General features: G+C 33.6%; 1 protein-coding gene across 1 annotated transcript; it reads left to right on the top strand.

Moving 5' to 3' along the window:
* The first annotated feature begins 5,925 nt into the window (after nucleotides 1–5,925).
* LOC126743504 (TATA box-binding protein-like 1) lies at nucleotides 5,926–59,054 on the top strand. Its single transcript, XM_050450638.1, has 5 exons — nucleotides 5,926–6,093; nucleotides 6,353–6,963; nucleotides 41,633–41,727; nucleotides 41,782–41,934; nucleotides 48,271–59,054. Exons 2-5 carry the CDS (start codon nucleotides 6,383–6,385, stop codon nucleotides 48,318–48,320), a joined length of 879 nt encoding a protein of 292 aa, XP_050306595.1. The 5' UTR covers nucleotides 5,926–6,093; nucleotides 6,353–6,382; the 3' UTR covers nucleotides 48,321–59,054.
* Nucleotides 59,055–61,208: the final 2,154 nt, after the last annotated feature.

The raw sequence follows: 61,208 nt of genomic DNA, 5'->3' as shown, positions 1-61,208 counted from the left end.
AAAAACTATAAGAACAGGAACTTGAGGCACGATGCCCTTATGGAAATTGGTAAAGAATTTAACATTGAGAAGCAAGCAATATAACAAAAAATTAAAAATCTTCAAAGTCAATTTGCAAGAGAAGTAAAAAAAATAAAGGACAGCAAGAAATCGGGCTCTGGTACGGAGGATGTTTATAAAAGTAAATGGTTTGCTTTTGAAAGTATGAAATTTTTAATAGACAAAAATAAGCCCAGGGAGATGTTGGATTCACAGGTACGTAGACTTTGAGAGCTTATCTATGTATTTTTATTTTTAAAGCCTGTTTTGAAATTTTGAAGATACATTAGTGAGTGGTACGAATCTTCAGTTGATACAAATCGTAACCTTACAGCAAGACGCTCCTTTATGGGAATGGCAGGTCTATAATTGGTGTCTTTTATACAAATTTTTGGCCCGATTTTTAGTAATAAATATTCAAATTCACCTTCTGACATTCGAAAAAAAAATCTAAAACCACCATTGCACCTGTATTCAAGGCTCAATATGTTTATGTCATCTTTTTCTAAATCGTCTATCAAATTACTAGCATTGTATCTAATTCTACTTTGAAGACTTGGTCGAACCCAAAATCTTTTTTTGCGCGCAATTTTTCTTTTTTTAGTCGCAATAATAATAAATACGCGGCACAAGCAAGAATTACGTCTTCTTCGTCGAACATGTTGATTTGACTCATCGACAAACATTTGTGTCGACTCTGGTATAGACAGATGCAGTTTTTATCGCTTGTTGATCAACAATGTCGATAGACAGTGTCGACTCGGTGTGGACGCAGCTTCATAACACGGTCGGTTCGTGTTGGTGGTTCAAGCAAGTTGCGACACATGTTTCTAGGCCGGGATTTTATGATGACTCAAACAAACAGGGCATCTTGGTTACTTTTCCTGGGAGACAGACACCGTCCCGGTAGTTTCAATGGACCATCACCGCCTCCCGGTAGTTTAGGAATACCCCGCTAAGGAGTCAACCCACGACCTAACTATAGAAGCAAGTCGAATAACTGAATAAATTACAAAATTCACAATTTAAAAAAAAATAAATAAAATACAATAAAGAGAAAAGAAAAACAATAAGTTAACTTTAGGCCCTAAAATTTACTTAATACATGCGCTCTCAATACTCAATAGCCTCTTAAACTGATTAAGCCTTGTACAAGTTTTTACATCATTTGGTAATTTGTTGAATTCACTAAGTCCTCTATATAAAACATGATTATGTGTTTGACTGGTACTACATCTATTAATCAAAATAAAGTCTTCACAATTTTTGGTTTACGTTTAGTTTACGTCAAAGATCTCCCTATTTGCAATACTGGCTCTGTATTCTTTACAGAGTATTCTTCACTTTAAGGACCATATACAATATTTAAGTATCCAGCAACACCGCGGATGACAAAACTAATTGCTGATGCTGATGAAACGAATATTTTTCGCATATCTCAAGAGTCATGTGCAGAGTCATGCAAGACTGGGCTGTTTCAAACAGATTATGTTTGAACTAAACCAAAACCCAGCAGATTATTTTTTCTTTTCGAGATGGTTCCTGCCCGCACCTCTCGAATGTAACAGTAAATTTCCATGGTGTACTCTTGATGGTGGCTTAACGTGGCTGAGTCACGTTGATGAGTTGTCATCTAAATGATCAAGATGCATATTCCTTATCCGTAATTTATCGGGCTCTGTCTCAATGAACACACCTAGGATTGCTTATTTCCGCTATATTTTCATTCTATAATGACATATTGTCTTATCAGCTGGGGGTACTCGGTGCACATGTCTCAGATATTTGCATTGCAAAGAAAATATGGGAGGGTGATTGCTCGTTTGGGCTACGGAGAGTGTTGTAGATCCCACTTCAGGAAATTAAAAATTCTTACTCTACTCTGTGCATTTATTCTAGTGTGCCTATTATATGTTAGGGAAAATGTGACTGACAATGCAATATATGCTGATACCCACCGGCACTTTACCAGAAATAATGACATTAGAGTTACCAGAAATGATTAATTCCACTTTTCCATTGACTCTCCAGATCAAGAACCGGGGTTTCGCACTACGGAGTAATTTTTTTAAGCCTCTGTAAGGGTTCTGCAACTTTGTATATTCATTCCATAAAATTAAAGATTTCTTAATTAACACTTAACAACTCTTTTCACTCATTTAAGGAATTTCTTCACTCCACTGTGGCTTTTTAGGAGAATTGTGTTTTTTATTTTTATATTGTATTTCTGTTAAAGCTGCGTTGTATTTGTTAGTTTTACTTAATGCTTTCATTCTAGCATGTATTGCTAGAATGAAAGAAGCCTTGGATGGACTGAGAGGCTGGTTTATTGAAAATAACCTTATTTTAAATGTTGCAAAGACACAGATTATTCATTTTCACAACAGGAAACAGACTTTGCACTCACATGCGGAAACACAGTGATGGGAGCGGCTGAAAGTGTGTCTTTTCTGGGGGTAGTTTTAGATCAAAAGCTGAAGCTTGAAAGCTCATGTGCAGAAGGTCGCAACCGGGGTCAGTAAATACAGCTATGCTCTCCGGGTAATACCTGGCAGTGTAGGTTGGCAAGCGGCGCTTACAGCGTACCATGCCTATGTCCAGTCACAAATTGCATATGAAATAATATTCTGGGGCAACTCTGTGGATTCGAACAGAATTTTTATTTTGCAAAAGAGGAGAGGTGCATCCGTATTGTGTTTGGTATGGACTATCGTGATAGCTGTAAGGGAGTATTTAAAGATGTATTCTATAAAACTGGCATTCTTACAATGTACAGTCTTTATATTCTGGAATCTATTAAGTTTCTAATTAATAACATCAATATGAAACCAAGTTTAAGGACAATCTAATAATTGAGAAACCAAACTTTACATTTGTACAAAAAACATTGTCTTTAACATTCTAAAGATCTGGAATGTAGAACTTTTACTCCCTCTTTCCTTTAGGCAGATACCTCCCAGTAAGCTTAGTTGTAGGCTCAGGGCATTTTTGGGGGACAGGGCATACTACGGTATTGATGAGTTCTTTCAGGATGGTGACATACATGAAGCACTAAGTAAAGAACTAGAATAGGCTTACTTTAGATTTAGTTTCAGTTTTTATTCTGTTCTGTTTGTGGTTGTATTGCTGTCAATGCTGTTGAAATTGTAATTGTCATTATCTATTTTTATTAGTTAAATGTATTTTTTTTTTGCAAAGTTTTAAATTTTTCTAAGCTATTATAGCTAATATTTTAGGACACGGTCCATGTCCCATCTGGGGTCTTGTAATGTTACGATTATTGTATGTAACATTGTAATATAATATATTGCAATATTATGTTTTTGGGCTGAATAAAGAATATATATATCTTATCGTATTATATAGTGATTGCAAATTATATAGTGATGCGACAAAACTTGTTTTTTAAAAAAAACTTTATTCAAATAGAAAACGACTAATCTAGTACAGAGTTAATACAAAACTGATTTTTTAAAATAATTAATATAAAAAGGTTAAATCGGGTAAAATGCTGAAAAGTTAAATATAAAATAATTATGTGGTAATATAATATGATTACTATTTAGTTTCATAAGGAATATGATATATAACTTGCATGGGTTTTATTATTATTGTAATATTAATTGTAATAAGGTTACGAGCACTACACAGTATTCATTTGCAGCACCCTACTATGGTTTGTAAGCAAGAGTTAACTCAGTATAAAAAGTTCTATCGGGGAGAGCTGTGCAAAGTCAAAAAAGCTGCAAATGACAACTTTATTAAGAGCTCGGAAAATAAGCAGGCAGCAATGTGGAGTTTATTAGTTCAAAAAATGCTACATCTATTTCTTCAAAAAATCAAACTGCTCAAACTGTTAATACCTTTTTTGTTAACATTGCAGAAAGTATAGTCTCAGAATTACCTACACCCACAAACAATTTTTCCACATTTTTAACTCCTGGTAGATTCACCACTTATCTTAAATTTCATGAGGTGACTACATGTTAGATATAAAATAAACTCTCTTAAAAATAAAAAGAGCAAAGACTGTTTTGATCTTAACGTTAAACTCATTAAAACAATTAAAAATATTATCATTTATCCATTGACAAATCTCTTAAATGCCTGCATAAAACATTTTTCCTATATCCTATAAGGTGGCTAAAGTGATACCAATATATAAAAACAAAGGTTCAGTTGATGATGTGTCAAACTATCGCCCAATATCACTGTTGCCAATTTTCTCAAATATTCTGGAATCACTCATGAAGGATCAAATGTACTAACATTTTGAAAATAACAATCTCCTTATGCAGAGTTTGCTTTCAAGAGTAACAGGTCAACTGCATTGGCTATTAAGAGTTTGGTGGATTTTTCATCAAGGGGTCTGGAAATGGGTTTCGACACCTATGCTTCATTCTTTGACCTGACAAAGGCCTTTGACTGTGTATCTTATGAAATTTTATTAAGCAAGCTCTGTTACTACAACTTTCATTCAGAGAGCATTGCCTTTGTCAGGTCATATCTGTATGGCCGACTCCAATATGTGTCATACAATGCTAGTGTATCTGATAAACAGCCATTACATCATGGAGTACCACAAGGATCCGTTCTAGGCCCACTCTTATTCCTTATTTATGTAAATGACTTGCCTTATTTTACAGACCGGGCACATGAGCATAAGTTGATCCTGTTTGCTGATGACAATACTCTACTCCAGCATCATCACCCGGCAAAACAGAAAATCGCCAGTACAGAGGAAATAGAGAGTAAAATGAGGGAATGATTTGTAGCAAACAAACTAAACCTTAATGATTTAAAAACACAGCATCTAAATTTTTCACTTCGAAACTCTCAAATAGATCTGCCACAGGATGAATCTGTAAAGTTCTTGGGTGTACTTCTTGACTCTGGTCTCACTTGGGAAAACCACATTATTCAGCTGGCATCTAAGTTATCAAAAATAACCTTTCTAATAAGAAGTCTATCCAGCTGTATCAAGGGAAGTTTTGTTGTTGGCTTATCATGGTTACTTTAGCTCCGTTATGTCATATGCTGTGCTGAACTGGGGTCACTCTACTCATGGGGACAAGATATCTGGTTTACAGCACAGGTGCATAAGGGCTATGACTGGTTTGGGGCACCGTGACTGTTGTCCACACTGTTATTCTGAACTTGGCGTCCTCATTTTTCCATGTGTATTCATCTTGCAATGTTTGACTTTTATAAAAAATAATCTACCATTATATTTAACACACAGTAATATACATCAGTATTCAACTCGAAACAATCTGAATATTTTGCCCGAATTTCTCAGGCTTGGGAGAACCCACAGAAGAACTTTTTATCATGGGATTTGTTTCTATAATGTGTTACCATTGTAGGTTAGGGAACTTAATGAACAAGCTTTTATTAAAAAATTAAAAACTGTTTATTAAAAAACTCTTTTTATTCATTTGAAGAGTACCTAAATAACAATTTTAATGACCTAATTTAACTGTTTTATAAATATTGTGTGACTATTATAAATATTTTTAGATTGAGTGTCTGTAGATCTTAATTATATATAAACTTTAGAATCTTACTGTATATGTGCGTATATAATTTTTATTTATTAATTTTAGTTAATACTTTTTTAAATCATGAAATTGCATTTTATATATTACCGTTTATATTGACTTGTAAAAACACTATGTGTAATATTACGAATAATAAAATTAAATTAAAATTAATGCTTTTTTTTCGGTATTTTTGACTTGTATAAGAGTTTGTACTTTTTGGCATGAATAAATAAATAAATGATGTTAACCTTTTACGATCCAGTGACTTTATTAGTCACATTTTATTACGCCCTCTTGTGTCAACCTGTATTAATCAATTCGCACAAAAATGTCATTTTGCCATCAGTCGTTTCCGAATGTTCGTGGAGGATTTGTCACTTTGGGTGTCATGGCTTCTCGTACTTCAGACGGCCCATTCTTTGGTTGAAATTCAAAATAATTGCAAAAAACACCTAATTTGGTCATAATACTTGCATGCAAATTGGTGTAAGGACCTAAATATACTTATCAGGTAAGTACTGTTTATATTCCTCCCCTATTAACGGGGTTTTAAGAATCTTTTGTGTTGTCAGTGCGTGTGGGCTACAAAGAACCCTTTTTAAATGTCCCACAAACACCTTCGGACCTTTAAACCTCCGTTTTTAGCTGATATTATCGTGAAACTCACCCCTGTGTAACCCCTTCCCACAAGTAATCCAGTGCCAATAATATCTAATTTTAGAAAATCCACCATTAAGACACCTCCCATGTAGTTTATTTTTTTATTATAGGGATCACCTAAATAGAGAAAACATCGTAGGATGGCCACGGCCGTTCAAAAAAATGGCCTAAAATCTCTTAACAACGGAAATAGACTAGTGCACCATCAAATGCAGGGGCTGAATGGCTATGAGAACATGATTCCACAGAACCAGTACGAAATTAAAACAGAACCTATCATAGATGAACACAATGAAGAGAAACCCTTGCTGGTCCATGAGGAAAGTGAACAGCATGCAGTAGAAGAAGAAGGAGAGCCAGAGATAGATATTGTCATAAACAATGTAGTGTGTAGTTTCAGTGTTCGTTGCCACTTGAACTTAAGGCAAATCGCGTTGAACGGTATCAATGTTGAATATCGTAGGGAAAACGGAATGATAACAATGAAATTGCGTCGTCCTTATACCACCGCAAGTATATGGTCTTCCGGTAAAGTTACTTGTACAGGTGCAACTAGTGAAGATGCAGCCAGGTTGGCTGCCAGAAGGATTGCTAGGTGTTTGCAAAAACTTGGGTTTAATGTAAAGTTTAATAATTACAGGGTCGTGAATGTTTTGGGAACTTGTTCAATGCCCTTTGCTATTAGGATAAATTCTTTTTCTGAACAGCATAGAGAAGCAGAGTAAGTATTATTTAATATTTGTACGTGTTTTAAAGAATTTTGTTGTAAATTTGAGTTGACTGGGTTCAGCACTAGATTTAATTTGGTTTGTTTTGGTAGTTTATTACTATCATGTATTTTTGCTAAAAAAATTGTTAGGTCTTGGAAGTAGATCTTGGATCATTGATGATTGCATGATCATTGGTCCAATCCAATTTAGTTATAAATTCAAGACAGATTCATAGGCAAAAACCAAATTTAAGAGAAAAGTACAACTTTCATTTCTGTCTTCAGAATTGGAATGTTTCTTTGTTTATCAATTTCTATTCACCCACAAATTAATGCATAGTGTAATTATCAAACAAAGGTCACTTAAATCAAAAAAAAAATATATTTAAGAGTACAATAAAACAAAAGATTTATATCAGATAATTTGTACTGTACTAGGTATTGTTTTACATGACTATCAATATAGTTTTAAAAAATCCTTAAAAAAATTTACAAATATTTAGTTTTATTTATAATGTACTTATACAAAGACATTGAAAATGTGATTACATGTACTCCCTAGTGCTCCCTGGAATAAAAGAGAAATATGAAATACTAAGGTAACATTAAAAATAACAAACAATTAGATAGGAATCATTCCAATTGAACCAACAATAGAAAGAGAGTTACAGTCCATTATACAAGTAGGAAGGTAATTAAAAATTTCTTGTGATAAAATTTCAGAACCATTATAGAAGTGAGTTTTGTGGAGTATTCTTACAATTTCTTTGTTTTTCTGATCATATACAGTCATGGTCGTATAGATAGTATACACTTTTGAATCTATGCTTGAAAAATAATAAACACAAATTCTTCATAATTTCTTTTTATATTTAGGTTATATTTAGTTAGTACAATTTTATTAAACTAAAACAATATTTCTACATAATAAAAAAATATTTAAAAAATATACAAAAAAGGCTGGTTAACTAAATACCATATTAACAATTAAAAGTCTATTTAACAAAAAAATAATTAATATTTTGTAGGAAAAACCTTTATTTTTTATTACAGCCCTTAGTCTGGTTGGCATCACCAATTTGTCACAATCTGTTCCAAAGTTCACCCAGATTCGATGGGTTCAAATCTTTAACTTGATTTTTTACAGGTTCCCGCAGATTCTCTATAGGGTTTAGATCAGGGAACTTAAAAATGGATTGGACTTACTTATGCGCTGAATTATTTTGTCCATATATCCAGATGTTTTTTAAGGATGGGGAGCTCTGTCTTTATTTGCCATGCTTTGTGTGCTTCTGTAGAGCTTCAGGGCATTATACACCATTTTTCTGCAGTTTACTAAATTTTTAGCAATGGCAGATATGGATAAACCATAATTTTTTACTTTTGTCATCATTTTTGACTTAAAAGAGGCCATGCCTAAATCTTTGATTTCTGCAGGTAGGGCATTGTAAATACAGGCAGAAGTATATGAAAGAACCTTTCAAAAATTAAGTCTTATGCTGGGGGATTGCCAGTGTGCTTTTATAGTGAATATTTACATTATGCATATCTTCCCTGAATAAGAAATTCTGATAGATATTCTGGTTCATGAAAATTAAGTAATTTATGTACTGTGCAGCTAATACCCAAAAATCTTCTTTGTGCCATATTAATTCTATAGACCTGCTTTACCAGCTTATCTCTGATGTGGATTGGACTTTTATACGCACTCAGTCAGATGTTGATGAGGCAGTTAAAAACCTTTTATGACAAAATCCATGAAATTTTTTGTCTAGCTGGTCCTCGTTTTCGACCCTCTTATAGTAAATACTCATATCCTGTGTGGTACACTCATAAAATTAGGAAATTATTAAAATTAAAGTCTAGGCTACATAGGAGATGGCTTCATACACGGTGCTCTGCTGCTTATGAGGATTTTAGAGCTGCTAGGAGGGTAGTAAAAACAAAAATGGATCTTGCTTATCACGAGTATATATCCAGAACTGAGTCAGCTATTCAGAGTGATCCAAAGCAATTCTGGAGGTTCATTCACCTTAAACAAAACAACTCTCGCATTCCAGGTTCTATGAGCTATAAAGATACCACTGTTGTGGGTCCTAAAAGTATTGAAAATGCTTTTTCTGATTTTTTCAGGAGTGTTTATGTTGAGTCCTCTATTGCTCAGCCCAAAGAATCTGATACATATGGTTCAGACAACATTTTGGTCCAATCTTTTGTTGAGGCAGATGTAAGAAAAGCTTTACAGAAGTTAAAAAACAAAGAAACTGCGGGTCCTGACCAAATACCTTCATTTCTTTTGCGTGACTGTGCATCGGCCCTGGCTGTACCACTCTTACAAATCTTCAACTTATCACTCAAGACCAATACATTTCCGGAAGAGTGGAAAAAGGCTAAAATATGTCCAGTGTTTAAGAGTGGCGACCATGGCAGAATAGAGAACTACAGACCAGTGTCAATTCTCTCTAATTTTTCGAAGGCCTTTGAGATATGTGTGCATGATAAATTGTCTCCTCAAATTAAGCACATAATTACAGAAAAGCAGCATGGTTTCTTTCAGAAAAGATCTACTGTCACTAATATGGCTTGTTCCTTGGAAACAGCATATCTAGCTATAAATCAGAAAAGCCAGTTGGATGTGCTGTACACAGACTTCTCGAAGGCTTTTGATCGGCTGGATCACAATTTGCTGGCATGGAAGCTGGCTTTGGCTGGATTTCATCCTTGTCTGGTGGAGTTCTTCATCTCATATCTGACTGGCAGGCTTCAGTATGTTGAATTTAATGGTTTTGGGTCTGAGTATTAGGTGGCTTCGAGTGGTGCGCCCCAAGGCAGTAGCCTCGCCCCAATGCTGTTCGATCTATTTATTAATGATTTAGTTGATTGTGTGGAGAGTTTCTGTCTTTTATTCGCTGATGATCTGAAGTTGTTTCGTATCATTCGTACTATGCTGGACTGCCTGAAGCTGCAAGAGGACATGAATGGGGTCTTTGAATGGTGTGAAAGAAATAAACTACCCCTAAACTGTGACAAATAAAAAAAAATGACAATTTCCATTCTTCATGAAGAGATTTTATACCCATATATATTGAGTGGTTCTCAGTTGCTAGACTGTTTTTCAGTAAAGGATTTGGGCATTGAAGTAGATAAGAGACTCACATTCAACCAGCATGTAGCACAGGTCACTGGTTCAGCCTTAAAATCCCTCGGGTTTATAGTAAGGTCCACTAAAGCAAAATACTATTCTCTCTAGTCAGATATTTTATATAAACTTTGCAATAATAAAATTGATTGTTCTGAGCTCTTAGAGAGGCTACCTCTATTTGTTCCTCCCGCCAATACAAGGAGGCACCATATATTTTATCCCTCTCTTAACTTAACAAATCTGTCCAGCAAAGCTCCACTGTGCCGTGCTTGTACATGGTATAATCAGATGAATGCTATAGATGTCAACCTCTTTAGCAGCACCTAAATATGTTTTTTAAAAAATGATGTGTTCCTCTCTTAATTTGAATGATACCTGATTATTTTTCTGTGATTGTATCATTTGGTTAGTGTGTCTTATATTCTTACAATTATGCTATTGTTCTACATTTTAAATTTTGTTATCACTCTATATTGGATCTTATATTATTTTTTTGTACTACTTATTTAAGGTGCTTATAACTTGTACTGTTTTAATTTTAATTATTTCTATTGTTTTGTAATTGGTAATTTTCCTGTTGGACAATAAACTATTTGAATTGAATTTACATGCTCAGTTTTTAAAGGTGGTAGACAATGGTACAGTGAAAACATCTTGTCGGACTTGCATTGTCTTATTTATTTATTGTAACACGACGTTTCGGTTGGTAAGTATCTCCAACCATTATCAAGTGTAAACTGTTTACACTTGATAACGGTTGGAGATACTTACCAACCGAAACGTCGTGTTACAATAAATAAATAAGACAATGCAAGTCCGACAAGATGTTTTTACATGCTCACTCACATGAACCCTCCATAATAAATTTCAAGTAAATCTTACACAGGAATTTTGAATTCTCAGAATTTTATATTTATTTTGTTCAGTTAAAAAAGGACCATATACAATATTTAAGTATATCCAGCAACACTAAGCACTAAACTCTGTAAGGATTTTTTTGTACTAGCAGGTAAAATATCCTTAAATTCATATAATGACTTTAATTTATAATATGACTGTTGACAAATCTTATTTAATTCAAAAAAGTAGTCCATTTATTTCAAAGAGACCTCTTGATAATAAAAATTCAGAGATTAGAGGGACACAAAGTCAATGGTCTCAAAAGTCTTTTGATTATCCATACAAAGGCACAGGTTTTTTACTTGATACAACACCATTAATATTTAATTTATTTGGTACTTCATTACATTCAAGGCAATTACATTTCTTGAAAACAGGATTACCTATATTTTACCAGGTTTTGTATGGTCACTCTAATCACAAAGCAACATCAAGATGGTACACCCATATAGTGTTGTATGTGATACAATTTAAAAACATTAAAAAAAAATATATATATATATATATATAAATATAATGCTTACTTTCACAGTTAACATAATTAAAATTATGTAATAAAATTTAAAATATGCTAAAAAAGACTTAATTTTTGACCATTAAGAGTTCTATATTGAGAGTTTCAAGGGATTTTTTCATATCTATTAAAACAGAGGGACAACATTGTCCATTATTCACAGATAGAGCAATATCTGTTATTATTTTTAGAAGAGCTGTAGTACAGCTATAATTTGGTCTAAACCCAGACTGATATTTTGGGATAATGTTTCTGATTAATAAATAATCCAGCAATTGACCTTTTACAATTTTCTTAATTAATTTAGATACTTAAAGTTGGCAAATTACTATTTGGTCTTAGTTCATTAATATTGGTTAGATTGTTCACTTTAGGTACTGGAGTAACAAAGGCTTTTTTCTAGATGTCACGGACACACCCAGAGGATAAAGAATTATTAACAATATTCACTAGAGGTTTTAGGCAAATAGGAATGCAAGCTTTTAACATTTTTATAGAGATTTCATTTACCCCAACAGCATTACTTCTAATAATGTTTATTATTTTATAAACTTAATTTTTAGAGACTAGTTTAAAATAAAATGGCTCCCCCTCGATTGAGGAACTAAGAAATGTATCTAAATTATCTGGATGAATCTGTAATAATTGAGGCATATTATCCAGAAAATGATTATTAACAAGTGTTGGCTCCCTTAGATTAGGAGGAATATCTGCAGGTGCATTGTTATTGACTTTCCAATTAAACATTTTTTCCAAAAGTTCTTAGTTTTATGTGGTCCTTGACACTTGTTAATTTCATGAGAATAATAATTTACTGCCACATTTACATAATTTTTAAGATGAATGTAATACTTTCTACTATTATCATCCTTTAGATAAAGATATTTTTTAAAAGCTTTACATTTCAACTCTATAATTTTTTTTTAAATTATGGGTTAACCACAATGGTTTAGACCCTCTTTGTTTTAGCGGTTTGAAGGGACAATAAACATCGAACATGTAAAGGGTTTGATGTTTATTGTCCAGGAAAAAACAGAATATTTTCATTGAATATTTGAACTTTTATGTTTATATCATTATACTCTATTTTCTTTTTGGTGAGAGCACAGTGCCTCATTATTTATGCAGAAATAGCATAAATAAAGGGTGAGTCTTCTATTTTTCTACATGTAACAAAATGATAAACCAGGCTGTTTTTACCAATTTTAAGTGGAGAAGTCCTGTATGGTCTCAAATACAATAGGTCGTAAAATTCGGAACAATGGTTTCGAGTTCATTTTTATGACAAACGGGTTGCCAGTGTCGTCCCGACTATGGATATTGATTTTAATTTTTAAGTTAAATAATTATCTGTTATGAAAAATTTATAAATAATGTTGGACTTTATCTATTATCTATTAGATAAAGATTTTTAGAAAAAGTATGGTTGGTAGTTATAACTTATATTTATTAAATTAACAAGAAACATTTCTTAAAAGCGGAAAAGCCTCATTATAAAACTATGGCAAATAAAATGAAATATAAAAATTTGATTAATACCGCAATTTGATTGTTTTTTAAATGTTTAAAAAATTGTTGAAAATTTCATTTTTTTAATACCAACCAATAAAAAATGCAACTCTCCAAACATATCTTCTCATTTATAAGAAAGGTACATAAATATAAGGATATTTTAATTTATTAACCATATTTACATATATTACAATAAAAATATTTACGAAATATACAAAAAAAAATCAATTTATAAATCACACATTTCATTACTCTCATCGCTTTCATCCGAATCAGACATTCTCACTGTTATAACTAAGGGTTCGACAGTTTCTTCTAGAAGATTATCGAGGGTCCACATCTTTTCTTCTTCTTTTATAGTGTGATTCACAGCATTGCTCCAGTTTTATTGGGTAACGTTATCCACTGCTGCTTTCAGAAGTTCTCTCACATCTTTCAATTTAAAGGTTTTATTATTTCTAGCCACAAATCCTTTTACTTGAGCCCAAATTAACTCTATAGGATTTAATTCACAACGGTAAGGTGGCAAACGAAGTACAGTTATATTGTGTTTTTTTGCCATTTCGTCAACAACGTGTCTTTTATATTTTGATTTATTTTCTGTAACTATTGTCAGAAGCTCTGCTTTTACCGCGTCATCTCCAAAAGGTATTTCTTTTTCGGTAAGCCATTTTTTTTCCCCTTTTCGCCAGCAGGATGATGGTAATTTTTCTATTAATCTTGAATGGTAGCTGGCATTGTCCATAACAATAATTGAATTTTCGGGAATTGACTTGATCATTTCGGAAAAATAATCTTCAAAAACATCAGCGTTCATTTCTTCGTGGTAATCCTTAGATGACTTCGATTCGAATTCAAACAGACCGCCATTTAAAAATCCTTTATAGCTCCCAATATGTGTAATTATTAATCTGTGGCCCTTACCAGAAGGAGACTTCAAGCCAGTCGATAAACCTTCTAAAAAAGCCTGACGGGAGCTTCCAACATTTTTATCCTGCCAGCACTTGCTCACGGTGTGTCCTTCGTTAAGGCAGGTTTCATCCAAATAATAAATGTTTCTTCCTTCCTTTTGATACTCCTTAATTTGCCTTAAATACTTTCTTCTCTGACAGACTATTTCTTCTTTATCTATTAAAATAGATTTTCTATTTTGCTTTTGCCAAGAAAAATGTAATTCGTGTAAAATTTTCCATAATTTTTTTCTTCCCATTTCTGGTACATTTTTGTTTTTTTTTCTAAGTGTCAAAATTTTGTCGATAGTTGGGATTTCATTCTTAAAATAAAATGAATGTACTGAATGTACTCCTGATGACATGCTTTGCTGTCTCATCAACTACTATCGGCTTCCTACCGGCAGTTTTCTTTACACTCTTCTTAGGCAAGTTCTTATTGTTTTCACTTTTTCTGTCACTAAGAAGTCTGTAAGTTGTTGCTTTACTTATGCCTGTCATATTGGCACATGTAGAAACAAGATTTCTAACAGTACTTAGAGGCATTTGATGCACAAGTGCATCATGTACGTTTAGTACTATAGTCCTTGCTTTAAAATCTAGAACACCTTTACACACTACGGGGCTAAACTTTGAAATTCTTACAACAAATCCGCAACAATACTGAAAAAGAAATTAAGTTTTTAGGATATATCTACATTATATACCATAAAATATAATTACCTGTTTGCATTTAAGATTGCACAATTTAGGTACCTATAATACTTATACCTCCATATTTACCTACCTAGACAATATCTACTTATAAGAGTTAAAAAGAACTTGTTCATTAGGTACTTAAGTAATTCAAAGAATTTATGGCTAAAATTGGCCTATTTCTTGCACTATTAAATAAACCCAACAAATGAAAACATTCAGGTCTTAATGTACTTGAAAAGTGGGACGCCAATGGTTTACGACCGTTTTATGGCTATCGACCCTTTCGTATGCTCCTACGGATTAAGAAATGGACTATAGAATAGTATAGGTTATGCCAATCTACCGGTTGTAAACTTGTCTTAAACTCATCAGAATATGCCAGTCTTAGATCTCTACCTTTTATCACAGAATTGTTACTTATTTTCAATTTATCACATTTTAATATACAAAATACTGCTTCATGATCTGTTTGATTAGATTTATGTTATTTAAAATTTTGAGATCAATTAAAGTTTTGGGTTTTAAGTAAATTGTTGGGTGTTATTCTGGTTGGTTTCTGAATTAGCTGAGTTAGACCAGAACTTTCTAAAATATCATTAAAAAACTAAAATTCTAGATAATTGTCACATAAAATGTTTACATTAAAATCTCCAGTACATACTAAAACATCACAATTACAAATAACCACAGCAAAAACATCATATATGCAACTGAGAGCAGAGTATGGCACAGAAGGTGGTCTGTAAACAACCAACTGTAAACAAATTGTTCATTATATGATACTCTAAAATCTAAATAAAGCAAAAACAACTTACTTGTAATGAAAATTATTTTAGGAAAATTTAAATGATTTGCTATTTATATATCCAGCCAAAAAGAATCTAACCTGCATTAAATTTTTGTATGTAGGAAATACCAGAAAATGTTTGCTGCATTTTTTTACTTATAAAGAGCTAAAAAGACAAATATTTTTTTGTATGCACTAGAAAAAAATCCTGAGAACTACTGAAACACTACATTGCTATAGACCCTATCAATAAAAACAATTATTTTATTGAAATAGTTAATTGTTTAGAGTTTTTCAGATTTAGCCAAATAAAAGCCTTTTAAATTTGTCTTTATGCCAATGCTTTCATCTTTATTAGGTGTTCTTCAGGGCATTTATGTAGGTCAAAGAGGTTATTTTTTAAAAACTAATACAAAAGAAGCATTAAGCCTCAAATATTAGTATAGTCAATAAACAAAATAGCTTTTTCAGAACTGCACCAATTTTGAGGAGGTTACGACCATGAACACTGATTACTTAAGCACATCATATTCAAATCTAATCAATTTAAAAAAAAATTAACTTTAACACTCTTCTAATATCTCCTGTATAATATTACAATTTAATAGTGTACACAAATGTATCATTTATCTTAAAATATTTATGGTTAGAAAAAGGAATGTTTTGTTTTGTTTTACAATATTTGGACACCTAGTCAATTTTAGTACTGCGGTGTGAGGTATTACTTGGTTAATTTTGTATACCTTTATACTAATATTTGGATTGTTTGTTTGTTCACCAAAAATATACCCTTAATAGACATCTTAAAGTTGTATCAATGTTTCATTTCATGATTTACAATCAAAGGCCTTAACTTATATCTGTATAAGAAAATTTGAATATTCCTCCCTTTTAATTGTAACTTTTACTTTTTATAATTTGAGGAAAACATTTAAATGTTTTAACTTTTGTTTTATGAAAGTTATATAAATATATATTATTTATTAGAAATTGTTTTCTTTTTAGTATGTCAAACTGTATATTTACCCTTTTCATTGACCAATTTTAGACATTTTAACTGATAACATAAATTTTATAGTTATCTAAGTTATTTAACAATTTATAGATAAAGACCAGACCATGTTCTATTCTTAATAGTTACTATATTAAATAAATCAAGTAGGTATTTTTGATCAATTTCTCTTAGTGTATATTTTTGATCTATTATTACTAATACATTTAATATAGGATCAAAGTAAATTCCCAGATCTTTTTGAATTTTAGTTCTTTTTTACATGGAATTTGTCATGTTCTTCCCCATACTTTTAATTATTAATGGAAACCAAAGAGGTTCTAGATTTAACCTTTAAAGCATACTTGATTTTTTTGTTTAACTCTTTTGAAAAGGCCTGAAGGTCAACAAAATTTATTTTGTAATTATATTATTAATATAATAAATTCAGTGCCAGAAAAACTTCCAATGCGATAATAATTTCATTAAGAACAGCCCTGTGAAAGTTTCTAGGTGTATATATATTACACCAACTTGATAACCAGTTTTATAATGTTTCATGTTTATATTGAGAGAAATTTATTATATTAGTTATGTGACTAGGTTCACTGATATTCTGTTCCTTAAAAGTTGAACTCATTTGAAATTGCTTTGAAGGATTAAGGCTTTTTTTTATCATATCTTGGCATTTCTTTAGGACATGAAAAATCTAGCTTCATGTTTGCTATATATACAATCGTTAGAGACTCTATCGTAAGATAAACTAAAAACTCCCTAATTTTTATTACAAAAAATATTAGTTTTCAAGCAACCAATTTAAAAAAGGTAATAGACCTGATAATTCATAATCCTTTATATTGGGAAATTTACCCCCCTCGAACAGTGTTTGCACATTCCATGTCATTGTAAGTGTGTTTTATAGTTTTTAATAAAATTCTTAATTAATTCTTCACTAACTTTTAAAATGTTACTAATTCCCACCTAAATTTCCAAGATAATTATCTGAAAATTTTAGTAAATCCTAAGCCAATCCCCAACTACTAATTCACTAAACCTCTTATTCCAAAATAGAATAAAATAAATGAAGTAAATTAAGAATCCGAGTATTGAGTAAGTAGTAAAATAAGAAGCCCATTATAAATCTGGAAAAAAAGCACCCAGTTTTTACTTGAAAAAACTTATATGGTAGTATATGTAAATTAAACATACTTACAACCGAAAATTATAGAATGTCTTATACAAATTAACTAAATAATTTCTCTGTCATTATTGGGTTTTAAACACTTTATATCTTGGCTTAATCTTAAGTTGGTCTGCCTGTTTTAATTGAAAAGGTCTGCTTCCAATTAAATTAATAGGATCATAAAAATAAAATGTTTAGGAATGATATCAGTGTCTTCTTTTCAGGGCCAAATAAATGATTCAATCTCTGCTTTTAAAGACATTTAAGACAGTTTTTTATAAAGTCTATCTTTGTAAAATATTATTTCTATCCCCAATTATCTGACTAATAAATCATGATTGATCGTTAAAAAACACAATAAATTTCTAAATGTATCTATTAGCAATACTAGTAAATAATTATTAATTATTATTAATATTATTTATTGAATTTTCCTAGTAATTTCTCAAATTCAGCACTAATTTTCAAGGATTATACACCAAAATACTGCTGATATTAAAAAAAATTTTGCTACCTTTTTCAAGTTGTTACAAATGTTGAAATATACACTCAATTTTCAGCAGCGAAAATTTAGAAGTGTTATGAATTATGGTAGTATAAATTTCATAAAAAGCATCTATCTTCCTACAATCTTGTAAAGCTACAAACACACAACACCTAAGTTCACGCACTCTGACTTTATATCCCGTAACATCGGCGCTTTTAATCTCATTTTCTAAATATCTAATTCCCTTAATTTCCCAGTAATTCTTCAAATTTACCACTAATTTTCAAGGATTGTACACCAAAGTTCCCCTGTGAAATTTAGGACCTAGAGAAAAATAAAAAACTCTAAGTCTCGGTCTCAAAACATCCTTTTATATGTCACGAAGGTTACATGTTTCCCTAATAAAGCATCATCAGACCTTATAAACTAGACCTGCTAAGTACTGTCAGTACTTTTGCTTATTTTAGCATATTTATGAGAGATTTACTGTGATCAAATTTAGGGAAGTACTAAGCAATTAAGGCTAAGGCTAGCAATATCTTGATAAGGCTAAGAAATCAAAAAAGGTCTAATTTAGTACTTGAATTGGGATAGTATTCAATAATATTATAAAGTTGATTATTAAATTTGATATCATAATAATTGAATTTGAATAATCATAAATATGCTAAAATTAAATAGTAAGGTTTTCAATTTTCGCAAACAAGTATCTATTTACACCTACACTGATGTAAACTTACAAATACATAACGCGCCTATTGTAATATGCCGGCCTTTAATCTCATTTTCTAAATATTTAAATAATAATAAGCTTTATTTCCAACAGGTTACATATACCCAGTTACAGGAGAATCAATTAAATATATAAATATACAAGTACGAATGCATGAACTGTATTAGATTCATGCAGCTGAACTATAAAAGAATTGCTATATAATAAAAAAAGTAGTGAGTTTGAGAAAATAAATAATAAAAAATCAACACTAAATTAGGATAAGAATCAAGAATTAATTTAAATCAAAAGAGCAGAAAAAAATGAGTAAATAAATGTATTCAAAGTAATAACTAAAAACTAAATAACCTAGCCTCCCCCACCGACCATACGCAGGTGACTCAAAATAAGTGCCAAATTGTCATGGTGAATGTCACAAGAATCAGCAATAGTGTTAAAGTTTTGACACATAAAGTGAATAGGACTCTGGTACAGAATGTTGGACCTGGCTGTGTCCAAGTTAAAAGCTGGACACTGTCTAGATCCTGGGAGTGGTATATGAAAGCAAATCCTTTGCAAAAGGGATGGGCAGTCAATTTTATGGTTAAGTAAATTAAACAAGAATTTCACCGAATGCATTTCTCTCCTCTTCGCAAGTGACCGTTCAGTATATCTAGAGAGCAGCAGGTTATGGTCAAAACCCCTTGGAGGATAGACTCCATCATCCTTAAATGCCAAACATTTAAGGAATCGCCGTTGGACTGATTCTAATAGGTGAATGTGCTGGTTGTAAATGGGAGACCAAATGAGGGAGCTGTAGTCCAGCCTGGATCTAACAGATGCATAGTAGAGAGTTTTGGCAGTGGCAGTGTTCGAAAAATAAAGTAGCTCTAGAAACAGTATCTTCAATGTGAGGGATAAAAGAAAATTTTTTGGTCAAAGGTGACTCCAAGATCCTTAAAACAGGTAGACCTTGCCAGAGACTCTCCATTAACTGAGTAATTAAAGACAACTGGACTTTTGATTCGAAAGTAGCTGGCCACATTACACTTGGAAACATTAAGGTTAAGCAGGTTCAAAGTGCACCAATGGTGTACAGTATTGATGTTCTCTCGCAGTTGACCACACTCTGCTATAGAGTCAATCCTATGGAAAAGCTTTAGGTCATCAGCATATGCTAACCGAGAGCAATTGAGGGTGGAGATCAATAGTCATTAGCGAAAGTGGTCAATCTGGTCAAAAACCTTTTGAAAGTCTGTGTAGATAACATTGATTTGACCTCAATCATTAAGTGCTTCGCACACAAACTGAGAGAAGAATGCTAGGTTTATAGTACATGAGCGGCCAGAAACAAAGCCATGTTGACCAGCATGGACTTAACCTTGGGAAAAATTTATTTATAAAGAGCCAACTCGAATAACTTTGAGAAATTGCACAGAATGGATATAGGGCGGTAATTCTCTATTGTTCCAGCATCGCCCTTTTTAAAGATAGGGAAAACTTTGGCTTGTTTCCAGATATTGGGAAAAATACCTATGTTAAGGATCAGATTAAAAATGTGGAGCAGAGTAAGTGTAAGTGTAACAGAACAGTCCTTAGTTAAAAAACTAGGAATTAGATCTGGGCCAGAGGTCATTTTGCTTTTGAGACACTTGCTCGCCATTATAATGTCGGTAGCCGCGAGCGCGACGACGTCTATGCAAGTGAAGGGAGGTTCAGAGACGACAGGATGATCGCTGGGTGAGTTCGTGTATACACTCCTGAAATAATATCCAAAAGCGGACACAATGCTGTCAGGCGTATTGTATGATTGGTTAGAAAGCTTCATTGAGCCAGGGATTTGAGACTGATTACGTTTGCTTCGAATAAAAGACCAAAAGTCACTCGGATCGGAGGTTATTTTGTTCTCAATACTATGGATGTACATTTTGTAGGCTTGTGCAGTTAGAGCTTTAATTGTCTTGCGCAGAGATCTAAATATCTCTAGATGATGATTAGACTTGGAAATCTTAAAATCACGAAATGCTCTTTCCTTTTTATATATATTACGAATTCTGTCCCCCGAAAACCAGGGAGGGAAACGTCTTTTACGTTTTACCTTGAAGGGTACCGCTCTAGCGATAGTGTTGTTCAGTATATCATAAAAAACATCACATGCAGAGTTGACGTCCTGCTGCACCATGACAGGCGAACAATCAGTATCTAGCAGCAGCTGATACAAAAGCGGAAAGTTAGCCTTTGTAAAATTAAATTCCTTTATTTCAGCTTTATTAAGGGGTAGGTTATTGAGAGAGATAAGGCCTGCATGGAATTCAAATGACAGAGAAGGATGGTAGGTATCCTCTGGGACAAGAGATGCACCGCTGTTAAGTACAGAGATATTAAAACTTGCAAAGATTAAATCCAAACAGCGAAGATTGTTATTTACCACGTTATTGAATCGCTTATAGTTTAGGAAATCAAAAAAAATACTTAGAAGTTGACGTTTACTATTGGCAGATACCGAGTGTTCAATATAAGTGGGGACATTAAAGTCTCCCAGGATAATCACGTGTTCAGAATAGATTACATTAACCATGGAAAAGGCCTCGAGAAAGCGTTCTAATTGCACTGAGTCGATGGAAGGAGGAACGTACAATACAAAAATATACAGTATGAAATGATTAAATTTGACTCTACATCCTACCAGGTCGATTTCCGGTATTTCTATCTTTCCGGTATTAAATAAACATGAATGAAAAGGAAAGTCACACTAGAATGACTTATTTCTAAACTTTGCTTCCAACTGTTCAATATCTGCTTGTATAGCCTAGATAAAATTTTTGACCTCATTTGGAATTTTATATCAAAAATTTAATACTTTTAATGAATTGATTGCCCTAGGCCAATGAGTCACAGATAACTTAAAACAGGAAGTTCATATAGTTTAATAGCAACTTCCTTTGGGGACAAAAGGTTCGCATTATTGATTTAAAAGGAATTTTTTTATGATTCAATAAAAAAATCACTTCTGCATCTCTTCTTATCTCGCTTTATTTATGAATCATATTCATTTTATGGAATTTCATTGCAATATATCTTTAGTTCATTGACATATTATTGCAAATGGGACGGGCCCTTTCCATTAGTGCATACATAAGCAAGACGATACTAGGTGATTGAGCTGATAGGAAGAGGTTGTAAATTATGAGTAATGTTTGAAAGTTGACGAAGTTTTAGAACTTAGTAAAAATTGCACCTTTTACGGACATAATGTTCTTTTTCTTAATGCATTGATGCTAATTTTTGATGTACTGTTTTTAGTCCATGTTATTGGCACTAATGTGTCAATGTTTTATTAAGTACAATGACATTTTATCCTTAAAACTCGCTTAATTCGATAATTGCAAAGCCAATGTCCAATATAAGTCTTATTTACACTAATTTGTGTTGTAAGTGACTTAAAAGGTTTTCTTTTGATTATAATTGGTTAATTGGTCAATTAAACTTTCAATTAGGAATAAGGCAGTTCAACATTTACCCGTCTCAATACCCAATATTAACAAAGATTTGAATTCAAGCTAGAATCTTTATTGACTGTATTTTAAGAATTGTATATTCTAAAACTTTTCTATTTACATAACAAGTAATAGCACGAAACCGCCCAAGTAGTAAAACAGCAAAAATAATTTCCACCATAAAACTGTCTATTATGTGTGTGACACGAATTTTAAATTACGACTCATTATTTATCTTTTCAGCCAAACAGCCACACTTTTTATCAGCCTTTTGTACACTAGGTTCTCTTTTTTAACTTGTTATAATTGTTTAATTTCAGTTAGCTAGATAACACGTAATGTATAAAGTATTTTATAGAGTTTTTATGAGAGGTTTGTTATTATTATTTGATTTGGTATGTTGAGTTGTCAATGTGTTAATATATTCATGTAGGCTTTGCAATTTTTATTTTTCTAATATTCTTCAAAATCCTTGATAACTTTTTTGCTATTGCACATAGAAACATCACCCAAAGACTGTTAAACAAAAATATTAAATACAGTCTTTATTTAAATAAATCAAATATTCGTTTATACATGTATACAAGTATACTTACTATACATGTATACTTTTTGCAACATAATTACATTTTATCTGCAAATCAGTTTGGATTTCAAACGGGAATCATGACGCTGTTTTCGGCTTTTTGGAGAGTGTTTATCTGTCCTTAAATTCTGGAAAGTCCGCGGCGGCAGTGTTTTGCGATTTATCCAAGACATTTGATTTTGTAGATCATGGAATACTGCTGTCTAAGCTCAATAATTATGGCTTTAGAGGTGTGGCATTCCAGTGGCTGGAATCCTATCTGTCTAATCGTACACAAAGAGTTACAGTATCTGGATGTTTATCCGATTCCAGATCTCTTAAAACTGGAGTACCTCAGGGTTCAGTGTTAGGACCACTATTATTTTTGCTCTATGTAAATGATTTGGCTTCATTAAAACTGCAGGGCAAAGTGGTTCAGTTTGCTGATGATACCACCATTTTATGGAATCATAGAGATTCTGATAGTGTTAGAGCCCAGGTTTTTAAGGATCTTAAGATTTTATCGGAGTGGTGTGCTGCAAACAGTCTTGTATTTAATGTGGGCAAAACCTTTATTATGGGATTTAAGTGTGACGTTCAGGGCCTTATGTTTAGTGAAAACTCCCCCTTGCAAAACAAAGAAAGCTGTAAGTTCCTTGGTATTACCATTGATGGTCGCCTTCGCTTCGAAGATCATATCCTAAATCTTGCATCAAAATTATCCTCTGGATGCTTTGCAGTAAGAATGGCGGGGCATCAGCTGGGAGGGGTAGTTGCACGTTCAGTGTACTTTTCTCTTATTGAGTCCCATCTTCGTTATTTTGGGGTTTGCTTGCCTTTTTGGGGTTTAAGCAACAAGGGATTATTAAACATAATTTTTGTGATTCAAAAAAAGGCAGTTAGATACCTACATTCCGCTGGGTTAAGAGATTCTTGTAAACCTCTCTTTATATCTCAAAAAATCCTAACTCTTTTTTCTCTTTTTATCTTAGAAACAGCTACTCTTATTCATAAATGTCCTAAACCTCTCTCTAACACTGGTCATATGACTCGCTAGGTTAACGATTTTCCCTTACCAATCCCTACATCCTCCCTCACCAAGAACTTACTTATATACCTTAGGAAAAAAATTTACAACTATGTTCCTGTATGTATCAGACAAATTTTAGAAGTTAAGAAATTCAAAAAGAAATTAAAATCACTTTTATTATCCAGGGCATATTACAGCCTTGACGATTTTTTTAATGATACCACTTTTTGACCTGTGCTCTGACACCATTTTAGTGTTTTTGTTTTGTTTCCTAGTTTCCTATTAAATAATTTAATTTACTTCCTCTAAATTCTGTTTTATTGATAGCTTTACTTATTTTTTAATCAAATTTATCAAAAAGATGCTTTTTTTTTCAATCTGTTTTGTTATAATTAATTTTGGTAATATGTGTAAATTTTATGGTAAAGTGTTTTAGATGTTATGTTTGTTTGAAATTTGAAATTTAAAGTGAATTTAGAATTTTTTAGTTTTTAGGATGCTTGTACACAAGATTTTGTTGTCTTACGTAATATAGCACATTTTCTTTCTTTCTTTCTTTCTTACACAGTATGTACTTGTACAAGTCAAGAAGTAAGTCTAATGGCTAAAAATAAATATAAAACATTAGAAATTTAAATTATTACACATTAAAATCTAAACACAATTCATATAAAATATAATAAACAGAACATCTAAAGAGAACAAACTTTCACACATAATCAGCAGATAAATGCAAGCAATAAAGACAGACACCAAAACATAAAACATAAAAATGCACACTCAGATATAGCTCAAATACAGCTCAGATAGACATCAGCGATAATCCATACTCAAACACTTCAAAGAGTAATTTAACGCAACAAGAATCATTCATTCATTCAGAATCATCAGTCAAAGAAAATTAAAATTGCTTTCCAAGTATTCCTCAAAAGAATAAAAAGACACCATTTATCAAATATAATTTAATTTTCATAAAAAATATCTTGGCTTCAAAATTCCGTATTCAGCTGTACGTCAGATTTGACAAAGCCTTATAACAAATTGTTTGCTGGTGGCTGGTGTCTGGTTTTACCTGAACCGAAGATTTGGTAATTTTGCAATTACATTTAATTGATTCATTCAAGATTCGCTTATTAAAATTTTTTGAAACTTTACACAAGGGTTTGCCAGATTGGTCTCTTCAAAAAGTTATCTTACATTTTTTCTGTAAAATGTACAGGGAAGCCAATAATTGACCCCCCTAAAATTTACATGGGATTTCCTGTTTCGCTCGGCGACGCATCGCCCGGTATGTACTGGAATAACGTTAAGGAACTGGACACAATAGTAGTCAGAGCCTCATCTGGTTCTAGAGAGCCTGTGATTATCAAATATAAATGATCATATTATCATATCTTTATTAGTTATCATTTATCAAATATGTCCAACAAAGAAAAGGAGATGTGATTTAAATTCAGACTGTAATCAAACTTACAATCAGGAGCCTTGCTGATAGGTTGCCTGTATGTAGTTTTAAAAGACCTAGCAAATAAGTTTACAATATCTTCACCATTACTAGCAACTTTGGCTTCCATATGCATGCTATTGGGGTATGAATCAGACCTACACAATCTATTGATGTGTTTCCAAAGTGAAGAAGGATCATGAGAAATTTCAGTTTTTAATCTTCCAATATATCACTTAATACATTCATTACGAAGAGTTTTACAGTTATTCCTCAAATTTCAAAAATTTACATAATCCATGGGATCCTTACTATGTTTGAAGTTTGTGTGAGCAATATATTTTAGTATAATTATACAGTGTTATAATTATACTAAACTTGTATAGCTACACTACTAAATTTGTATAGTTATACTAAAATACATAGTATAATTATAACAAAAATGTTTAAAAGAATGTAGTGATACCATACAATAATATTTAGAAATACATTTACAAAGCACACAACAATCAAGTCACAGACATTTATTTGAAAATTAAAAATTATTTATCTCTTAAAATTAAAAGTGTTGAAGCTGAAACTGAAAAATTGGTTTCAGAATAAAAGGCGTATGAAAATATTTTGTTTAGATAGTCTGCTGATATTTTGATAGGAGAAAGTTACTTAGGTCATCGTCATGAAAAATAAATAATTAGCTGTCTTAGTTGAAAGGTTCTGAACGAACTTCCTGGTATAAAGAGAACTATGGAAATAAATACAGATGTAAAGGTCAAAAAATTTAAAATTTTACTTTAAAGACCCTTGTTTTAAAAACAGCTATTTAGCATAATAATACTGGGAAAATGAAAACAAAAACATATAAAAAAGTAATTATAATAATAATTAGGTACTTATAAACGTAAACTATAAATTCTGGTTATTATAAGAAAATTTATTATTTACACGTTTTTAAATTTTAACTGGTTTCTCATTTCCAATAATATTTGTCTAGCAGTGAAAAATGTCCTCTCAGGTGACACATCTGCCCAAATTAAATTCTCTTGTTCATTTTCAGAATTTTCTTTTCTGCTAGATCCTCAGATTGGTCAGGTTGACATAAATCGCGGTCTGCTTCTATCATCCGAGCTAAACGTTCCAGAGTATGTTCGGATGAAAAAACTTCAAAGTATATCAAACTATTATTTTCCACGCTAGAAAATCTGGTTAAAGTTTCCTTTTCATAATGGTTTGCAAGTACGTCTGCTTAGGAAGTTTTAAATCTATTTAAAGTAGATTTTAAACCTTTAATAACGATTATAATAACTTTAGATAAAGGAAGAGTTCTGGCTTCTGTCAATACATCTTAGCGGATTTTCAGCGTCGAATGGTTCTTAGTTGGTATTTACAAATGCGTTTCTGCGATTCTGGTTTTAACCAAAATAGGGGAAAACGTGACGTCACGGATCAGCTCTTTGGCGTTTGGTATTTACCAATTATTACCCCGGTTTTGGACTTGGGTTACTCTTTCAGTAATACAGTCCAGAAGAAGGCTATGCTTAGATTGTAAAAAAAAATATTGAGGATTGCGATATGGTGTGCGCCCTTTATAACTAAAGAAAAATAAATACCAATTAATTTTAAATTATCAAGGAGAACAAGTGAGGCGTCTCACTGCAAAAGGGGCTATATCCACTTCCGCTAATTTCTCAGGAGATGCAAAAAACTGTAGCAACTAAAGTATAGGTAGCGAAACCTATATCATTATTGTAAATAATTCATAGCAACATAATACTAAAATAGGCAGTGAAAATAATCCGAAAATTCATGAAAAGAATGCTATTTAATTTTTAAAATTTGGATATAGGGCCATTTGCTGTAACCAAATGGATATAGGAACCTTTGCCACAGCCACATAAGGATATAGGCTGTTTTGATATAATAATGCAGTTTTAATGAATAACCAAAACGCCTTTTATTTTTATTATTTAAAGGTGTTTACAAAACAAATGGAAACAAAACTAAATTATTAAGAAACATAATAATATTTTGACAAATTTACACTCGATCAGCAAGTTGCTCATTTTCATATCCCTCACAAAACTCATCTTCTTCAAGATCTTCTGCTTCATGAATTGCTGTCATGGTTTCCAACACATTTTGGTAGAAAGATGGCAATGTAGCAGATTTAATTTTTATCCCTTTTTTTACAATTAATTTTCCAGTGAATATATCGCTATTATAAGATGTTTCTCCCCGGAGCAACACATTTTGCTGTGCATATTTGGTAAGAATAAAGCGTTTCGCTTCATTAAATTTAAAGTGCCAGGATCCAGTTTTTTTAAAGTAAGTTTCTGCGAAAGTCTTCCAATCATAAATATTTAAGTCAGGTCCAGGCCTAAAAATAGTAGAATGCTCTGAAAAAACTGTCTCATATTCTTTTGGATTTATTATCACTGGTAACTTACACAATTTCTTTTCTATAGAAGCAAACACGCGGTCAGCGGGTAGGAACGAGTGTCCAGTAATAGGAAAAATAACTTGTATTTCCTTAATGTTTGGAGGTGCGACTTTTGCTAAAAAATAGTGCAGCATTCCGATCATAATCGAGTTACGATTTTGCCCACCGCATCCATCAGCACACAACCTTATTGTAGAAACAGATGCCAATAATTCGAGGATCGACAATTGATGAAATACCGCGGAAGCAATTTCATTAGCACCCTTTTTGTGCTCGTGCTCCATCTAAGTATAACAAAATACATTTTCAGGAGACAAACCGTCTTTTGAGCTTCCCTTCACAATGGAAAAATTGTAAATGTAAATTTGTCGACTATAGTATGCCGTCTGATCTTGAACTTTGGGTAAAATTAAATTTTTTTGACAATCAAAACTGAGTGTTAAAAGATCCTCTCTCTTTTCTTGCAGTTTTCTAAAAAAAGCTTTATATCGCATTTTATGAAATGCCATGTCAGTCATGAATTTATTTTTCGTTTGGGCATTGGTTTCATTTTTAACTTTACCTTTAAGTTCAATACATTTGGAGCAGGCATCTGTGGTCGGCGTGCCAAAGCCAATGTTATATTCAGTGGTAAAAATCTTTTGAAAAAATGTTTTTTTTTATTTTAATAATTCGTCAGGCTGTTCATTATTGTACATTCAATATAATTTATTAATACTTAAATATCCAGGCAAATATCGTCGGTTTGCAGACTTACCTCGAGAATAATGACTTTCACAGCATTTCAATTTTTCTATAAACCCTCTAATAGCGGTTTTCTTCCTGTCATAGAGATGATTAGGTCTTGCTCCACCTCTCCTATCCACTAGCATTCTACCCGTATTTAGAAATTTTCGAGCTAAGCCTTGAATTCTTTTCCGTGAGATTGAAGAATATCAACAAAGGTTTGCTGACATACACGTAAACAAAACTTCTCCGTGCCGGAAACTCTAATGTAGTAGTTTGTACTAACTTTCTTTGTAGATGTAGGCTTCTTTCTAGGACGTGGTCTTCTTTCAGTTGTTACCTTTACATGTTTGATGATAAAAGCATCCTGGGAGTTCTTCTCGCGAGTTGCGTAAAAATTTGCATGAAATTCTTTGATGTCATGCCTCATTGTTAGCCTCTTGCATTTATAAGACTTGTTCAAATGGTCGCAATGAGGATATTCTGATGGCCCTGGAGGATCGTATCTGAAATAATAAAAACCTATATAAAATTAATTAATTCTTTTTTAAACGTTAATGTTTAGAGTGTATTAAATTATCTGTAAATTTTAAACATTAAAATAATAATGCCTGATTTAAATTAATACATATTAAATTTATATATCGCTAATTTAAAGAAAAAAAATAACCAACCTTTTAGATTTTGCTAGGTTTCTTTTCCACTTGCGACGATCTCCGGGAGTTCGCCTAGCTTTTCCTGGCTCTGATGGAGTTATACTCTCATTCATGGTCAGTAAACTAAATAAACTTAATTATTTATAACAGTTTATAATAATATTTATGCAGGAGCAAATTAATTAATAAACTCTTCCTGTGACAAAAAGTAAACAACAACTAAACGGTCTTCGAAGAAACTTTTTATTTACGCGGGAACTTTCTAGCCATTTCATTGGTTCATTGGATATAGGCCCGCTTGACGCGATCAAGTCGGTTAATATGGAGCCCTTTGCCGCGACACCTTATATTTACTAGTATTTTTATATGGGATAAAGGCATTTTTGGTGTATCAACATTTTAGCCATCTATCAGGCGGATCAAATAGAGGTAAAATTGACTTTTAGCTCATTTTTTTTAAAAATCGGATATAGGCGCTTTTGCTGTATCACGCCTCAAGTAGTAGTTAAGGTTGAGGACCTGGAAACGAGAAGCAATTTGCTTGATGGTTTTATATTATATTTGTTACGCATACATATTTTATATTCTTTTCAATTATTTCATAGTAAAGTATTAAAACGCTACTTAGTAAAAAAAGTTAAATTAAAAGAGAGAAAATTTAAAATTAATTCCGACAATAAAGTGTTTATGGCTTTACCAAGAACTTAATAAATATACCCGAATTGCTAATGCATATGGCCTCCATACTAAAAAATAACCACTGCCTGGTGGCCGCCATTTTTATAGTGGTTGTGTCCTGTTGATGTTGGTCACTCACAGTTGGAACATTTTTAGTGTTGCCAACAAAAAATATATTACATAACAGTAATGAGGTTGACGACGCTGACGTTTGACGTGGGATTGGTAACTAACTAAATTTAAAAAATTTTTTCATTGACATTGTTTTTAAACCATCATTGGGATTCTAAAATCACGATTCGATATGACTGACTCTAAATAACATTCTCAATTGTGAGTACAGCGGATTGCCTAGTTTTTGGCGATTTGTAAACGGTACGCTTGGGTATATCTGTCGATGCAACAGGCGATATAGCTTCCTCTTTATTTAATATGTAGAAACCATATTTACAGTCTTGATAAGGTCCAAAATAAATTTCTCAGGACTTGTGCCTGGCGATTAAATGTACGAAATGAGTCTTTATTGGAACTTCAACTGTCAAGACTAAATATGACTTCTCTTGAGGACTATCGAACTAATATGCTATTGATTGCCCTGATTTGTTATCGCGGATAAACTTTAGGTGCAATACCAGAGTCCTTAGAGAGGCGTCCCTTTTTCTGGTTGAATGTCACCATACAAACTATGGTAAATTTTCTCCAATTAATCGACTCCACATGTTGGGAAATAGATTTAATCAGGCTTTTGAGTTAGTGGACTTAAAGCCTTCAAAAATTAAAGGTGTCTGAGTGAGTTTACTCGTTGAGTACTATGTGTTAAGTATGAAATAAATTTGATTGCTTTTACTTATCTTGATTATTTTAACGGTATGTTTTTAGTTGTTTTATATTTTTTTTTACTCAACTATATATTTTTGTATTCATTTTTTTTTTGGCCAAGGTTAGTTTGTGCTTAAATTTTTCTGGAAGTTTTATCTTATTGTATATCTTGGGCTGCTACATATTAATATACATTTAGATAGATATATTATTGATTTATAGAAAATTTGGATATTTAATAGATTAAGTTCATTATATATATCTTATTAATATATTTGTTGATGGCAGAATAATTATATACATTTAGGGTTAGGATATAATTTTTTTTGTAATTTCGTTAGAATGGAGACATCCCGTAAATAAATAAATAAATAATGTATCACCATCTTTACTTAAACGTATTTGGTTCACTGTTTCTCAAAACCGAATTATTGTGAATTGTCTGTCTGTCTTGTTTATAATGTGTAAAGTGGATGCATCTATCCCAAGTTAATTGAAACTTTGTTTCATTTTAGGTGAGGGTTACTTTCTTTCATAAATTTTAACAAAATTCTTAAAGAAGTACAAGAAAAGATCTAATAACGCAACTTATCCCATCTATGCTTAACTAAATGTAACTTTTTATTTTGTTTTTTTAGACATAACCCCCCAAAAAATTTAATTATTTTATTTCCCTACAATTGGCACACCTGAAATTTGTCAGAGTGACCAATATCGAAAGGACACAATCACGGAAAATGGCGGTCACCTAGTAGTGGTCATTTACTTTTCATTGAACTGGCAGTCCAGGTATATTTATTAAGTTCGTGGGCTTCACCCATGCAAATTTACATGACCATTATATATAATTTATTTTAGATTCAATAAAAGCACAATAGTTTATTCGAGCGAAAAGAGTGGCCAAGGCTCTGAAAAATAAAAAAATTCGACTTAATTTTTTAATCAAACAGAAAAGAAAAAAAAACTCTTTAATTCCTAAGAACCAATTCATTTCAGACTGTTTGTTTAGATCTGAATTTTTAAGTAGTGGAGGAACAATACGTCACACTTACCTGTCAAAGTTGTCAACCAAAAGAGTAACCACGGTTCTTACCAATTCAATGCTGAAAATCGACTCTTATAGTTCTAGTGCCTCAGACAAGGTTAAAAGGTTAAAACGACTAAGAATGACAATAGGTCAATAATTATACATTTATTGTTTTGTGTAATAATATATATACACCCATTGATCTATTAACTCCACTGCAAGAACGGTCTACTTCTTCAACTCAAAGTAACATTTTGTTCTGTGCTTATTTCCGTAGTAGCTGTTGGCGGCTCTCGAATTTTTAAAAATCTTTTATTACGTGTGATTACATTTCTTTATAACTCATAAAATGTTGAATTCAAAAGGGTAACAACCTCCTTTTTTAATTTTAGAGGATAGATTCATTCATTTTGAACTTCAATCAATTTATTATTGCTTTTGTATTAACGCTCTCGCGAAATAATTCAACGATCTCTTTTATTTTTCTCCGCAGATATTTATTCATCGAGATCTAGACCGCTTTTAATCCGTACAATCAAATTTATGTATGAACAACACACCCAATTTGTCTCCATTCTATCAATCGTACAGCTGTCTTAATATTTGCTGCATTATCTGTAGTTATAGTACAAACTTTTTCTGTTATTATTCAATGACAATCCTAAATAATTATTCGTTTAAATAATGGACCGTGTGACTTTGGTCATACGGTCTGGTCCATATTCTAATAAACAAGAATACAGAACCGAATCTGATATGAAATGTGCTGTATAACAAAATAATTTAGCTACGATGTCCGTACTGAGAAGTCCAAGGGTCTGTAGTGAACAAAGCAACTGAATGCGGTGATTAAAAAATTCGGAATTTTTTGTTGATATCCTTGATGCAAGAATGATTTTATAAAAGTAAACCTTTACTAGGCATGGTTCTGGTGCATTAATAATTTCTCTAAAACCCTTCTACTATTGATAAGGGTTAAAGATCCTTAACGATTACGTTTAAGATTATCTATTTTTTGCTACCTAGTAAGCGAATTAGATCTAACAAAATGACCAATCAATGACATTTGACTTATTTTTTTTTAGACGATAAACGTAAGACGCCAGAAACAGGCATGACTGCGAAGGAAACACTATCATTTTCGGATCCCCTTTCTGGTATTTTAGGCAATCGACGTTTCTGTGCAGATCTTACAGATCACATCTACAGGGTGTTTCAGAACTATGGGATCAAACTTCTGGGGGTTGTCCAGTGCAACAGAAGAATCCATTTGAGTATAGGAACCCATGATCGGAAATGCGTCACTACGCCACTACGGCCCTAAGACGCGTTAAAATTTATAAAAAACATTAATTACCTAAATAGGATCTGCTGCATTTATTTTTACCTTTTGTACATGATACCATAACAACAATTGTTTAAAATCAACGCTTATCAATGTCAATTCTCAATGTCATGTTTAAAAATTTTATAGCTTACAATTTTTAAACATTTATTGCTAATGGAAAACTTTACCAATCAAGAATTGGCGGATATGCATTTGGCATACGGAGCAACAAACTGCAATGCACGAGCAGCATCGCGGTTGTATCATGAACGTTATCCCGAACGACAGCATCCTGGATACAAAAAGTTTATTGCGGTTCATCGGCGGCTCGCCGAGACAGGCATGTTTAAGACCAAGACGCATGATACTGGTGTTGCTCGAACCGTAAGAACGGTCGAATTTGAAGTGGCCGATGAACCATCAAATAGCACACATGACGTCGCTAAGAATATGAATACGAGTAACGCTTCTGCCTGGCGGGTACTACACGAGCAACAACTCCATCCTTACCACTTCCAGAAAGTTCAAGGTATGACTGCAGCCGATTATCATCCTAGAGTTCAATTTTGTCGATGGCTTCTGGATCACATCATTGCACAACCAAATTTTTTACGATATGTTTTGTGGACCGATGAAGCCTCTTTCACAAGAGACGGTATTTTTAATAGTAGGAATAGCCATGTTTGGGACGAAGAAAATCCTTATGCAATTTTTCCAAGAAAACATTAGAATCGTTGGTCTGTCAACGTATGGGCAGGCATTGTTGATGATTATTTAATTGGGCCATACCTTCTACCGGAACGGTTAACAGGACCTATTTATCTGCGTTTCTTGGAGGAAGTTCTCCCAAAACTCCTTAAAATGTTCCACTAAACGTTAGACAGCAAATGTGGTTTCAGCATGATGGAGCGCCGGCTCACTTTGCTGTACAAGTACGCGATTATTTGGCTCAGCGGTTTGGGCACCGTTGGATTGCCAGAGGTGGAGCAGTTTCTTGGCCTCCTAGGTCACCCGATTTAACGTCGCTCGATTTTTTCTTGTGGGGACATGTAAAGTCTTTAGTCTACGAAACTCCAGTAGAATCAGAACTAGAGTTAATTGGACGAATAACAGCAGCATTTGAAATCATTCAAAACGAGGATCAAATTTTTAGTGTAGTCCGCCGAAATCATGTGCGGCGTTTAAATCGGTGTATTGAGGTTGGAGGAAGACATTTTGAACATATTGTTGTGATGGTATCTTATACAAAAGGTAACAATAAATGCATCAGATCCTATTTAGGTAATCAATATTTTTTCTAAATTTAAACGCGTCTTAGGGCCGTAGTGGCGTAGTGACACATTTCCGGACATGGGTTCCTATACTCAAATGGATTCTACTGTTGCACTGAACAACCCCTAGAAGTTTGATCCCATAGTTCTGAAATACCCTGTATATCCATAGCAGATAACGTGTCTAGTTACTCTTACCTTTTTACAGTAAAGTATAACCGATTTTAAGGATAAATGTTACGCAAACTATTCAGAGACAATTAAAGACTTGAAACGCGAAATAGGACTTGCTATTGATGAGATTCAACATGAAACAATCGAAGTACTAGGAAAATTGGGTTGATCGAATGGGCTATTGTAAGGCTAGTCATTTTTTATTTTTAAATAAAAAAAAAAACTCTTATCTTTCCAGTAAAACGAGAATATAAAAAAAAGCTATTCACTATTTTTTTTACAACCAAATTAAGTTTCAAATCTTAACCCACCAGGCCTGAATCACGTATGTTTACAACTTTAAAAAAAATCTTATGTAGTTCAGTAGGATATTAATGTATGAAAAATGTTTTATATATAACTGGTAATAAAGTCATATTTAAAAGTCTAAGATCGTCTCAACAAAAAAAAAGAAAAGTTATAAAGTAAAAACGAGACTAAACTCAATTATATACTTATTAACTTATATGGGCTAATACTAATTAGTGAATACTGAATAATCGAAGTAGTCAAAGTCCGGAAAGTAATCAAAGAACCCATTTAATTTTCGGATCGATATTCTATTAGTACATGAATTGCCGAATAACGAGTATTGTAGTAACGTATAGTTATGTTTTCAACATCCCTATAGTTTAGTTCGACGTTAGTGATAGCCGGCTTGGATCAAACCACTGTTTACCCCTGGTCTGTGCCAAGCATGCTATTCTATACCGGTTGTTCACGGTAATAGTGTTATTAGTAAACTCGCACGATTTTGAGTTAGGATCAGAAAGGCTCATTAAAATAAGGCAAGAAAAGAATAGGATCCAGGACCGCACTCTGTGAGACTCTTTACGTTCATTGTTCTTTCCTCAGAATAAAACAACGAACAAATTCCTGACTTTAACCAACTAAGTTCTGAACATATGACTCAATCGGTTTTATACCGGTTTCCTCAGATTTTATACTGTTTTTCTCAGAAGTAGAATGGCATTGATCTATGTCTACCTCCAAGTTTTTCGGGTATTGTTAAAAATGGTTTTTATCATATTTTTTAAGGAAGTTTATACATATATCTGATATCTTGTGCTGACTTCCCAAATTTCTTCACTGTACTTGCCTGAGCTAAAAACTGTCCAAATAAATATATTTTTTTAATTACTAAGGAATCTACAAAAAAGATGTATTACTTTTATATTTATTTATTTATTTGCACAGCAGAAAAATTCAATTACAGAGCAAAAAGAGAACTAACCTTAATAATAAAAATATAATAATAATTCTATTAACTATATGACACTACCGTAATGTTAGTGTCTAAAACTAAAGCATTAAAGTTAAACTATATCAGTGAAGAAAAGAAGTTTTCGGAGATTGCAGCCATCTGAGAGAGCAGAGGTGTATATCACATAAAGAAGAAATGTAGTTAAAGTTAGTCCATAAAATAAATAAGACATTTTTTAGCAAGATTATTTCGAATGACAATAAAAAGTTTCCTGTAATCGTGAATTGTCGAAAATTTATCACTGTTTAATGGTTTGGGGAATCAACAAGATATTAACTATTTTATACAATACCTTTAGAGAGATGAGGATTCTTCTAAATTTTAGTGATTGAATACGAAACTGTGATAGCAAAACAGCATTATTAAACCCCCTTCTGGATAGACACTATACTCTTAAGGATACAATAATTTGAGAAGTCTCCTTTGAACACTTTCCAGTGCATCAACGTGAATCTGATAGATAGGATACCAAATTAAACAATACTTAAGCTTTGAACGAATTAAAGAATAATATAGTACCCTGGGATGTAACCCTATATCAAATAGCTTACAGTTGCGTACTATTAATCCCAAAGCTCTACTAGCAGACGACATGATTATATTTAGATATGTTTAGTTCTATTTTATTGTTGTCACACCAACTGTGCAGGATATTAATTTGCTTTTGTAGAACGGCGCAATCATCCATCGTATTAATTTTGAGATAGAGCTTTAAGTCGTCAGCACACAGTAAGTTGTAACATTCAAGAGCACTAGAAAGCTTGTTAATAAAAAGCAAAAACTTCGAAAAACGATCGAAGGCCTTTGAAAAGTCGGTGTACACCGCGCCTACCTGACCAAAACCATCAATAGTATCACTGAGATATTAAGTAAATTGAAGAAGATTTGATGACGTTGATTGCCTAGGCGTAAAACCATTTTGCTGAGTAGAAATAAGACATTGGACCGCTGGAAAAACCGGGCGTTGTATAACCCGGTTATACAACGCCCTCTCAAAGACCTCAACTTCCAAGAGCGCGCTCAACTTCCAATACAGAAAACTTTATAATATCCAACCACAAATTTGCTAACATTAAATAAGATTCATCTGAATTAAATAAGGCGAGATCACTATCACTAGCTGTGTAAACACTAGGGTAGGCCGAATTTTGATCGGGAATAGCATGCAAAAGTTTCCTTTCCTTACCCCGAACAAAATATTTATTTATAGTTTTTATATCGCATTGCGTCTTCTGCCCCCTACCGGAACTCGTTAAAAAAAAAACAAAAATACGAATTTTTTGATGGAATAACTTTTATTTACGTTTTACATTACATTTCCTACTATAAAAATTAGCTAGCCAATATAGACTAGACAATTATCAATAAGAAAAGCAAACAAAAAATTCTAAAAACAAACGTAATGAAATGTTTAACGGATATAGTTATTGTGATAAGTCCTTTTTGCTCTCAAATTGTGGCATTAATTTTCGAGAATCTAACGTTGCTTTTATAAATCCATCTCGCTTTTTAGGACCAACCACTGATAACGAAGCTTCCGTTACCAATTTTATACATCTTTCAACCGCTTGGGTGTGACAAGGGTAAGATGAAACTTCAATAAATTTATCCGGGGTTCCTCTTATAATATTTTGTAATACATCTTGTTTTAAATCACGAAGTAATGGGGGCGGAGTGATGTCATTGTTGTGCCAGTCTATCAGATTAGTATAGTCTTCTGCATCAAAATTTAGTTTTGGTATTATAAAAGGACGAATTACTTCTGTATTGTCCCTTTTCTTAGCATTTAAAATACGTCGCATGGCAAGTTCTGTGATGTGGGGACGAGATTCATTTAGCATACATAATAATATGTTTTCCGGGTGTGCGAAATATGCATTACGTTGTATAACTGAATCATTAATCGCTCCTTAAATATCGACTCAGCTTAATAGACTGCCAAACATGTTTTGCCCCATTTGCACGAGATAGGTTCTGTTTAATTGAAACCCATATCGGAGCATAAACTCTTAGAATAAAAGTTGCCACCTCTATCAAATTTGAACTAGGCTTTTGGTAGAAATATACAGTCGAATGACTGACCTTTCCTGGATTCTGATTCGCTAAGTCTGTCGAACATTGACCAGAGGATATTGCCAGGCAAATTTTGTACAGATATCTTTAATCGGTACTTAAGTCGCAAAATTCTATTTGGGGTAATTTGCAGTCGATAATTTCATATTGAATAACTGGCAAATTTTCACAGTGAACTATAAGTTTGCCTAGAGAACCTGAAAATGCTCTAGGACCGGTTGTTTGGCCATCAAAATGCTGAAAAAGATGTCTCAACGGTAGTTCATTGGCATGAAGCTGGCAGATAAATCGTTGTTCGAAGTAAGTCTTTCGCTGATCCAGAAGAGAGCATTGCATGACCTAGAAACACTAAACCTGGTTCTTGTAGCAAAGTAATATCTTCAACTAACGTTAATCTATGAAGTCTGCCATCCTTTTCTTCAGTAGTCATTGTTTTCGACGGTCTTTTCGACCATCAAAATATCGATAGACTTTATCGAATCGACAATTGTATTTCTTATATTTTCTCTAGCTCTTCTTAACTTATTTTTGTCTATTATTTGCAATGAATTTTCTCTTGTTACTAATCCAACATCTTGTAAAACAGCTGTAGCTACTGCTGCTGCAGGTCTGTCTGATAATCCATATCTGTCACACACTTTAGCAAGCGTAGGTAGTTTGAGAGTATTATATTTAGGAGTTAGTGTTTCATTTATAGAGTCTTTAGAAGTAGAAGGTATTTGACTAGCTGTATCGATATTTCCGACAGAAGAAACTGACATATTAGCTAATATATCCGATGAAGTCTTTGATCGCTTTTCAGGGCAAAAACTATTATGCGAGTTTTTCCTTTCTTGCATCTTTTCAATTCTTCTAAACTTATTCACTACTTTCTTTGTTTCCTTTGCGTCGACACGTCCTATGAATATTTGTCTGAAACCTCTCTGATCTGCGAGAAATGCGCGTTCTTTTAGAGGTACCTGTAAAAATAATTAGCTGTTAGATGAGTAATCTCGTAAAATTAAATAATATGAATCTTACCTTTTTTTCTTTGCTACAAGAACACTCCTCAAATTTTTCGCACTTGCAGGCACTTATGTCAAAGAGTTTCTTGTTCTCTGCTTTATACGCTTCAACTTTTAGAACATAGTTTTCATTTCTCTTGACTTTGGGGTACCACAAAATCTTTGAATATTTATTATGCTGCATTTTAATAATAAGTTGTAACATACGTTTACGTGTGACTGTAGGAATTGACGCTTTTTTCCCATAAACTTAGGATCTTGTCAACCAGTATGCTTGAAATTTCTGAAACTGTTGGCTCTTTTCCACAATCTGGCGGTTTTAGGAGGGTATACTTTATCCATAAAAAGCATCTCAGAACATCTTCTTGCGTAGGTAGAATATTATCTTTGAAATCTGCCGGTGATCCAACTAAAGGACACTCGGTATCTCGTCTTGTGTAACACGTTTTTGAGAAACTCCTGACTTGATGAATTTTTGAACTTTTGACAACCGATACAAATATAGGACGCCGGCCGTGCCGTCCCAAAAGGGCAAAACATTCAAAACAACTGACTGAGCCGCATAATTCACCCGCGCCTGGCAACTGGTTTCCTAGGTCAGGTGCACATAAAATAATAGACATGACAGAATTCAGCCCAGTAACTTAATACCTAATAATAATAATAATAATAATAATAATAATCATGTATTACGTAAGTTTTATAATTTGCCATTAAAAGCGGACAGATCATGAAAAACTTTGCTTTGAATGTTTACTTTTGTCAGAAAAGAACATTTATAATTATACATTTATAGGATGTGGGTTATCGCACATTTAAGGCTCGGTAGGGGGCAGAAGACTTGAGGCAATAAAAAAAACTGTAGATAAATATTTTGGCCGAAATAGGAAAAGGGAACTAACTGCTGCTATTCCTAATCGAAATTCCAAATTTTGATTTTCAAAATTCTTGGACATTTTTGGTTTTCGGTAGGGGGCAGAAGACGCATTACAATCGAAAAACTGTTCATAAACATTTTTCTTGGAATAACAAAAGGCAACTTTTGGGCACTATTCCAAAACGAAATTCGAAAATTGTTGAAAAAAGCTATTTTTCGGCCCACCCTAGTAAATACTTTTAGATAAGACGCAAAGGCATTAACTATATCCGCTTTACTATCATACCATCCCATATGGTAATGCCTTTCACGTAGAATTCTAGATGAACTTTTTTCCATATATGTAAGACCAGCAAGTTTTAGGGTCAGTAGAAATACTATTTGCAATTTTATCTATGTATAACTTATAACTAAATAGTAATAGTAATCTATTTGGGACTTTATGAATAAACTTAGCCTTTTAAACTCCGTTAGGTGGTCCTCACGACCTATCTTTTGAAAAGCCTTACAACATTTTTCTTTAAGTTTGATGTTAAGTTTAAGTTCAGAAGAATACCAGGTTGGAAACTAGCGGTTTTTACTACTGCCAATATACAGGGTGTTACAAAATTCGGTGCACATATGTTTAGAGCATATTATTTCAGACAAAGTAAGACTTTTTTTTCTTGTAAACATGTGTCCCAAAATGCTGCCCCTCAGAGCTATAGTTATAGCCCGTGAAAGTTGATTGATGAAAATCGATTATTTGGAACCGTGACTACAGTTATGCGTCAAATTACCGGAAAATGTGCAGGTCCCCGTTTTTCGGGGGCTTTTTTCATTTTCTGTCGCAAAAATAATGTAAGTTCAATTTTAAGGGAGGATTCAGGGGTATTTACCCTTCTGATGGCCCCTATCTTATGTTTCCGATATAGGAAAATAAAAAATCTAGCAACACCAACTAGCCATGAAAAAATCTAAAATTTTGGTTTCTTGCATCTTTTCGATACATTTAGCCGTTTTTGAGAAAATCGCTGATAAACGAAAGAGATGCATTATTAAACGCGATAAAACTATCAAATCAGAAAAAACGAAGTGGGCCGTGACTGTTTTAATTTTTGTCAAATCAAATTAATGGTAACGAAAAAATGCAAAAAACGATAATTTTAGATTTTTTCATTTCCAACGAGTTAGCGTTCTAGATTTTCAAAATTCTTATCGGAAACGTAAGATATGGGTCATCATAAGGCCCCATCATTAAGCCCCCCGAAATCTGTGTTTACACCATTTTTGGGACGAAAAATCTCAAAAGCACTCAAAAAAAATGACTTTCAAATATTTAAAAGATTTTACTGTATAATTGTAGTCAGTGTTCCAAATAATCGATTTTCTTCAAGCATTTGCAGCGGGCTGTAGCTCTATTTTAGAATACACGTTTATAGGAAAAAAAAGTCTTATTTTGACTTCACCAATACGCTTTTAAAATATTTGCACCGAATTTTGTAACACCCTAGTACATACAAATCAAGTAGCTGATAAAACTTATTATAGAATGTTCCACAAGATAGGTCTATGTTATCAAAATCATCCAAGAACGTCCAGTTGATATTACACAGCGACGCATAAAGACCAAGATAAATCAGCACTTTTAAGGTTACAAGTTTTAATTACATTGTCACATTTTGATATTTCCCAACCAAAACACATCGATAGTACAGGATGGTGATTATTTTCGGGCAAAAATGGTACATTGTCATGGAATACCAATCCATTGGTGTTTCTAAAAATAAGGTCTAACTTGTTTTTGATTGTTAATATTTAATATGTTATTAATTTAATTGTTTAAGATCCGTGAAATCTGAAAGTCGCTTTTTTTTGCTATATAATATTCAATAAAGCAATTCATATTTTTTCCAGCTATGAACCAGAACTCCACCCTGGAGTAACATACAAACTACAAAATCCAAAGGCTACATTAAAAATATTCTCCACAGGAAGTGTCACAGTGACAGGTATGAATTTTATATCCGATCTAATTTTGCTTTACGTAACTCATTTATTTACAGCACCAAGTGTACAAGCAGTTCAAGCAGCCATTGAGCACATATACCCCCTAGTATACGAGTTTCGTAAGGAACGATCCAAAGAAGAACTCGAGGCTTTGGCAAAGAAAAAGTTGAAGCAGGGAGAGTACAGCGATATTGATATTGGTTTCACAGGTAAAATATAGTATTTTATTTTTTATTATATAAAATGTTACTAGGTTCATTTTTTATGAGTATAAATTGTCTATAATATTATTCTAATTATTTTGCAAGAATATTTATTTAATTATTTCATATTAGATCTAAAAATAATGATTAACGCATAAAATGTAGGGACTTGCATCTTAATTAAGCTTAAGATGCTTAAAAGAGAATTAAGAACTAAGATTCCAGAAACTTTTGACATTTCTTGACAATTTTTTACAAACAATTTATCTACTATTTATTTACTTAAAATAATTGAAAATTAAATTTGCAAAACCTGTGTTTATGTGTAAGCAAATTTCGTTCATTTGGTCCTCTTTCAAGGTTCTAATGAGAGGTTTTCTAAATACTGTAAAAGAAGAAAACATACTTTTGGTTTTATGTTAAGATTGAAAAGAGAGGTGTTTAAATCCTAAAAATAAAAATAACTTAATTGTATTATGTCGTCAAAATTTAATAACAGCTTCAAGATATATGCGCTCAATCATCAAATTTATCGTTCCAAAACTATGAATTTTCTTTGGATTGACGGCTGATTTCATATTGAGGAGTTGTCTTAGATTTTCTTATCCGTATTATGTGTCTACTCCAAATAGGAGTAGACGCATGATTGAGATTGACGATGCATGAGAGAGTAGATTGTAGCAAGTTCTTTAATGCTTTAGTAGTCTTCGTGAATTTCGATCTTTAAACATCTTAGGGTTATTACTTAATTACTCTTTATAGCACCAATAAACAAATAGAAGTACAAACAAATAAGGTCTGTAGAACATCTTTGGCAATTTTTAGTATTTTAAGTGATTTGATATTTCATTCAAAGGTGCTATTTTTATTTTTTAATTGGATAATTATGGCCTTGATATTTATAACACATAATAAACAAAGAAAAGTCTTTTTTTTTAGGATTTGTCATACAGTTTTAGATTTTTGGCACTTATATCATTTCTCATAAAACTATTAATTAAACGTAACCAATCCCAATCTGCAAACTACTAGCAGGAAATCGACGACAAATTCGCTATTTCCATTTAAAAAATTACGATCAAAATTAAAATAGTAGTAATGCTAATATAGTTAATTGATAGACTGTTTCCATTCACATGTTATTATGTAAAACTTAAGCTTTTACCGGCATGAGCCGCAAACTTTCTTTCTTGGGTAACCTTGTCACCAACCGCAATTTCATGATCGCTTAACTATTAGTTAGAAATTCGATTTAGATTGTGAAGGAAGTCCAACCTAACGTAGGTAAAGTAAAGAAAAAGTTTCTTTATGGAAGACCAAACTTTTTTATTATTTTGTTTTGTTTTTAAAGATAATTGCGCAAGCAAAGTCACAATGAGCTTCACAACTAATCAAGTGTTAAAATGCTCGAATTGTCTAAAATCTGTGGGATGAGATCAATATAAAAAATCTTTTGTGAGGTGAAAGATTTTTCATTTGATTCGTTTGTCATCTTCATCTCTGTTTAATCCATTATATCTTTTTTTCGAAGATTCGACACCCATACTTACTTTAATTATCTATCCAACTCACCTAATTTATATGGAATCACCCAATAATTTCGAGAAATGTAATTTAATTTGAAAAAATTTATTGAGGAGCAAAGACCAGTTTTTCCAAATTAAGAACAAATAACAAAAAGTGTATATTTCTATAAAAATATTTTTTCTGAAAATGTCAATTTAACAAGAAATAATGCTATTTAAATCATTTTAATAATTAGTATTGCCACCTCTAGCATATAGCAAGTAGGAATTCGACGAGGTATGCTATATATCAAGTTGATAATTTCTTCTTGAGAATCATTTGCTCTCTCCTTTAGAACAAGCTGTATAAGTTGTTTTATGTTACACAAACTTATTGTTTATTGTTACACTGTATAAGGGTTATTTTGACGAGCTTTAATATTTCTTTTGATTTTATCCCATAAGTGGCCACTCCAAAACTGCAACACTTTTACCTTCTAAGAAATATTTGCAACTCTGTTGGTATGTGAAGGTGTATTATCTTGCATAAATTAAAAAAAATGGCCTAAATCAGAGAGTACCTGACACTCGATAGGAAACTAAATTGGAACTGTCACTTTACAAAGAGAGTACAGAAAGCATATAACTCTTACGAGCAGTATAGGAGCACAATTGGCAAGACCTGGGGCTTCTCCTCCAGGGTGGTGGACCTACACAGCTATCATAAGATATGTACTAACGTACAGCGCTATTATGTGGGGCCACAAAGTGGATCAGGTCACAACTCGTCGAAAACTAGACCATGTTCACAGAATGGCTTGCCTCAACACAATGGGAGCAATGAGAACAATGCCAACCAGGGCTTTGGAAGTTATGCTGTCTCTGCCGCCCCTACACATATATGTCAAGGAGGTCGTTCTACTCACAATGATGCGTTTCCGCTTTTCTGGATTGAACATGAGGATAGGCCTACAAAGAGCTCGCCTGTGGCAAGAAGCAACAAACTCGCTTTCTATACTGGAGGCTCGAGTTTCGCCAATCTTTACTTTCAACAAACCCTACACAATCAACATAAAGGGCATTGGAACCAATCGGATGGCGGGTATTACTAATATCTATTCGGACGGTTCCTAAACTAAAACAGATTCGGGCTGCGGCATAAACTCCAAAAACCTCGCAGTTGAACACAATTAGATACCATGTCAATGTCTTTCAAACTGAAATATATGGCATAACGTTGGCGGCAGAATAAATACTCGGTAGCAACGTTACTGAAAAAACTACCATATCAAGGGAAATTGAGCCGCTGACTCTTTTGCCAAGAGGGCCGCCGCTTTTTAACCAGTAGAGCCGAGGCCCTTCGTGGGTCTGATCATGGTGAATATCAAAGGACTAATAAAATCACACTTACACGTTTTTCAAAAATGCGGTGGGATAATAGTCAAGGCTGCAATTTGTCCAAGTAACTACTCAGCTATCCGGGAAAACTGGGGGAAATCCGCAAATTGTCTCTGAATAAAGGGAACTACGTCTTATAACTGGCATCCTAACTGGTCACTGTCAATTAAATACCACCTTTTTAAAATAAAAATAAAACTAAGCAGGAGTCCATTATGCAGGGTATGCAACTACGAACACGAGACATTGAATAACATACTTTGCGATTTCCCTGCTCTCTCGTCTATACATAGCAGCTTTCTAGGCGTATTCCGTCCTTCCTTTGAGGAGATTACTGGCGTCGTTGTCGCTCTCGTTGATAAACTGTGTTGGATGACGAGCTGAGGGAGAAGTCCCCGACTCTTTCAACAGAGGTGCCAATAGGCCTCAGTAGGCACAAGTGCAGTGTTGCTACAGATACAGAGATATGAGTTACAGAGAGACCCCTAGCTTGCAAAAGTTGCATTTGAAACTTTGGATGAGATGTTGTAGGATTTCTTCTTGCTATTTAAGCTATAAGCTATCCAGGCCCTTCTGTAATGACTGCCACTACTTTTCCTTGGTTGATTCTTTAGTGTTCCCAGTTTCCTAACAATAAGGATATTGCATTAGCACTCTTCTTTGACGTTGAAGAAGCCTGCGATAAGGCGAAGACCAGTCAGATCTGCGGGACCAGGATCACACTAGCTCTGGTGTCTGGTCATGGACAGCCTTCTAAGGCAGCTTGAGCAAGAAGGGTATTATGCGTAGGCCTATGCTGATGACGGACTGGTTATAGTCACAGGCAAATTCATTGAGGTAGTGTGTGATCGCATGAAAAGCGCATGCAGGATCATCCAAAGGTGGTGCGTGAAAACGGGCCTCTCTGTCAATCCTGACAAAACAGAGCTCATACTTTTTACGAAAATTTTTCGGCACTACAGATCGATGAGAACCACACCAGGTGCAGCGCTCAACATCCTCCTGGACTTGCCACATGCCGGAACTCCCGCTGTGGATTCAGAGGGAGGTGCTAGTAACCTATGTAAGGATGAAGGATAGCGCCACATGGTAGCATCGACCGATAGCAGGGCACGCTTCTATCACCAAACTAGAGAAGGAAATGCCAATTCTGCTGCACCTCAATGCAAAGCCGGAGGGGACTGTGTGACACACAGACGGTCCAAGAATGGCCCACACAGGTCTGTCAGGAGCTGGAGTGTATCGTAGCATACTGATCGGAGACAAGTTTTCTCGCTTGGAAGACATTCGACAGTCTTTCAAGCCGAAGACGGTTCGAGTGTGTTGAGTCACGGCCGTCTCTACCTTAAGTAGAGGAGGCCGTGGTTGGGTTCCCGGACACAGCGGAAAGGAGGGGAATGGGCGGGCGGACGAGTTCGCGTGACTTGGATCAGCTCTCCCACCGATTAGCCCCGAACCCTACCTTGGAGTAAGTAAGAGCCACATTTCCCATATGCTAAACGTAGACAACTGGGCATGGGAAAAGACCAGGAAAAACTGAAGTAGGAACATCGGTTGTCGACAGGCGAAAGAACTGCTTTCAAGTCAATGAAGTTAGCATAGCGTGGCTACTGTCCCGGCACAGAGGGATTATAGCAGACCTGACCGGAGTCCTAACAGGTCACTCGACAGGTCGCAGACTCAACCGACATCTACATATCTTAGACGTGGTGCCCAACCCGCTGTGCCCCAGGTGTGGCCTGGCGGAGGAAACGACATATCTTATAGGAGAATGCAAAGGATGGGTTAGGATTAGGAGAGAAACCATGGGTGCTGCCACGAGAGGAACTAGAGGACCTTAACTGGGAAGCTCTGCTCTCCTTCATTAGGAGGATGGGTCGCCTGCTTAGGGAGACTAGAGAGGGTGGTCAGTAAATTCGGTGGAAACAGTAAATTCGACACTGCCAGGTTAAATATGATAAATTATTTTGTTTATCTACATGTTCTTGTTAGTAAGCACATGTAGAGGGTGACAAACGCATAGTACTGAACTTGAGGCGATTAGAGTGGGGCAAGTGCGAAGTTACCTTCTCTCAAGCGGTGTGCCATTTCAGTGAAAATGGAGCAGTAGATGATAGAATATCGCATTTTGGATATTTTTATCCGACATAAAGAATTAGTGATAACTCCGCAGGTGATTTTTTGCGCTAACTTTAATATTGGTAGGCTTGGAGCGGTATCAACAATATATAACACAATATTAAGATGAATAAAGAATTAAAGAACAACAGGCAGTGTTATGAAAAAAAAGCAACAAGGTCCAAAAAGAACGGTAAGAACTACTGAAAACATTAAGCGAATGAGAGAAGCGGTCGTCAGAAGTCTTACAGGGTCCGCCCGAAAACATGCAATTAAGGTTAACATTAATCGGGACTCGGTTAGAAAAATTTTGCATAAGAACCTAAAATGTTGAAAGAGATTTTGAACATCGTGAGGACTTCGCTACGAGAATGCAAGTTATTTTGGGGGATAACTTAGGTAGGCATTTTGTAATGAGTGACGAAGCTAATTTTCACTTAGATGTAGCAGTTAAGCAGAATTAAGGTACCAGGCTCCTGAAAACCCACAAAATATCCATGAGCGTCTTCTATATTCTGAAAAAGTCACAGTATGGTGTGTCATTGGTCCAACTGGCATTATTGATCCATATTTCTTTGAAGAAGCTGGCCGCTTCGTTCACATGATCCAAAATTTGTTGGTTCCAGAAATACGTAGAAAAGGCATAAATCCAAGGAATTTGTGATTGCAGCAAGATGGTGGCACGGCATCGTTCGGAGATGTGCCTTGGCCTCCAAGATCTCCAGACCTGTCAATTTGAGATTTTTTCCATGGGGGGTATTTAAAGAGTCGGGTATATGCTCATAATCCTTGTAGTTTAATCAAGTTAAAGAACGCAATTCGCCAGGAAATCCGGACTATTGATCGAGTGATGTTAGAGCGTGTTATGGAGGATTTCATAATGAGGATCGAAAACTGCATCTAACTTGACGATCACCATCTTGTTGACATTATTTTCCTTACTTAATTTATGTTGTTAAAGGCCTAATATAACTTATATAAGGACATTTATTCTAAAATCGTCCTATTATCAGTTTTCACCCTATCTCATCGCTACCTTACTTTCTTATCGCTTATAGGAAAAAAAACGATTATTACATATTAATATTGGGTGATTCCATATCAGTTTGGTTGGTTATATATCAGTCATTTTTTGCCAAAATGAATATGACTTCTTTAAATATCACCCCAGATTTTTTTTTCCGAACCGAAAACCTGGGTAAAACCAAAAACTGGTTAAAAAATGCCTTTATAAAAAAACAATTTGCCGATAAATTTATATTAATTTAGTGTTGGTTTATTTGTTCATATTGTCAATTAATTTATATTTTTTTTCCAACAGCGGAAGAAGACCAAGAGATGGAAACAGACGAAGAAAACTGGAGAGATTAGAAGATCTCCAAGAGAAACATCTTTTTTCCTGTTATGAGGCAGATAGATTTTTTAGTTCTTGTCACAAATTAACAAAAAAAATGTCGCTTAGCGAAATCGCCTTCCGTTCGAGTATTGAAGATATTTTCAGTTCAGTACGACTAGTCAGATCGGACATTTCTATATTATTAATTCATTTTGTGAACGAATTTTTTTCTCGGTTATTATTTATTGAAGCCCAACTATTTATATGAGACTGCGGAAATGTTTTTTGTTTTCCACTTTATTAATGATAAATCCTGTACTGTTGTATAATTTTTGTTTGAGTTGTTTAGTTATTTATGTTGCGATATGATGAGTGGTGTGACTGATAGAGCATTTAAGGAGTTTTTATTTTATTAATTTACTAATATATGTGTTGGTTAGGAAAATCGAGCAAGTTTTGACCTTACTAAACTTACTTTGAAATAACTGTTAACCAAACGTACCTATGGAATTAGATACACGTAAAAATTGTGGGAAACAAGTACTCAGTAGTCATTGACAACACTTTGAAGCTACAAAAAACAAAAGATAAAGTAAGAAAGTTACCTATATGTGGGGATTAAAGTCATTGTGGTGCAACTGACGTTTTATTTTAAGAAAGGGTTTATCAGACTTATTATAATAAATTTCAAAAGCAGGCCACTTTATTGTGAAGTTCGTTCATTAAGTTCATAAAAAAAGTAAAAAAAAACGGTGTTTTCCGTCTGACAAGTCATTTTTTCACATTGGTGAATACCTTGGATTTTATAACAATTGGAATTCCGAATTGAATTTCCTACACAAGTGTGAACAACCGGATTGTCAGGATATAAGAGTAATTTTTTCTTTTTAATTGTGGACGTTTTTCTTTGATTTCCTTGCTTAACCGATGCAATAACGATGCATAATACGCACCAGTTCTCGTCTTTCCTTTGTCCAAGTAATCAATGAAAATGATGCCGCGTCCATCCCAAAACTCTGTGGCCATTATCTTGCCGGCCGATTTTACTCTAACCCTGACTGTCTATTTGTTTCTGCAGTAAGGTAGTGAAACCATGTTTCATCCACAGTAATATCTCCGAAGAAACTCCGCAGGATTATCACGGAAGAGCACCGAAATAGCCTCAGAGTCGATGACATGATTGCGCTTATTCTCTTCTGTCAGCAAACGCGCTACCCATCTTGGCGAAATTATAAGTATATAGACAATTTTTCGTGCAAAAAATATTTTTGCATACAACTGCCCAAATTTTGCAGGCATTTGTCATAGTATGACACAAGTTTTCTATGCCTTCTTCATAGAAGGTTGCCGCCTCTGTCTTCAACCCGATGGAAACATTTTCTTTCAGCTCCCCGTCACTGTTGAAGTGTTGACCTCCAAGGAAAGACTTAAGATGTAAGAACAGATGAAAATCGCTATGAGCAGGTCAGGGTTGAACAAAGGATGGTCAAACACGTCCCAGCCAAATCCCTGTAGGAGGTTTCTCGTCACATTTGCAGTCTGTGGTCGTGCATTGTTGTGAAGAAAAACAACACCTTTTTACAAAAATCCTCGGCGTTTATTCTATATTGCGCGGCGCAATTTGCTAAGTGTCTCGCAGTAAACATCTGCATTGATTGTTAGACCTCGCGGTAAGAAATCAATCAGTAAGATGCCTTTCCTGTCCCAAAACACTGTGCACATGATTTTTCGAGGTGTCAAGATTTGTTTCGGCTTAACCCTTGCTGGAGATGAAGTGTCTCTTCATTCCACTGATTTCTGCTTAGTTTTAGGGTGACTATCTGTGATAGAAAATCTTCGCCGCCTTCATCATAACGGATTAAAAACTGAAGTGCACTACCCATCCGTTTTGTTGTGTGTTCCTCAATGAGAATTTTTTGTACCCAACGTGAGCAAAGTTTACGAAATTTCAGTTTTTCGGTAACAAATTCATGAATTAGTGATCGTGAGATTTGGGGAAATTCTATAGCGAGAGCACTAATTGTAAACTTACGGTTTTCCTAAAGTTTTTCATCAATCGCTCGAACCAGTTCTTCTGTAATCAAAGATGGACGTCCACTTCGTTCTTCATCGTGCACTTCACTACGTCGTTCATTGAACTGTCGGACCCATCTTCTCACCATTAAATCACTCATCACGTTTTGTCTATAAACTTCACAAATTTGCCAATAAATTTCAATTGGTTTCACTTTCTTAGCATTCAGAAAACGAATCACAGATCTAATTTCACAAGCGGCGGGATTTCGAATCAACACCGTAAACAAGCATAACAAAGCATACGTGGCTTACAGCGAACTCAAACTGGCGCACGTTTCTTCTCCTTGATATAGAGCGCCTGTCGCGCATGCGCGAAACTGCGGTAGCAGCGCTGCAGCGGATATAAATAGAAACGGAACTTACTTTCTGGACGTACCTCGTATTTAGGTATCGTTGGGTAGTTAAGCTAGCCTCAAAAATTGTATATACAATTTTAGTGCTCAATACAAAACATGAAACACTAAAACCAACACAAATCGACCTTGTTGCTGGTATTCAAAAGTAATATATTGGTTTTCTTGACGCGACTTTACAACATATACCCTGTGTCAGCACAAGCTCCGCCTTCTATCTGTACGTCATCTTTCGCGCAAGAACAGAGACTTTTTTGTACCCGCTGTCAGCACATCTTACTAAATATACCCGATTCTAGCGCAATTGCGCCATTTTTCACGTTGCGTTGATATTATGTTACATGAATCTTATTAGCACGTGGTTCCTAATTAAGAGTTTGTTGTCTTGCACCTTTTCCCGCGATTGCTTTTTCTTTAAAGGCTTAAGAAAAATGTCTGAATTATATATAAGAAAATATTTTAATCTGCAAGAAGAAGATGTGTTAGAGATCGAATCGTTTTCTGATAACACCAATTTTAACGTGTGCGTACGAACAAATCTAAACCGAAATAATATGGAAATAGATTATAGCGAGCAGTGCAATAAATGGATACAAAACTTCAGTGGGAGTACAAAAACACAGTAGATTGTCAGGAAATCGTTTCCAAATTTAAAAACAATATTATATAAGAAACAGTTCGTGTGCCACCATTCCAATTTTAATAAAATAGCTAATGAAAAAAGGTTCGTTCTAATAAACGAATAAAAGGAAAAGGATGCACCGCATCTATCGAAATAAAAATTAAAAAGATTAGATTAACAGATTTACAATAAGAAATGACAGTCACTTAAAATCCGGACTTTCTGCTGTTATAATGGTAAGTTTCATTATTGTAATATGGTGTTCCAACTAAAACAATCCACCCCCAATAATTCCCTCCCCTTTAAAAAAAAAATAAAAAAAGCTTGGACCCGTCGATTTTTGTTGTGAGGGGGACAAATTTTTTCCCTATTTTCGGCTTTGCTCCTTTACTCCCTAACCATGGGATACGATTTACCCCCAAAATGGTAAATAGCATTTATTATTTTTATTCCCTCCTGCTCTCATCAGCCATATACTATCAACCAATGTTTAAATCGGGTATATTTAGTAAAGATGTGCTGCTGGTGGGTATAAATAGTTCTCGTTCTAACGGCTACGAATGACGTATCATAGAAGGCGGAGCTTGTGCTGACACAAGGTATATGTTGTAAAATCGCTTTTCTTGACACCAATGTCTTGTATTTGCCTATTAAAGATGCCGCTGCTGCTTGTATGGGATTCGTCAGATCATATTACCTTATTTGCAAAAACCGGATCTTCATAAGTTTTGGGTAAAAACAAATTAGAAAATTCTCGAACAATATTTACCTTATACGGTTTAAATTTGCTTTTTTTAAATTTTTTGCTCTTTTGTTTTTGAAACTCGTACCTCTTCCTCTATCTACAGGAAATTTGGGATCCTCCTACACACGCTAAAACTATTATTTCGCCAGCTCCATGTCTGTCAACATGAAGGTTTTGAATAGGAGCTATAATTTAAAAGATTGGATTTCAATCGGAATACCGTAGTCGGAGATGGCTGACGTCTTTCTGGGAACCTTATATGATCTTTTTTATTTTTTGAATTTTGTAACAAAATAATATAAGCCGGTTCTTTATCTATTTAAATATAATTGCAGCGCTGCTTCAAGATTTTCGTTAGAAATGTGTAAACATTTTATATCATATTTTTAAAAATTTTGAAATTCCATGTTTTCACCGTCACCATCATTATTGATTTGTATTGACTCTGTGACTTAGTTTCCATGAATGCAATAAATAAAACATTTTTTATGCATGTGTGATTTTTCTTACTCTTGAAGCAAAAGTTTATTACAATTAAGTGGTGACACATCAACGTATTCAGAAAAAAAATGGCAAAAGTTTGACGTTAAAATATGCAGGGTGTTCCATTTAAAAAGTACCCAGTTTGTGCCAAATCTTGTTTGAACAAAAAAACAGTGCTCTAAAAAAATTTAAAATACACCACTGACTTTTATGTAAGAATATCTATTATAAGCAGTTTTCAAGTTTTACAAAAAATTTATACAGGGTCGCGAAAACCGCAAATCTTAAAAAATGACAGAGATACCCTGCAATCTCATCCAAAATGGGACACAGTGTACCTTGCGATATGCTGGTGGCCTTAACTATTTCGCGCACTTAAATTCGGCGATCACTTAAAACCATATCCAAAATTTTGTCAATATTTTCGGAAGTAGTCAGTTCCACTGGGTGTCCCGTACGATTCATTTTTTGTGGATAAACCGTCATGTTTAAACTAATTTTTCCAATTATTGTAAACAAGTGCAAACACGGGATCAGATGTGCCATGAACTGCATCCCACTCGGCTTTGATTTTTTTTGGTGTTAAATTGAAATTAAATTGGTTAAAAACCGCTCGAAACTCACTTTTCTCCATTGTTATAAACTAACAAAAATTGTTACTTTTGTCGATAATAGAGATTTTTCTTGACACCAGTATTTGTAACGGACGAAGTTCAAACTCTGACAGTTTTCAGACTAAATCGTGTTGCCAACTAAGAAACATTATTCTTCGACGTTACGAGCCCCATCTCTTGGATTTTCGATTGAACGATCGTCGTCTACTGGAATAGAATGTTCGGGGTTTTATGAACATTTGTCTGTTATTATCTTTTTTACTGAAATAGAGGATTGTTTGCTGGTTGGTCTTTGTACTTTTACTGTACACCAGGGTCAGTGATGCAAAACCGTGTGTGATGTGAAACATCTGAACTAAAGTTTATTGCAAAAAAAAAACAATTTGCAAAAAATATTAATTTTAATCAAAAGTTTATAACAAATTTGATCAAGTTTGTTCAATATCTTCCGCCATATTATCGTCTATTACCAAATATTTGATAAAAAGGATGATGGAAGGGAGGTGTGTAACAAGATCCGATCTGTCCTTTTTCTACTTCGTTTTTGGTACCCACTTTCCATGGCAACTTGATCTATTGAAAGTGGTCCTCCTATTTTTGCTGTATTTAAATTTGAGAAAACAGAATTGTTGTCTTTTAAGATATTGATCAATTGAGGTAACCATAAGACCTGATCATTATTTCCATGCTTCTTTACTTTCATCATCTAGTTCTCGACATCCATGTTAAGTTGGCTTTTTCTTTCGAGATTATGTAGATAGATAGTTTTCTCATAAATCTCGGGAAGAAAAGAACACCACTAACCATAAACTTATGATCAATTACTTCGATACTATTACCAGGACATGCTGCTAGTCTTATGAGAAATATGGGTAAAAACTAATTTGAGTAAAAATTATCTACCCATCTCTATTTTTTATGGAGGTCTAAGGAAAAGTATTCGAAATAATTGTTGGATGTGCTAGTGTGATACATTGTTAAAAAGTTCATTGAAAAGTCTGTTTGAATCATTCACGTAATTCTTCCATCAGAAATGTGTAGTGTTTTCAGAAAATAGGCTTTACAGACAAGAAATAGGTTTTACAGAAGAGATAGTGTTTACATTGGTAATGATTTTTGAGGTCTAGAAACATTTCTAAGCTGCCTTATAATAAAATTGGTTTGTCCAGGTAAGTCACCTAAAGACATAATTTGAGCAGAGAAGGAACACATTGTCCAAAAGATCTCCGAAAAAATATCCGTTTCCGTTAAGTACGATGTTCCTTAGGTCGTCGTTAATCGTCTCCATCAGTTTCTTTATTAGCCTGATCCATAATAAGAGCTTGATCAAAAAAGTTTATAAATATCGCTTTATTTACTTAGTGCTACTTCAGTCAGTTTAATTCTTTATTTATTAATGAACTTACTTAGTACACTGTCAATGAAATCAAAACAGACATCCGGCCATCTCTGATATACCACTCTATCTTTAACAGCCGCATATGAATAAATAAATGGGAGACATTTAGAAATATAAATTATTAGAAAAAATAAGTAACAAAACAAAAAAAAAACGTGGCTGATGGCTTGCCAAGTTATAATAGTAAAAGTCATGAGTACAACGAATATTAACTTTGGTAATGGCCTGTCACGTCAAATATAATATAAGAAAATAGTTAATTTTTGTTTTTTATTTATTTCTTCTATTAATAATATTCATACTTGTTATATACTTAAATACCTTCAGCTCCTGTTTATGTATGTAAATTAATATACATATGTAAAGATATACGTATACCCGATTTTTTTTATAGCTTGGAAATGCGGGCGATTTCATCGATACGTCACTAGAGACATAAATAAAGTTTTTACAACTGAACTAAGTGTCCTTGTTTTCCGCATCCTTCTCTAATGTTTTACAGGACATGTGTTTACTTTTTAGACAGGAATGCAAGTTAAACATTTTCTGGAAGTGTAGTACACTTTTACAATAACCTTGAAAAATTTATTTGTTCTACTATTAGGTAACAGAGTAACAATATGAATTCTGGTCAATTTTAACAAAATGGTATAAATGTGTCATGCAACAGCTTTTTTAATGAAACAAATTTACGGAACTCTAAAAATGCATATTATTATATTTGCACAGTGAAAGAATATTTGATTTTTGATAGCATTGTTAACGAAACTGTGAAGAACATTATGCACATGCACATGTATTGTATGAACTTTTTGCCTTAGAGTTTATTAAACTAGATGTGTATGTATACGCAGACGTACATAATTATTTTAACACCTTGTATAAATTTAACCCTTTGGGACCCAATTTTATTTTTAATGATTTTAAGGATGTTTTTGCGAATATTTTAAGAGATCATTTGACAATATATACTAGTTAAAATAAAAAAAATATATACAGGGAGAGCAAAAAATTGTGGGACAAATATATCCCAGCGGGATTTTTAGGTGGGTTATAAATATCCCTATGGGCCAAACAAACACATTTTTGTATTTCAACATTTTTATTTTTTTTATTAACAAAAAGACAACCCGCAAAGGTAAGTATTTTAGGACGTATGATAAAGCGCAAAACAATGCTTGCAGAACCCTACATCGCACATTGCACAAATAGTAGTGGTTCTATGTTCTTTTTTCTAAAGACCGCAACGAGCACATCTTCGCCGTTTCGATGTTTCTATTGGAAGGTGATCACCCACATTTTTCATTACTTTTGATCTCTTTGATGGCCTTCCACAACTGTTTCTTCGAAGTTTGACTGAAGTTTGCTGTTGTCCTTCTTCGATTAGGTCCTCTTATAAGGTAAATAAAAATTCCAGTAAGGGTATCTTTTTTTGGGTACGACGTAAGTCATTATATATTACCCAGCTGTTAACAACAGCAACCATCAAAAGTCGATAAAATACTTTTTTCCACCATTTGCATGATTTTCTGCCAAAGTCATACACACCACTCATCTGATCAGCCAGATCCACACCACCCATGATTTCATTGTAGTATGCAATAGCAGTGGGACATGGTACGCCAACTCTCTGCCCAGTCTTGTCTTTTCTCTTCACACAGGTCATATCAGGGGTATGGCAGTTACTCAAAAGAATAACCTTCTTTGTATCTTGCCATTTGATCGCAATAGAGTTTGTTTGATTTGATAAAAACTCGCATTCACCCCTAGACATTTTTCGTTTTTCGATTAATTTTTTTGGCATGTCTTTTCTTGTAATAATGGCTGTTTCCACAGCTGGGTATTGGGGGAATCCATCAAACGGACTGATGTAAAAAATCGATCAAAGGCCAGAACTACGTTTGGATTTTGTATAGTTTCACATAATTTTTTCACAACAGTTTCGCCCAAAGTACCGCTCCTTTCAACGTCATCCTTGCCGCAATATACATTTGCATCGTATGTATATCCTGTTTTGGCATCACATCTAGACCATAATTTTATGCCTCTTTTCACAGGTTTTTGTGGCATATATTGTTTCAGTGAAGATCTTCCTTTGAAGCCCTTCATGCTCTCGTCAATACTTTGACTTGTACTGTCGGATCGATATTTCTGAAACGTATATTTGAAGCAAGATAGAAGCTCTTGTAATCATAATCTCCCCTGCATCAGTGAAAGTCGCCTGCTTTTTTTTATTTTCTTTGTAATTTCAAGTAAATTTTGATTCGCTGGTTTGTAGACTCAGCAATAAAAGTAAATAAACTTCGAGGACAAATTTTAGTGGATATGTCCAGCGGGAAGGCATTTGCAGCAATTGAAGGATGTATGATACATTGACTTTCATTTGGAATGCTAAGTCTTGGGACATAGGTATTTGTAGGTAATGACCAAATTATATTACCAGTTGTAACAGGAGTTTCAGCCTCTTGATCTGAGTTTTCAGAAGAAATAACGCCGTCATTGGGTTGGGTTAGGTTCTCGTTTGCATCACTTTCAATGTCTCCACTATCTTCGTCTGAAGTATCCGAGGGCTGATACAACTCGTCGGACTCTTCACTATTATGGAATGGGTCTTCTTCTGAGGAAGAGTCTTCATATGGGGATTGCACCTCTTCTCCGGATGACAACTCTTCTAAATTGTCAGAAAGATCTTGAAGCTCTGCCCTAGTCAACTTCTTTCTTGACATACTGTAAAATACCATAGGGATATAAATCACCCTATCAGAAAACACTGGGACACATATATCCTATAGCCAAATATTACACCCAAAATGCAAAAACCAAAACAAAAAAAACCATCAAAATACTTTGCTATTATATATGCTGAACTTACCTAAACAGATTGTTTCAAAAACCACACAAAAACTATCAAATTTGTAAAAAGACAGTGTCAAAAACCAACAACGTGCTCGCTTTTCGGCGTTTACAATCAGAATGACCTCCAAAAAGCGTGTCGCTGCCTGTCGAAAAATTGTTAAAACCTTAAAATACCCGCTAATGACAATTTCCATTAAAAACGGGACATATAGCGCCCGCAGATGTTATGAAATGTATGTTGGGATTTATTTATCCCATTGGGGCCGAAAGGGTTAAAACAAAAAATGTACAAATTCAGGATAGTAGTAGAATTTTTTTTAATTTTTAATAAATAATATCGTAATGAAATAAATGTAAGAACTGTTCAAAGGTTGTTCTATTCCTAGCCAACACACTGTTGGTTTGCTGCTTTACTTTAATTTGAAAGAAAAGGTGATTCTTTGTTGTGCAATAAACAAAAATATATCCCAATGATATCATATCAGTCAAAATAACGTTTAAGTATACTCATCTAAAATTGCGAGAAAAAAAAACATGTTTTTAGTACAAAACTCTTCTTTTCTCCCTCCGCAAACAGCTCTGACATGTAGATAGTAATGTTTGTACCTTAAATCTTAGAACTAGTCTAGATTAGTGTATCTGTAGTTTTAGCAAGTAAAAACATGAAAAAAACCCAAAAAATATGGATTGTAGTAGAAAGGTAGTTCGGCCTTTGACTGACTGAAAACATTATTGTCGTTTCAACATTAACTTAACCTATAATAGAATTTAAAGCTACGTCGAACTGAATCTCTTTGTCATAATATGTCCTGTTTTTTTGGGACGCTTTGAGATATTATTATTAAACAGGTGCAAACTAACGTTAGTTTGTAAGAAACTATTATGTAAATAGGCTCACTACTGTCAACTAGTTGTCTAGGTAGGTTTGCTGTGATCAAAAATTTATATAAATTGGGCCAGAAAATATTAAATATAACCAATGTAAACATCTTGAAAATCTTTGTCTAGTTTGCATTGATTGTGTTTCATACTAAAAATGACAATTTTAGGAGCTGCTCATCTCTTAAAGTTGTATTTTCCATTCTCAAAAAAAAAAGACTTATCAATATGATGTACCATTATCAATGTGTATCGTAGCTTTAGAAAATGTAATTGGTGTCATATTTGGATGTCAACAGTAGGACGGCTTTTGCTAAAAGCCTTACTGCAAAAAAGTTTACTGGGCACCTGGTTTCCATTCCCAGGCACCCTTTAGCGAAAGCAATTGATAATTAATTGTCCCCATTGCCTTATGAATGTAGTAATAACGTTTACATTTTTAGACCAAAAGTTTATACCCGAATTTTTTACCATCATCGACTACATTTTGGATTTTCGTTTTGTAATTATTTTTTTCACATTTAGTGGTGAAAGTATGTAGTAGTCAAAACCGCAAATTATCATTTAACATATACCAAAATCTTCCTTTAGTGATTTTTAGAATTTTAAGGGTTTCTTCTTGTACAGTGTTTTTTTTCTGTGAAGCTCTATGAAACTATCGGTTCATTTATACACACGCGCGCTAGTTTTGTTCATTACTTTAGTTTTTTTAGTTATTGTAGAATAAAGTTTTTTCTGAGAATATTTGCATTTTTGTTATTTACACCCTATTTTTACACAAGGTGTCCCTAAATTACATCGCAATATTTTACCAGCCGCATCTTTGTCTAAAAATAAGACAAAAACTTCATATACAGGAATCTTGAAAAGTGAATCGTTTTCATGTTACAAGGTGTTTTATAATTCCTATTGATGATGGTTTTTTGTTAATATTTTCGAAAGGCCTGGTCGTTATTTTTCGAAAATTTTATCGTATACCACTGTAATTGTTACTAACTGATTTTATGCTAAAATGTATACAGGGTCGATTAAAATTAGTGGTCAGCAAGGTTAAAATTGTCAAAACATTTTTTCTAGCTACTTTTTAATAATTCAGACATAAATATTTTGCAACCTACACCCATAAAGTATTTTGATCACGTTTAATAAAATTAAAAGGTATGTTACAAATCATCAAGTATAAACATGATATAAGACTATTACAAATACTTAATTTTAAGATCAAAAAATGTTTTTTCATTGTTTAAAATGTTATTTCAAAATTGTAAATAATGTGCAAATATTTGATAAAAATTTAAACAATTAACTTATTAGCTAAGAAAAAAAAACTGAAAATACCAAACAAAAGAAAACATATTATAGCGACGTGGTTGCCATTTTGTTGGAGGCATAATCTAGCCCTAGGCCTTATTGCGCGAGCAGCCCTTAAAATAGAAAATGGATTTCTCCTTATCTCATTAACCAATTAATCCTTTGAATTAATTCTTCACGGTATTAATTTCTACAGCATATACCAATTCGTTTAAATGACCCCATAAATAGTAATCTACTGAAGTTAGATCTGGAAATCGAGGAGGCCAATTTAGAAGACCACCTCGACCAATCCAAGTTTCAGCAAAATGGATATCCATCCACTGACGAACATTACGTCCAAAATGTGCAGGCGATCCGTCGCGTCGTGCTGAAATATTAATTCTGTCATATGTTAAGAGGAACGTCTTCCAAAAGCTGCCCAAAATTATGTTCCAGCATATTTAAATAGTTTTCAGAGGTAAGACGGTTGGGTAACTCTATCCCCGATTAATCCCGCCCACAAATTTATTGAAAATCTCCTCTGAAAGTTGGAACGCCGTATCGCTCTTGGATTATTATCTGTCCAAACATGCATAATAAACGAATCATTTCTAGTGAAGGTTGCTTCGTCAGTCCTTAAAATAAAACAGACTAAGTTTGGGTTGTTAATTATCCATTTACAAAATTAGATCCTCGGCGCAAAATCATCTCGTACCAATTGTTCAACTCTCTAGTAATGATAAGGATGTAAGCCTTGGATTCTTACCATTCTTCCTATCTAAAAAAATATTTTTTTAACTTTTATTATTACCTACGCCGGCAGTATTTTTTTTTAATAATTACTATTGAGCAAGGGATATATGTGGCTCGTGACACTGTTCTGATGCTTGTTCCAGGATTTTCTTCGAAATAATTTAAGACGTTTTACAACTTATGATTTGCTTGTGGCCTGCCTTGTCCACGAGGTCTTCGAAAACTTTCATTTTCATATAAGTTACGGTGGAGTTAACAAAAACTTGACGATCTGGAATTTGTCTGAGGGGAAATCTTTGGCGATACTCACGAGCAGCAGCTAACGAGCTACCATACACAAAATGCATATCTCCCAACTCTTGATTCGTTAATCTATCCATAGTTTTAAAGAAATAATTTACACAAAGACCTATTTAACTTTACCAACGTAAATGTAAAATAATTAAAATGCCAATCAAAACGTCAAACAAAATTCAAGCAATAAACAACATTTTAGCATAAAATGTCATAAAATCAGTTAGCAAAAATAACAGTAGTATACGATAAAAATTTAGAAAAATAACGACCTTGTAACATGAAAACAATTCACTTTTCAAGATTCCTGTATATGAAGTTTTTGTTTTATTTTTAGACAAAGATGCGGCTAGTAAAATATTGCGATGTAATTTCGGGATACCCTGTATAGGAGCGTCTGCGACCTCGGGTCCGAAAAATCGTGTTTTTTGGGAAATAAAAATTCATATGGCTAGCGAAACGATGAAATTTGGCATAGGGCCTCTCAATACATTGAGAATGATGGATCCGTAAACAATTTTTTTTCCGGTACCCACAAAGAGAGCGGTACCGAGTC

This window comes from Anthonomus grandis, chromosome 13 (genome assembly GCF_022605725.1).
Source record: "Anthonomus grandis grandis chromosome 13, icAntGran1.3, whole genome shotgun sequence".
In the NCBI taxonomy this organism is placed as follows: Eukaryota; Metazoa; Arthropoda; class Insecta; order Coleoptera; family Curculionidae; genus Anthonomus; species Anthonomus grandis.
Note: the sequence above shows the minus strand (reverse complement) of the source record. Positions and strands in the feature narration are given on the sequence as shown.

Bases quoted from the DNA above. Each gene is read 5' to 3' on its own strand.
- LOC126743504 (XM_050450638.1), top strand. From the start codon at position 6,383: ATGGCCACGGCCGTTCAAAAAAATGGCCTAAAATCTCTTAACAACGGA. The intron at 41,728-41,781 runs GTATGAATTTTA...ATTTATTTACAG, and splicing joins AGGAAGTGTCACAGTGACAG to CACCAAGTGTACAAGCAGTT. The intron at 41,935-48,270 runs GTAAAATATAGT...TTTTTCCAACAG, and splicing joins TATTGATATTGGTTTCACAG to CGGAAGAAGACCAAGAGATG.